Source organism: Apium graveolens, chromosome 6, assembly GCF_009905375.1.
Source record: "Apium graveolens cultivar Ventura chromosome 6, ASM990537v1, whole genome shotgun sequence".
Taxonomy (NCBI): domain Eukaryota; kingdom Viridiplantae; phylum Streptophyta; class Magnoliopsida; order Apiales; family Apiaceae; genus Apium; species Apium graveolens.
In genome coordinates, this window is record NC_133652.1 from 214,527,641 (window position 1) to 214,599,729 (window position 72,089).

The 72,089-nt window shown below is 36.7% G+C and overlaps 1 protein-coding gene and 1 non-coding gene across 5 annotated transcripts; one reads left to right on the forward strand and one right to left on the reverse strand.

The window, feature by feature from the left end:
* Positions 1-10,594: 10,594 nt before the first annotated feature.
* LOC141668956 (uncharacterized) lies at positions 10,595-42,721 on the reverse strand. 4 transcript variants are annotated; one of them, XR_012553274.1, is made up of 3 exons: positions 42,616-42,721; positions 41,803-41,853; positions 10,595-10,833 (listed from the first exon to the last, which is right to left on the reverse strand). XR_012553274.1 is itself a non-coding variant. In XM_074476023.1 (3 exons), exons 1-3 carry the CDS (start codon positions 42,623-42,625, stop codon positions 32,947-32,949), a joined length of 525 nt encoding a protein of 174 aa, XP_074332124.1. In that variant the 5' UTR covers positions 42,626-42,721; the 3' UTR covers positions 32,937-32,946. The 4 variants fall into 4 exon arrangements, 1 of the variants encoding a protein (XP_074332124.1); XR_012553273.1 differs by having other exon boundaries at positions 42,399-42,673; XR_012553275.1 differs by lacking the exons at positions 10,595-10,833; positions 42,616-42,721 and adding exons at positions 32,937-33,410; positions 42,075-42,123.
* A 13,085-nt stretch (positions 42,722-55,806) lies between these two features.
* On the forward strand, positions 55,807-55,913 carry LOC141669562 (small nucleolar RNA R71). Its single transcript, XR_012553837.1, has one exon. It is a non-coding gene; the product is annotated as a small nucleolar RNA R71 (small nucleolar RNA).
* The last annotated feature ends 16,176 nt before the right edge of the window (positions 55,914-72,089 follow it).

Below are 72,089 nucleotides of genomic sequence, written 5' to 3' on the forward strand. Positions count from 1 at the left end.
CTTTGGCACGTATAACACTTACTTATCAACAATAATAATTCTCTTTTAAGTCCTTATACATTTTCATCCTTCCAGGATGAATCAAAAATCTTAAATTATGTGCTTCATGCAAAATCTCGTGCTTTGACTCCATAACTTTAGGGATCCAAATATGTGAACAAACCCGGTATATCCCTTTATAATCATTTTGAGCTCTACCCTCTTCTCCTGTCATCTTATCCTTCTCATGCTCTATCACTTGTTCCAGACAACGCCAATTTTTTTTCCAAAATCTATAGCTGAAATGCCATTGTGTACACCATTTCATTTCCCAACTTTGGATCTTGTATCTCTATTTCCAACTTCTCGAATTCTTTGATTAATTCTATAGTCAAAGTCAACATATTCAATATTTCCTTGCGGCTTAACGCATATGCTACCACATTCGCTTTTCCAGGATGATAACTTATTGTGTAGTCGAAATCCTTGATTAATTCCAACCATCTCCTTTGTCTCATGTTCAATTCCTTCGGCGTGAAGATGTACTTTAAGCTTTTGTGGTCCGCATAAATTTCACATTTCTCTCCGTACAGATATGGTCTCCAAATCTTAAGACACTGCACCATATTTGACATGGAGCAACACCAAAAAAAGTGTTAAAATGGCCAAATATTGTTACCTAAAGCAAAATATTTGGCTATGGTTACACTTTTTGAAAATAAGGGGATGTTGGATTTGCCCCTGCTACAATAGGGGTCTACGGTTACACTTTTTGAAATTTTGGTTAGATCTCTCAATGTGTTACAATAGAGTACCTATAGTTACATTTTCTATTTCTATGGTAACAAGTTGAAGATGTAACCACAGTTCTGCTGTAACACACCTAACCCTTTAGTAACACCAAAAAAATATATTGGAATATACTCTTTTGCAAAACCATATTAGCTATTATAACACAAGACTGTAAAATGGTTAAATTCTTTTACTAACATTTTCAAATCAAAGGTCAAATTCAGCATAATACAAACAAAGTTTGCAATATCATCGGAAAGCCATAATTGTTAATTACATTTATAATTAAACCAAATATAAACAAATTTCTAACAAAGTTCCCATTATTAGATATCATAAAGTTCTAATATGTTCTGGATTCTTCTCAGCCGACTTTCTTATCGTATCCTAAATTTTTACTATCAAATTTATCTTCCATCTTGCTTTCCAGCACCAATGCTTCGAGTAAGCACATATGTTGGAAGAGATTCTCATTGGAAGGTATTAAAGTTGGCAAAGCCAATAATCCTGCACAACAAGGAAGCTGTTAGATATTAAATCACACACAGAGGGTGTGACAGCCTCAATCCCGGGGTCAGGAGTTGACGTCACCAAACACAACAAACCGGAAATATAAACTACAAGATTATTATTATTATTAGATACTAACACGACCCCAAAGCCAAGATCCGCTCCAGGTTCAAGTGTGACTTAAGTTACTCATTATTACAAACCATTTATTAAAAGTCTGACACACTAGACTTATTCAGCAACTCATCAGACCGCATATGATCTGATACAAACTACCTTAGAGGAGCCAGGTTCAGAAGGGGCTGAGACACGGTTCTTCCAAGGTCTGAGAGGTCTTCTAGGAATCTGTGATATATATATAACATGTTGCAAGGGTGAACATATAATCGCTCAGCAGTACCAACATATGAATATCAAGATAAAAACAGTAAAGTAAACAGATATAGGAACATAGCTATAAATCAACATGAAATCTGAAACCTGTAAATCATTTCGAATAATAGTAATTAAAAGAAACTGGATCTCACTGACTAGCATACTTTTAATAAAATAATGTAGTTGTGTGTTATGTAAATACCAGAGTCCAATTCTAGCATGCTATTCACATTTGTTAGTTAATTGTATCAATCACTTATTCCCTTACGAGAATCGCAAAGCCAAATCAGATACGTAATGGAAATGTGAAGACAGCTGACCAGGCTATCAACACCAGACGGCTCCAACTATCATCCCATACACCTGTTCTGCAACTCAGAGACTAGCTAGGTCTCTGACCTGCTGGACTAATCGGTTATGTAATGCGCATAACCGAGTTAGCCTCTTACGCAACCTCAATAGGCCAATATGGCCCCTATGTATCCCATATCTAATCATTTTATCCAATTTTCAAAATACTTGTAACTATCTCATTTTAAAATCATTCATTTAACAACACACGTAAAACTGGTTCACAAATCATTTTCATTCCAGATAGATACCTTTCGAAGTTACTTTTTCCCCAAAACAGTTCAAAACAATTATTTATAACTACGGGGAATACATAACTTAAAACGTTTCTGTTTCTGTACGAGAATAAAATAACAGTTTATCCATATGTACTCAACCATAAAAGAATAATCAGGGGTACTTGCCTTGCAATGCTTTAAAGAAATCCTAGGTAGCTTTTTACGCTGACTTCGGTCCTTGCGAAACTCGATTGGGATCTACAGTAACAGAATACCGTAATTAGTTTATACCGACATGCTTGATATCCTCGATCCTAGATAACCCAATCTGATAACCCGACTCGTATAATATATGAATATATACACATAATCGTGTAATCATTATTCATATAAGGGTAAAACTTTTTATATTGTAAAGTACGTTTCTCGTATTTAAAAATAAATTTTAGAAAAATTTTGACAGCGACTCCTTTATTAATAAGCCTACCCGTCGAAACATAATAGATGTCAATTCCCAACAAATCATAATACAATCTTGCAAAATTAATCAAGTAACTACATACGAAACTAATTACACTAACTACTTTATTTATTTTATAAAATTAGGACTCAGAACGTATCATCACGGTCCTCCATTGACTCACCGAAGTTCATCGTCAATGGCGGTAAAATCTACGGGTACCCAATTAATTTTGGGTTTCCAACGTTAATTCCATCGATTATGAAATTATTTATTCCCCGCACGAAAATATTTTTTATTTCACGAATATTACTCGAATAAATTTCCTGCAAAAAAAATAATAATAATCAATTCCGATTAAACTGAACCAAGCAACAACAGCAACCAACAACACAGAACCCTCCTGCATGCACCTCACGCGCACAGACAGAAAGTAAAGAAACAGGGCAGCAACCACCGAAGACAGGAAACGGTGGCCAAAACACGATCAACACAATAACACACACACGATAACACACACACACAACACTTCGCACACACGGATATAAATAAATATATATATGTATATCAATGGAACAATAATAGAACCAAGCCAAATCAGAGATTAATCAGGCGGCAGCTCACCAGAGTAACAAGGCAGGAACACGGCGGAGCAACAAGAAGAAGAAAACGAAGAGGAAAGAGAGGAGTAAGGGGGAGAGAGAGAGTAACAGAGGGGAGAGAAGAGAGATCGAGAGAATTGATGTTTACCCAAAGAAAAAATGAGTCACAGTACTGCTATGCAATTAGAAGCCGCGTGTCCAACTGATAGGACACGTGTCTTGTTTTTCCCCGACTACAAGCCAGAATACGCGTTATTTTAATCTTCTAACGTGTCGTGTTATGATTTATTTTTGATCGAAATAGAACCAAAATAGTTTTAAAATTTTATAAATATCCCAAAAGTAATAAAATATACATTTTCAAAATTTTTAAAATATTTTTGAAGCGCAACTTACACCCGCATTTAACGATTAAACGAATCAACGCGCGGGTGGAATTAATCCCAAAAATTTCAGAAATAATTTTAAAATTCTTGAAATATTCCAAACTTAATAAAATATAAGTTTCATAATTTTTGAAGAATCTTGGAATTAAATACGGATTTTGCAATTAAATGCAATCAGAAAATCATTTGAAGGTAAATAATTAATGAAATATTGATTTCTAAATTTTATAAAATCCCAAAATTAATTATTGAAATTATGAAATCATAAAAACAATTTTAGAGACAATCCAAGTATTTATGAAAATAAAACTGCAATAAAATCACTTTTAAAAATGAAAACAACTCAATACAGCTCAATATTTAATTACGCAAATAAATCCTGTACACCAATAAATCACACATAATTAATAATAAACAACACGCAGCTGTCACAACCAACACATATTTTATATAATTAATTATTTAATCAATTACGCTTTTAAATAATACAAAATATACGAGTCGTTATATCCTTCCCCCTTAGAAAGATTATGTCCCCAAAATCTGACTTAACAAAACAAATGAGGATATTTATCAAGCATGTATGACTCTAATTCCCAAGTAGACTCTTCTACTCGAGAATTTCTCCAAAGCACTTTTACTTTGGGGATTGACTTTTTTCTAAGGACTCGCTGTTTACGATCTAAAATTTGGATTGGCTATTCCACATGGGACAAATCTAGCTGAAGCTCGATCATTTTGTATTCTATAACTTGATTCGAATCAGGAATATACGGCTTCAACATAGATACGTGGAACACATTATGAATATGCTGTAACTGCGGCGAGAATGCTATCTCCTAGGCGACTTTCCATTTTCTTCAAAACTTCAAATGGTCCTATATATCTGGGGCTGAGCTTACCTTTCTGACCAAATCGCACTAATCATTTCCAGGGTAATACTTTCAACAATATAAGTGATCCTACTTCGAAGTTCATATCTTTTCGATGCAAATCCACATTCTTTCTTTGTCTATCTTGGGCTGCTTCTAACCTTTTTTGAATCAATGCCACAACATCTTTAGTCTGCCGAACTAGCTCAGGACCTAACACTTTCTTTTCTCCTACTTCATCCCAATACAATGATGATCTACACTTGCGTCCATACAAAGCTTCATAAGGGGGCATTCCAATGCTGGCATGATAGCTATTGTTGAATGAGAATTCAATTAAAGGCAAGTGTTCATCCCAACCTTAAAATCCAAAACATAAACTCTTAACATATCTTCAATAGTCTGGATTATTCTCTCACTTTGACCGTCTGTCTGAGGATGATAAGCGGTACTCATATTCAGCTTGGTTCCTAGACATTCTTGGATCTTGGTCCAAAACCTTGAATTGAATCTCGGGTCTCGGTCGGATTAATACACACAGGGACTCCATGCTTGGTCACTATTTCATCCAAATACAACTTAACTAGCTTTTCCAAAGAATACCTTTCGTTGATTGGGAGGAAATGTGCTGACTTTGTCAATATATCAATGATTACCCAAATAACGTCATGATTGGCCTTCAACTTTGGCAATCCCATTACAAAATCCATTACAATCTTTTCCCATTTCCATTGGGGAATCTCTAGGGGTTGTAACAATCCGCTCGTCCTTTGATGTTATGCTTTTACAGTTTGGCACACGTAACATTTGCCAACCTATTTTGCAATATCCCTCTTCATTTCTGGCCACCAGAAGTTTTTCTTCAAATCTTGATACATCTTAGTGCTCCCAGGGTGGATAGAAAACCGAGAATTATGTGCTTCGTGTAAAACTTCATTTTTCAGTTCCGTCACATTAGGGATCCAGATTCTAGAAGAGAATCTAAGCATACCTTGGTTATCCTTTTGGGTGCACAGTTCTTCTCCTGTCGGATTATCCAATTCTTGCTCCATAATTCCCTATTGACATCTTTTAATCTTATCCATTAGTGCTAGTTCGAAGGTAATCTCGTACAGTTGCTCCTTACCTTATCTTGGAATTTGAACTTCAATTTCCATCCTTTCTAAGTCTCGTGCTATCTCTTCTGCAATCTGAACCATATTCAACCTTTCTTTTCTGCTCAATGCATCAACCACCACATTAGCTTTACCTGTATGATAGTTAATGGAACAGTCATAGTCCTTGATTAACTCTAACCATCTTTTACGTCTCATGTTCAAATCCTTCTGAGTGAATATATAACTCAAGCTCTTATGGTCCGTGTAAATATAACACTTTTCTCCATATAGATAATGTCTCCACAATTTCAATGTAAAAACTATAGCTGCCAACTCAAGATCATGGACTGGATACTTCGGCTCATGAGGTTTCAATTGTCTGGAGGCATAAGCGTGAATTTGTTGTGTTATATTAGTACACAACCTAAACCCTTTAAAGAAGCGTCGCTATAAATCACAAAGTTGCCCGTCTCATCTAACAATGCTAGTACTAGAGCTGACACTAGTCTCTTCTTCAGTTCCTGGAAGCTTTCTTCAAACTTTTATATCCAAATAAATTTCTCATTCTTTCTGGTGAGCTTAGTTAACGGAGATGCAATCTTAGAGAAATCTTTCACAAATCTTCGGTAATATCCTGCCAGCCCAAGAAAACTTCTTACTTTCATCGGAGTCTTTGGTTCCTCTCACTTGGATACGGCTTCAAACTTTGTAGGGTCTCTTGATACCTTCCTTGCTTACCACATGTCCAAGAAACTGTACTTCTGTCAACCAAAATTCACACTTAGAAAACATTACGTATAATTGTTTTTTTCTTAATCTTTGAAGGGCAATCCTTAGGTGCATTGCGTGATCTTCTGGAGTCTTTGAATAAATGAGGATGTCATCAATAAATACAATAATAAACTTATCCAAGTACTCCTTATACACTCGATTCATTAAATCAATAAAAGCCGCTGGTGCATTGGTCAATCCAAACGGCATCACTAAAAACTCATAATGGCCATACCTTGTTCTGAATGCAGTTTTGGATATATCTTTAGGCTTGATCTTCAGTTGGTAATAGCCAGATCTTAAGTCCATCTTTGAAAAATAGCATGCTCCTTTAAGCTTGTCAAATAAATTGTCAATCCTTGGCAAATGATACTTGTTCTTTATTGTTAACTTGTTCACCTCCCTATAATCAATGCATAACCTCATACTTCCATCCTTCTTCTTAACGAATAACACTGGAGCACCCCACGGAGAAACACTTGGTCGAATAACTCCTTTATCCAATAGTTCTTGAAGTTGTTTGGCCAATTCTTTCATTTCCACTGGAGCCATTCGATATGGAGCTTTAGAAACTAGTTCGGCTCTTGGTATCAAATTAATAGAGAACTCGATTTCTCGATCAGGTGGTAATCCCGACAATTCTTCTAGAAAGATGTCGGAATATTCTCTTACTATTGGAATATCATCCAAAGTAGGGGTCTCTTTCTTAGTGTCCACCACATGAGCCAAATATGCTTGACATCCTTGCCGCAACAATTTCTTTGCTTGCATTACTAAAAGAAACTTTTTGTCCTACTTCTGTCCCTGATAGCTTATCCTTACATTATCTGTTGTATACATAACAACTCGCTTTTTCTTGCAGCCAATACTTACCTTATACAGAGACAACCAATACATGCCTAAGATAACATCGAATTCTCCTAACTCAAAAGGTATTAGGTCGGTGGGAAAAGAATATCCTGAAATCTCTATGGAATACTTAAGGTAAAATTGACTTATAGGTACTTTATCTTGATTAGCCACTTTTATGGTCAAAGGTTCATCTAAGTCTTCTAACATTAATTATGTCTTATTCATGCAGTTCATGGATATAAAAAATTTAGACGCTCCTGAATCAAATCAAATGTTAACAGGTATGGAATTAAGAGAAAGCGTACCTGCAACTACATCGGAATCCTGAGCCAAAGAATTCTTAGTCATTTTAAAAGTTCTAGCTCTGGCTATACTTGTTGCGAGTCCTTGAGATGCACTTTTCCCTACACTGCCCTAGGTAATTGATCTGCAATTTCTAGAAATATGCCCCACTTTGCCACAGCTGAAACATGTTACTCCTTGGTTCTCGGATTTGCACTCAGTGGAATAATGACCCTTCTGGCCACACTTGAAATAATTGACGTTCTATGTGCACTGACCACTGTGCTTCTTTCCACATGTCTTGTAGTCGATCACTGGCTTGTTAGACTTTGTCGGAGTAGAACTGACTGAGGTAGTACTGGGCCTAGCTTGTGGGAAATTTGGCCTTCTGAATTTCCTGTCTTTATTCCTTCCAAACCGTCGCTGAAATTTTTGGCTTACCCCTTCTTGTTCTGACTTTGCAGGCCCACCTTCAAACATTTTTTTCTTCTCACTTTTTTCCTTAGCAGCCAACCTCTGGTCACTTTCTATTACTAAGGCAACCTGAACTACCAAAGTATATGCCTTGAGTTATAAAGCTACAACTCCACTACTAATCTCTGGATTTAATCCTTCTTGAGACCTCTTCGCTCTCTGAGCTTCTAAACTCACATACTCTGGTGCTATACGAGCCAACTCCATGAATTTGGCTTCATATTCTGTTACACTTCTGTCCCCTTGCTTCAACTCTAAAAACTCCATCTCCATTTGACTCTGGAGACAATCCGGGAAATATTTTTCCAAGAACAGTTCTGTGAATCGGGTCCAGGGAATAGGACCTTCTCCTTCTAACGCTCGTGTTGACTCCCACCAATAGTTTGAATCATTTTTCAGAAAATAACTAGCATAATTTGTCTTTAAATCCTCACTCACCTTGGTGAGTGCAAAAGCCTTCTCCATTTCCTTCAACCAGATCCTGGAAGCAACATGATCTACTTCACCTTTAGATTCTGGGGTTTCACAACCTCGAAAGACTTAAAACTAACAGCTTGGGTCGTCCTCCTCATCTGGTGCTGTTGTTGGATCTGCAGCTGCTATTGGATTTGTTGTTGTAGTTGTTGTATGAGCTACTGCTATTGTTGTTGTTGCTAAAATTATTGTTGATGCTGTCGTAATTGTTGTTCTTGTTGGGCCAGCTGAGTAGACTACTGACGTAACAACGGTAAGGCTTACCATTCTTTATGCAAAGTGCTCCATTCAACGGCTTCTTTGAAGCTAAGAACTTCTAATATGTGCTATACCTGAAAGCTCTTCATCAACATATCTTTCTTTATGACTCGGCGCCTCGGGTCGGTAGCCGGGCTCCGGGACATTACTACCACGGCTACTATCGACCTGAGCCCAGGTCGTAGAAAGAGAACCCGACCGCCTATTTCATTCGACAGAAGTACAGTAAAAAGGAATGGAACCACTGGAGAGTCATCTGAAGTTCCTGTTCGGTCTTTCAATAAGTAGTCAGCTGCGGGCTAAGTAGCCTCGTAGTCAGACTTAACATTGATTGAAGCAGCTATTGGAGAGAAGGCACCAGTCAGACCTGCAAGCACCGGGTAGTATGCAGCGGCAGTTTTTAATCATACAATGTGTACTCGTAGACTTACTTTTAGCGGTAGTCAGCTGTCCTCGTTCTCCTCTTTGATGAATGTGGTATTGAGGTCTATCAATTCACTCATGAAGGGATCCCCAGCAGATCCGTTATTGGGTTGAGAATTCTTCTTAAGTGGCATTCTCTTAAAACATAGGAGCAATATATAAGAAAGTGGGATTGCTCCAAACAGTTTATACATGTGCATCAGGAGAGTGTTGCCACTAAGACTATATCCTCATCCTCAGTTAATTGGATCCGTCTTGAGTGAATGATTATATTCTAGAAATACCATCAACAGAAGCAACAATAATAGTAACAACAATAATAATAACGCACAAATAATGAAAACTAAACAACATAATAAATCAGCTACTACAACCAACGGAAATCCAACTGATACAACTGATATCCAACTAGAAAACCATCCGAGTACACAACAAAATTGGCTAATATAACAGCCTCCGACTAGTACAAACTACAATAACATATTGTACATATATAAAGAAAACAACTACAGAACTCCTGAAGAACCAACTCTGAGCTCTGTCTAACACTGCTGCAACTCTGCTCTAACCACTGCCACTGTCACTGCCACCAATCGAGCCTAACTTGAACACCAACCAGTTAACCAAGTCCTGGTACTAAATGGCCTTAAACTTAGAGCTAATAAAAGGATCAATAGACCTAGTTCTCTCCACAGAAGTCTAGATCAAAGTCCTCACTCGGGCCTGGATATCGGGTGAAGGAACAGAGATGCCCTGAAAGGGTCAAACTAGTATTCGATCAAGATACGCGGCCAACTCTGGGCTCTACTCTCTAAGAAAATATCTGTTTACTGCCTGGTGAAAATGATACAGAATCGGGGAGAAGGTACCTGAAGGAGCAGAATGAGGGACTGGTGGTCTAGATAAAGAAGAACTGGGTCCACAACCCGGAGGAAAGTCCTTAACAGCTAACACTAATTTGTGTACCCAATTGGGATGGGCACTAGGTCCTGACATATCCCTCGGTACAAACGGGGGCACTGGCAGAGGAGGCAAATGAGACTCATCAGCTGCCACGTCTAGGGTCCTCTCTGAGTCGGAACTGTCTGAGTCAAATCTGTTCTCCCGGGATGGAGAACTGGATATCACAATGGGCCACTACCAACAATATAAATATACAGGTGAGACAAAACAAGGTTTAGGCAGTTCTATCAAAACATCAATAGATGCCAGGGTAACGCCGTCGGAACCCTCGACTGACTCTAAGGTTTTCTCATCTACATGAGTTGCTGACTCATACCTTAAGACAGTTTTTATACCTGTTTGACTTAATCCCTAACCTAAATTAGGGACTTGAACTTGTAGCTCTGATACCAACTGTGACGGCCTCAACCCCGGGGTCAGGAGTTGACATCACCAAACACAACAAACCAGAAATATAAACTACAAGATTATTATTATTAGATACTAACACGACCCGAAAGCCAAGATCCGCTCCAGATTCAAGTATAACTTAAGTTACTCATTATTACAAACCATTTATTAAAATTCTGACATACTAAACTTATTCAGCAACTCATCAGACCGCACATGGTCTGATACAAACTACCTCAGAGGAGCCAAGTCAAGAAGGGGCTGAGACACGGTTCTGCCAAGGTCTGAGAGGTCTTCTAGGCATCTACAATATATATATAACAGGTTGTAAGGGTGAGCATATAATCGCTCAGCAGTACCAACATATGAATATCAAGATAAAAATAGTAAAGTAAAAAGATATAGGAACAGAGCTATAAATCAACATAAAATCCAAAATCTGTAAATCATTTCGAATAACAGTAATAAAAAGAAACTGGATCTTTAAATAAAACAACGTAGTTGTGTGTTGTGTAAATACCAGAGTCCAATTTTAGCATGTTATTCACATTTGTTAGTCAACTGTATCAATCACTTATTCCCTTACGAGAATCGCAACGCCAAATCAGATACGTAATGGATATATGAATACAGCTGACCAGGCTATCAACACTAGACGGCTCCAATTACCATCCCATACACCTGTTCCGAAACTCAGAGACTAGCTAGGTCTCTGACCTACTGGACTAATCGGTTATGTAATGTGCGCAACTGAGTTAGCCTCGTACGTAATCTCAATAGGCCACTCTAGCCCCTATGTATCCCATATCTGATCGTTTTATACAGTTTTCAAAACACTTATATGTATCTCATTTTAAAATCATTCATTTAACAACACACGTAAAACTGGTTCACAAATTACTTTCATTCGAGATAGATACCTTTCGAAGTTACTTTTTCCCAAAAATAACTTTAAAACAATTATTTTTAACTATGGGGAATACATAACTTAAAACATTTTTATTCCCGTACGAGAATAAAATAACAGTTTATCCATATGTACTGAACCATAAAAGAATAATCAGGGGTGCTTGCCTTGCAACGCTTTACAGAAATCCTAGGTAGCTTTTTACGCTGACTTCGGTCTTTGCGAAACTCGACTGGGATCTATAGTAACAGAATACCCTAATTAGTTTATACTGACATGCTTGATATCCTCGAACCTAGATAACCCAATCCGATAACCCGACTCGTATAATATATGAATGTATACTCATAATCTTGTAATCAATATTCATATAAGGGTAAAACGTTTTATATTGTAAAGTACGTTTCTCGTATTTAAAAATAAATTTTAGAAAAATTTTGACAGCAGCTCCTCTGTTTATAAACCTACCCGTCGAAACATAATCGATGTCAATTCCCAACAAATCATAATACAATCTTGCACAATTAATCAAGTAACTATGTACGAAACTAATTACAGTAACTACTTTATTTATTTTATAAAATTAGGACTCAGAACGTATCATCACGGTCCATCATTGATTCACCGAAGTTCATCGTCAATGGCGGTAAAATCTACGGGTACCCGATTAATTTTGGGTTTCCAACGTAAATTCCACCGATTACAAAATTAATAATTTCCCCGTACGAAAATATTTTTCATTTCACGAATATTACTCGAATAAATTTCCTGCAAAAAATAATAATAATAATAATCAATTCGGATTAAACTGAACCAAGCAACAACAACAACCAATAACACAGAACCCTCCTGCACGCGCCTCACACACACAAACAGAAATGAAAGAAACAGGGCAGCAACCACCGGAGATAGGCAATGGCGGCCAAAACACGGCCAACAAAATAACACACACACGATAACACACACACACATAACACTTCACATATACAGATATACACAAGTATATATATGTATATCATTTGAACAACAATAGAACCAAGCCAAACCGAAGATTAATCTGGCGGCAGCTCACTGGAGTAACAAGGCAGGAACACTGCGGAGCAACAGGAAGAAGAAAACGAAGAGGAAAGAGAGGATTAGGGGAAAGAGAGAGTAACAGAGGGGAGAGTAAGAGAGATCGAGAGAATTTATGTTTACCCAAAGAAAAAATGAGTCACAGTATTGCTATGCCAATTACAAGCCGCGTGTCCAATTGATAGGACACATGTCTTGTTTTTCCCCACTGCAAGCCCGAATACGCGTTATTTTAATCTTCTAACGGCCCGTGCTACGAATCATTTTGATCGAAATGGAACCAAAATAGTTTTAAAATTTTATAAATGTCCCAAAAGTAATAAAATATATATATTCAAAATTTTTAAAACATTTTTGAAGCGCAACTTACACCCGCTTTTAACGATTAAACGAATCAACGTGCGGGTGGAATTAATCCCAAAAATTTCAGATTTTTTTTTAAATTCTCGAAATATTCCAAACTTAATAAAATATGAGTTTTGTAATTTTTGAAGAATCCTGGAATTAAATACAGATTTTACAATTAAATACAATCAGAAAATCATTTGAAGGTAATAAATAATGAAATATTGATTTCTAAATTTTATAAAATCCCAAAAATAATTATTGAAATTATGAAATCATAAAAGCAATTTTAGAGACAGTCCAAGTATTTATGAAAATAAAACTGCAATAAAATCACTTTTAAAAGTGAAAATAACTCAATACAGCTCAATATTTAATTATGCAAATAAACCCTATATACCAATAAATCACACATAATTAATAATAAACAACACCCAACACATATTTTATATAATTAATTATTCAATCAATTACACTTTTAAATAATACAAAATATACGAGTCGTTATATGGGGGTGAATGTGTTTTGGTGTTTTTTTGCTTTTCTTGAAGTGCTTATGGTTATGAACAAAGTAAATTAAAATCTTGTAGTTATGTGTGTTAGTGCTGAATTTAGACAGATAAAACAGTGAACACAAATCTTTCAAAACTCACTTAATTTTATATTAAAATTAGGAATATTTTGCTACAAAATTTCTAGGCTTTTTGTTGATAAAGAGCTTAGCTTCTTCCTTGAGAGAATACAAGATTTTTCTGATCTAAATTGTTACTTTAAACAAATCATCCAGTGTTTACTTTATAGAACAGTAAACACTGGTTATTACACAACATGCATTAGCATGTACTAAACCCTATTTTTGGATGATCAAATCTTTCTATTTCTGGCTTAGTGTATCTTTGCTAATCTTGCACGCCTGTGACTTTACTTTACCAGTTCATCTTGGCCTTTGAACTTGTACTCTTCAAGTTGCTTTTGTAGACTTGTCAATCTAACAGATAATATTGTTTGTTGATTGATAATCTTGAATATTGAAAAAATCTGCACTTTGTACTTTGACATCTCGATAAGTATATTGGCTTATCGAGATCTCTCATCACTCTATGGTTGTTTTGACTTATCGAAGTCTCTGAGTTCTCTATAAGAGAATTTGGCTTGTCGAGATCTCTGATCTTCATGTTTTCACTTTTATCTTATCGATAACTCAGAGTTCTCTAGTGACAACTTGGCTTATCGATAAATCTGAGTTCTCTAATGACAACTTGGCTTATCGATAACTCTAAGTTCTTTAATGACAACTTGGATTATCGATAACTCAGAGTTCTCTAGTGAGGAAATGACTTGTCGATATCTCCATTCTTCATGTCTTCAAATAGGCTTGTCGATATCTCTGAGTTTTCTAGTAGCTTTTCCTGACTTGTCGATAAGTCATTCTGTAGTTCTCGAATGACTTCTCTATAATAAATTAATATGTGACTTGTAGAGAACTTGACTTAGAATATTTTTCCCAAAATAGATTATTCAACTCCAAGCTTCTTCACAATTCTTCTGAGGCCTGATCTTCTTGATCTTCTTCCAGATAGAATTCTTAGGCTTGATACTGCTTTCAGAAAAAGACTCCAGTCCGCCCTTGAACATTTTTACAGACTTAAGTGTTACAATACACAATGCAAACATAGATTATTATACAACTTACTTAGGGTTGTCAATTTGACCCAATCTTGTTATTGTACATGCATGTCTTGCACAAGGATCTCCCCCAATTTGTGAGAAGATTGCTTAACACAAATTCATGCCTGTTAACAAGACTAACCCCAAACTACAATGTAAAATAAGACTAATACATAAAAATTGACACAATTACAACATTGATATATTAGGTGATTTCTTGAGTTTAAATAGTTACATGCATCAGACAAAGACTATTTTTGCTTCTGTTTCTTCTCTAATGAGGTCCTTTAAGTAAACAAGAATTTCAAGTTCTTTATGATTGGTGTCCCTCTTAGAGCTTCCACAAGTTTGAGTCTATCTGGCTTTGGATAACCATCTAGCAAATCAATCCTAAACTTTGAGAATGTGCCAGCTTTGACATTTAGAAATCTTCCATCCTTGGAAATTCTGCTCATCCCTTTTGCCTTGAGTTCTTCCGATCTTTTAATATACATTTCAATCTCCTCATCATACATCCTCTTCATCTCCTCATATTTAGCTTTATTCCTTGCTTTTCTTTCTTCCCTTACAATCAACCATTCAGCTAAAACAGATCTCCATGCTCTTGTAGCAGTATCCTTATCCTTCAGTAAACTTATCACTCTTTTGATTTCTGTGGGAGAGAAGGAGTCCATTAAACTGCAGCCAAGAAATGTGAAAGACCCATCCTCATAGTAGATTATTACTTCCCTTAATGTTACAACCCAAACTCTGACTATTTCCTCAGCTAGTTGTTGAAAATAATCTTCATCTGAGATGCACCAATTTTAAGGTAGAAAATAACTTTGCTTGAAACAATTCCAGATGGCCCTCTCAGTAACTTGTACTTTTTCAATATGTTTAGCTTTCTTAGGTTTCCTCCCAACAGACTTGTAGTGAATTTTGAGTGATGGCTTGACAAAAGGTAGGTTTGTGATTTTCTTGAGAAATGTTTGGTTTAAGGTGACTGGTATTTTTAGAAAGGTGTTGGGACTTTGTTTGTATAGGAATTTAGTCTTTGAGGTAGGATGAGGTTCAGTATATGAGTTTGTTGGCTTTGAAGGTTGAGCTTGAGTTGTTTGGATTTTTAGGATTTGTTATGGTTCTGAGCCATCTTGCCTTTTTTGCTTCTCCTTTCTTCTCCTCTTTTCTTGTCACAATCCTTCTTCTCATCCTGCTTCTTATCCTTGCTACCAGTTGCCTTAGATGATTGACTTGGATTTGAGCCAGAAGGTTTTGAATCATCTTTCTTCAACTCATCATCATCCAAGCTATCCTTATTGATTTGAGTTTTAGGCAAGTTGGCTTTAGAATTTCTCAAATATCTCCCCAATAACTTAATCATCTCTTCATCTTCAACAGTCTTGTTTTTCTTGACCTTCGACTCAGTCTTCAGAATAATTATTAACTTTTTGTTGGCCATGACACATTTCTTAGGGATTTGAAAGTGTTTGCAATGTTTGGTGGTAGGACAGATGTATGCCACTCCCTTGCTTGGTTGCAGATTTGCTTCAGGAAAAGTAGCCACTTGAGCATTTTTAAATTCAGTTAGCAATTGAGTGTCTTCGGGAATCACCCTTTTGACTTTGTTTATCAGGATGTCCAACTCAGATGCCCTTCTAGAGATAAGATAATTAAGGGACACCTGTATACACCTGTCTAATCCTGAGTCATTTATGTTGATCACAATTCTTTTCTCCTGAAAACTGTCCTTAGTCACTAAGACCACCCTTATAGAGTTTATTGTCCTGTACAAGGCCTTTTTGTAGGTGAAGAAATTTTTATTGAGAGAAGCCCTGAAAGCCTTGAGCAATTCATTAAATTCCCTACTCAGACTAGGTCCCTCAGCTGCTCTAATAAGCCTCTCCATTCCAATATCAACTTCTTGGATTTTGCTCTTTGCAGCAGCTTGGACAGTTTGAGTATATGATAATCTAAACAGCCTAGCCTCTATCTCCCCCTTAGTCATGTTGGCAGGCATGATAATGAGAGTAGGAATTTCAGGCCTCACAGCTTCTAGAAGCGCAGGTAGAGGAATCTTAAGCTTGCCCATGATAGCTCCCTAAGCCACAATATTTTGCATTTGTAGGTGCTTGTGGGAGTCTACCAAGGTTTGTATATCTGTCTGTTGACTCTACACCAATGAGGTGAGAGCATGCACTTGTGCTGTGAGTGAGTCATTTGAAGACTGCAAGTTTGAGACTTGTTGAAGAGACTGTATTTGAAGTTTTGTAGATGTTGAGACAGGTTGATGAGAGCTTGTAGATATTGAAGAGCCAAAAGTTGCTTCCACAGACTGTTTTATACAAACCATAAGCAATGCAGAAGGCTCATATATGATCTGGTGAAGCTGGTACAGCTTGATCTTTGTGTTATTTGAATTGGTGATTTATTGTTGGACCACTTCATGAAGAGCAATGAAGGATTGTCTCAGATTTTTGACATCTTTTTCCACAGAAGTTAGATCAATCTTTTCCATTTGATCAGCAAAATGTTTAAACTTGGAGGTGAACTTGACTTGAGATGGTATGATCTTATCAATTTTCTCCTTTACCAGCTTCCTTATCTTTTCTTCATGACTAGTCATCTTTACTTCTATAGCTTTACCAAAGAGGTGAAAAGCCTTGAGCTGAGCTTTGTAAACTTGAGTGACTGCATCATAAACATCCTGGTGGAATCAAGGCCTTGGCATTGCTTCAAAGAATAGTGATATATTCATCCCTAAATCTAGCCAAGACTTGATCCATCTCCAAAACAAAGTCTTTAGATAGCCATGCATCCACATTCCCATCTTGTTCTGCTTCATTCACAATTTTCTCCTTCTATTTTTCAACTTCTCCATTGTATGTTAGCAGAATGGCTTGATAGTCCTGATTGCTCATATCAGAAGTAAGTAGATGTTGTGAGATGTTTGCTAATCCATAAATCTACTCAACAAGAAGATCATCCATAGATGTAGGTTGAGAGTCAGTTGATTGTAGCCATTGTCAGAGGAGGTGTGGTTGTTGAGGTTATGAGGTTGAGGGTTGGAGTGTAGGGTCAGAACCACCTATGATAGGAGTCACAGTTTGACTCACATATTTCTCTTTGTTTATGACAGGGTGTTGTTCCTCACCAGTTGTGGGAACATCCATTTTAATTGTAGGGGATTTGACTGTGCCACTGTCATTTACAACAGCCTCAAACCCTTATGTGTCTTGCACCATACTGTCACTTGAATGTGCTATTCTTGCCTCCTATATAACAGGATCATTGGCAATTGTACTCCCATCTTCAATTGTCAAAGCAATTTCAGTCAGGGTTTTGAGAAGAGTTGTTACTTGAACAGGAACCTCCAATTGAATTGAAGAGGATTTAGATAGCTCCCACTAGGAGTACTACCCTCAAACCTAACATTCTATGAAGACTGATTTGCACATGAAGGTGTATTTGTGATCTCAATGGGGTGTTCAGTAAAAACTGATGAATCCACCATATTTGTGTTGGTGCCATCAAGGTCTACCCCATCATGTAGCCTCTCACCAACTAATTATGGTTTCTGGGTGGTGAGCAAATTTTCTTTAACCAAGTCACTTGATTGGGGAAACACTTGAGAATTTAAAGTTTAGGACTGAGTGTTGGCAGCTCCCCCTGAATGGATGAGGAAGCTTCAAGGGATGTGCTCTCCTTATATGTGCCATCCTTATTTCTCCTACCATACACTTTGATTTGTTCAAGTGTTGGCTGTGCAGACTCTTTACAAGATGCATTGGGAAAAATGCTCTTTTCAATAGAAACATCCTGTTGAGAGGATGTCTCTAGAATCTGTTTTGTCCCCAGTTGTACCACTACATCCTTTTGGGAGGATACAGAGGTGGTTTGAGTGTTTAACTCAGTTTTTTAGCCTTTTTTGTTTTTCTGACCAAAGGTGACTCAGTTAGTGTTTGTTCCTCACCACTCTCATTCATTACTGCAAGAGTTATCTCATTTCTCTTCTTTTTACTTACTTCATCCTTTTGAGAAGATTAAGTGGTTGGTTTCCTAGCTGCTATTTGGTTTAAAGAAGTGGTCTCAGTTTGTGAATTCCCCCTGTTGGTTTTCCTGTATTTGAACTTCTACAGGTTCAGTGTAATAACCCCAATTTTTGGAATTTTTGAAACCCTTATGAATAGTGATTTTGTTGATTATGCTGAATAAGAAAACTTTTCATACCACACTACGTAGGGGTTCTTTTATTGATCTTCTGAGATATTATTAGTACTCTATGTGGTATATAAGTGTATGTAAAGATCGTCAGAATCCAAATCCGAACACTTTGATTTTTCCCAAAAATCCACCAGATACCGAAAGAATTGAGTATAAGGGAACCAGATAAAAAGGATTTAAATTCAAGGATTATAAGAAAGGATCATAAAAGGAATATAATGTATTGAGAGAGGTTAAGGGAACCCAAGTAATAAGATCCCCGGTATGATCCCTCAAACGATAAACGAAAACGAAAGTTAAGCGAACCGTATAACAGATCAGCGGTCATTAGCCAAGTAATTAGGAGCTAATCAAAGAGGTTAATGAGGATGATGTCATCAAACCAATAAGAAGGGGACAAGCATGGGAAGATGACATAAGAATGATGACCTAAGCATGACCAAAAGGGAAGGAATTGTTGGTTGATTTTAAGCCATTCATTTTTTACCATGGTAAAAGGTAATTAACAAAACAAAAGGGAAAGCAACCAAACAAGAAGCATTTCTTCTCCCCCCTCATTCTTGCTCTCGGCTTTTCCATGAAAAGCAAAGGAGAATTTTCAAAACTCAAGCTACACAACTTCAAAAATCAAGAGGTTTGTTTCTTTAGCTTCCATAATTCATAACTTAGATGAGCCATAAGTTTAAGCTCGAGATTCCATGTTTAACATAGCTAATCAATTCATCAAAGTTCTTGGTGAATAGTGTTTTCAAGAAACTAACTTTGTGTTTTCTTATGTTTTCTTCAAGATCCAAGCTTAGTAGAGATAGTTAGTGGTTATTTAAGGCTTCCTAAGTGATTCTCCACTCTCCAAGGAAGGTATAACCCTTCAAACCCTAACTTTACTTTGAGTATTAGGTTTTGTTTTGTTTGTTATAGTTCACTAGAGCATGATTCTTGTATGTTTAGAGTTTGGTTGGAATTATAATGATTTTGGGTTATAAATCTTGGTTGTTGGTTGATGAACCTTAAGTATAGTCAGTAGCTCTTGTTTGAGATTGAATAAGATGGATAAAACATGAAGTAATGGACTGATTTAATAGGATTTGGATGAAGTTTGGTTGTATGGTTGATTTGTGGTTGAATGATGGTGGAATGGTGTTGATTGGTGGTGGTTTAATATTGAATTGATTGGGTAAAAATTTGGGAATTGCTAAGTTATAGCCGTCGTAATGCCCAATTTTCCTTAGACTGTTTTTGTTCTTAACTTAAGGACCCGTGCACTCACTGTTAGATTCTGACCATTGCCATTTTTAGATAGTTCATGTTACGAGCTTCGTTTTGATATGTGGTTCTCTTGAATCCGATGTACGGTTTAGGAGAAACGACCATTTTAAGTAACGGCGCTTCGCGACCGAACCATTACCCCTCGCCTTACTTTGAAACCTTGGTTAAGGACCTTAAATGAATAATTGGGTTATGAAACAATTATGTAAAGTGGGTTAGACAGTTGGTAGGGTACTCGCGAAAGAATCACTTTAAAACTCTTAATGGTTAATTTATTAAAAATGGTGGAGCCAAGGGTACTTGAGCGACCTAAGTGAATCGTTAAGCGCGAAAGCGAACGTTAGGGTCTAATTGGTTAAAGTATAGATTCATAAACGACTTTTGTTTAATTCCAACTTATATGATGTTTATAGGTTACCAGACTCGTCCCAGGCCTTTTATCACCCCCAGTCGTTCAGGCAAGTTTTCTACCCGTTATACTGTTGTTGTGATGTAAATATATGTATATGCATTATCTTGTGATAAGTGCATGATTGTTATTAGCAAATCTTGCGATATATTGGAGCATGTGATATGGTATATATGCATGTCTGTTTCTTAATCTTGATATCTAATTGTTGATTCAATTGCTTATAAGTTGCATAATACCTATGCTAGAGATAAGCAGTAGTTGCGTATACCCTTAGTATAGAGGACCCAAAGGTGAACATTTTCTAAACCGGGAGTCGATGTTCCCGAGTATATTATATATATATATATATATATATATATATATATTTATATATATATAGAGATATAGTTTTCAAAACTATTAATCGAATAAGGTTTATTCGATAACTTTATTTTTATTAATGAATATTACTTGAAATATTCATTCGAGGACTTATGACTCTGTTTATTCTGTTTAATGAATATTACTTTGAATATTCATTCGAGGATTTACGACTCTGTTTATTCTATTTAATGAATATTACTTTGAATATTCATTCGAGGACTTATGACTCTGTTTATTCTATTTAATGAATGTTATTTTGAATATTCATTCGAGGACTTATGACTCCGATTATTTACTAAATAATATTCTTTATTTTATTAAAGAATAATGTTTCGATAATCAAACTTATTTTCGATTATTCGAATAAAGATAGTACTTTCATATAAGTATATCTTTGATTCATTATTATTCATTTTAAGTATGAGCTTTAAAACTTCTACTTCAATTATTTTTATAAAGATTATCCTTTATGGGAATATTATTTAAAAAATAATATTCAGATATTTTCTAATATATCGGGACTGATTTATTTTATTAAATCAGCATTACTCCAAACATTCTTAAAAATGTTTTCGAGTCTTCAAAATGATTTTAAAAGTTAGAGCGGATCCCAAAACTCGTTTTCAGATTTAAGATCTTCCTTTCGAAGGGGATTTAAATACTCGCTCAAAACTTAAAGGATCCGGCTCTGTGGGGTATTTTATATTCACAACGTGGTTGCTGTTTTGAGAAAAAAATTTGATTACTTGCCCAATGTTCGGGAAGTAAGTCCATCTAATTGAGTCGGCATAAGCGACAAGCCGGGGTACGGTCTATGAAGGTGTAAGAGGCTGGGTGACAGTCCATCCACGCGTGAGTGGCCGGGTAACGGTCTAGCGCGAGGTCCTAATACGGCCAGGGTGATGACCGGCGAGGAATTCATACATCTACAGTAGAAAAGGTTACTTATTGGTATCTTTGCTTGATCAGCAAGATATCAGGTTTATGCCAAGGTTTTCTCCTTTCCAAATTCATTGGATATTACAACTCTGTTTATAATTTTCATAACAGAGGTTTTCAAGGAGTGTATGAAATGTAGATATATAGGTGTATATATATATCGGGACTTAATGAAGTATCTCGTAACTTTATTATTTATAATGATATTTCAAGGATTGAATCTATTCAAATCTTATCTTGTAGTCTCATCTATGTGATGAACTTTTGAAACGGATTATACCTTGAACGGTGGTAGTTCAAGTAGTATTCGGAAAAGATATAAGTATATTGGAGTATCTTGTAACTTCATCTTCTAAACTTATATCTAATAAATGATTATCTTGTGCATGTCAAGGATTTTCAGAAAAACGTTGAGACAAGGTTATATATATGAGATCACTTTACAACGATATTTTTTATACAGTTATAAACTGGAACTCTGTGTATATTATACATGTCAGAGGATTTCAAAGATTGTGAAAAGTATATATGTATATATATACTGAATATTTTGCGACTTGGTCGCGTTAAGATATCAGCTTGGTTCATTTCTTCTTGACCAAGAATTTCATGAGTACTATGAGGATGCTCATATATTGTTAATTATTATACATATTATTTCGGTGGGCTTGTTGCTCACCCTTGCTTTCTTTTTTCATCACACAACAACAGATAGAAAAGATGAACATGACCAAGCTTCCAATTCGCAAGCGGTTAGGAAACGTTCCGCAGTTTTCTGGAAGCGTTGATGCCGCTGTAGCTGAGGTAGAAATTACCAATAGGCTAGGCTTTCAACTTCTGATGTACCAGACTTATGTATCTATATGAATTGTAATAATGGAAAAGAAATGTAAATTTATTCAGAAACCCTTTTAAGCTGTAATGGTTTATAATTGTGGAATAAAATGACTTGTGTTATTTTTGGTATTCATCTCTGAGACTATAACTTGTGGTGTGTGTGTGTGTATATTGTGGGGTCACAGTACTCAGTAGTTGGTTGACTGTTAAGATTAAGTATTGATAAGGGAAATGGAACTCGTGACAACCCGAATCCCCGACCCCGGATTTGGGGGTGTTACAGAAATGGTATCAGAGCTAAGCGTTATAAACCTCAGAGATGATGTGACGTTAAGATAATAAGTTCACTAAGATAATAAGAACTCTTGCCAAGTTCATAGTCGGGCTACCTAACGCAGTACTGACAGTTAAAACCCTTACGAGAACCCTTATAAATATTATGATAGTAACATAGTTCATTCTCGTATAGGGTAGCGGGGCACCAAACCCTGAGGTTCAGGAGCATCAGCATGAGGATGTTTTATTACATATTGGAGATCAAATTGTGAATCCAATAGAGTACCCTAACGAGGGACCGTATGAGATTCATATTGAAAATGTTGCAGTTGAGGATGTTATCCCAGAAGCGATTATTGCTGAGGAGGATCTCGGGGAGGATCCTGACGAGAATGAAGAGAGGACCGCTGAGGAATTGATGACCGTAGTCAGGGTGACTACCAGAGCTAGAATGGCCGCGAGGTGGCACTAGAGGATGAAGAGTTACCAAGGGAACAAAGGATAATGAGGGCAGAAGGAGTGGGGCCTTCCATGACACCAATTATACCAGTGTCAGACCCTCTTCCAGAGGTTCCTGTAGACATCCATGAGGTTCCACCAATTCCTGTTCCCTCCCCTGTACAGAGCCCGGCACCTACTAAGGAAATGCCACATTTATCTCCTGCACCATTGTCACCTGATACCGTGCTTGGTTATCCATTTGGATCTCCTGGGTCTGCACCACCTGCACCCCATGGACTGCTAGATGCTATCACTCAGACTTCTCTTATCGCCGATTATTATATGACTTTGGGTGGCCTGTCTGAGGCCCGTAATGTTAGGAGTGATCTGTTGGATCGACTTACTACACCGAGGATTGAGGGCGGGGTACTTCCGGCAGGATTAGCTTATAGTATGGAAAGGATTGAGGCTACCACCCGAATTACAGCTAGAGGCCATCTTGAGGGTCAGGTTGATCCAGCTCTACTTGCGACTATTTTAGACCTCATCACCTCTGTAATGGAGCAGGTTAGGGATGTCGTGCATGCCCGCATTTCTTGATCCATGGTAGTTTATAGAGGCAGAGCAATCAGACAAGGGTTTCATGTAGCACCGCTTTTGGAGGATTAACCTAAGTTATGAATGATTAGTTTTAATGACTAGATGATTATCTATGGTAATACTTTTGGGATAGAAGCGATCAGATCAAATGATGAAATTCTCTTTAATGTGTTCAGTTGTTATACCCTCGAATAAATGGTTATGTATATATTCGTTAATTTCAGTTCAAATCAGTTTGTTTGTGATAAGTTCATATTGTTAATTGCACTATTAACACTTAAGAGAGTGTCATAATTTGCAATCATGCAAGGACAGAACGAGGGAAAGACTCAAGAAAAGTAAGTAAGATAAATATCCAGAGATTCTCAAAAATTTTCCAAGCATTATGCCCCACGAGGAATAAGATTAGGGGCAAACCTTGAATGTGATAATCAGGGAGGTCGCGATTAAGATATAAGGAACCCATAACATAATGAAGTGGAAAACAAGGATTTTAACGTATAAAATAACTCCAAGTATGGGAGAAGGATGAAACATTTCATACTAAGGAAATAGAAAGTCGAGTAAGGAAAAGAGACCCGAGACGGTACTCCTATACGGCAATTCATGGACCTGTCTAAAAAGAACTTAGACTATTATCTCCAACCACCACCCTGAGAAGACAGTGTGGTGGGAAATTCTTTCAGGACCTTTAAGTCGCTAAGCTCTCAGAATTCCAAGGAACAAGCGAACCCAGTAGAGGCGAGAGCCTGGCTAAAGGAAATATGGGAATCATTTGAGATTCTAAATGATTGATGAAGCACAAAAGACTGTCTTGTCACTTACCTTCCTAAGAGAGAGGCCACCCGCTAGAGGAAGGCTAAAGAAGATAGAGAGATAGTGTAAAAGCTTTAGAGCCAGAACCAAGGCGGACGAGTATGATGAATTATGAATCTAAGTTGTAAAAGTTGTAAAGATTCGTTCTGAGGACAAGAATCCCAGAACGACGTGATGTTTGAAGTAAATAATTAGTGGGTTCATGAAATGATTGTAAGAGGAAGGAAAATTAAAAGAAACTGAAGTGGAAAGGAATATAAAGGCAATAGAGTTGAGGAATGATAAGGGAGTTGGGTATGAGGAAACCCTAAAGAATCATAGTAATAGAAATAGAAAAGTATGTGATCGTCAGGATGAGGATGATTCACTATGAGTTAAAGTTGATGGTTGAAGGCATAAGAGATGTACATATTGTACCCCTTTTAAGTTGGAAGAATTCGAGGAAACCTTGAGATAGTTCGAAGGATAAACAATGAGACGGGATAGACTGAGGAGACAAGAAAGTAAGAAATTAGGAAATTGGATGAAGGAAGTGACCTTCAAGAATGTGAAGTGTAAGACCGGTGGCTTGATACCCAGAAAGGGAGATGCCAGGTATGAAAGATATCCCAACATTGAGATGACTGTTGAGATAAATAACAAAAGTAAATAAGGAATTATTAAGAAGAAGTTCACGTTGAACACGACCAATATCTTCCAGAACATCCTTGTTATCGTTACCAAATTAGGCAAGAGAAGCGGATAACTGTTGTTATCTTTTGGAGGCCATATTGATTGACCTCATTTTGAATACAGATGTTATTGTGAAATTTGGTATAGACTATCGAGGTGGAAATGATTGAATAAGACACCCTTATCAGGGATATATGAATTGATTTATCCATGGAAGGATGCATGTACCTTTTAAAGGTGGAATTAAGGATAGAACCTCAGTAACTTAAAATGAATCCTAGGGGAATGCATAAATGTTGGCATTTCACCCTTAATAGGGATAGTATGAGTTTTGACAGTATGAATTGGAAAGGATTAAGGTAACAACAATCTTTAAGGATCAGTGGAGAAATTTTTCAAAAGCATATAGACAATAGTTCTAGTATTAGTAAATGGTATTTTGATATGCCCTGTATCTAGGGAATACAGGAGGAACAATTTAAGGATAACCTTAGAGGTTTTACAAGGAGAAAGGTAATATTCAAAGTTCTCAAGAATAGAAATTTTGATAAAGGAAATGTGACGTAATTATAATAATGCCAGGTGGGGCACATGTTGAACCATAAGAAAGTATAGATTGACCCAATAAGGGTCGAGATTGGTGAAATCAAGAAGGACCCAAAATAAGAGACGTCCTAAGTATGATCAAGAGTCAATCGTGACAATGTTAACCTCTAAAAGACCGAAGCAATAACTTATGGAAAAGTGATGATATTTTTTTTTACCAAGGCATAATGAAGATCATTTTCACACAAGCAGTGATTGGAAATGAGGTAGAAAATTTAGTTGAAGGTCATTTAAAAGACATTGATTGTAAGGAAATTTTACTATCAGGAAAGGCCAAAGAGGTGGCCAACACTTTAAGTGTAAGAGGACAATTATCGGCGCTCGTACCAGAGGAATACAATAATAATGGTTAAAGCCGTGAAGGTTGTATTATGGTTTGGAAGATTGACATTCCTTCTGATGACCGTGCAATACCCAACCGTAATAGTAGTTTGGTAAAGGTTTTCGTATAATCGCAATGAGCGGGCTATCCCTCTTAGAAGGTTCTATCTTGAGATAAGCCAGGACCAGTTACGGGATGACTAAATGAACCTTTGAGATGCATGTCTCCCAATAAAGACATATGACTAAGAATGGTATTAACCTGCTATCGTTGCCTTCATTGAAACTCTTCTGCAATTTTATCTGCTTCATGTCATATGTACGTCAAGTTCAGGAGTGTTCTTCATGAATCATGAACGGTGATCATGTTACCTCCTTAGAAGAATTCGATACGAGATGTATGGACTCCGTATGGTTAGCTATTAAGACTTCATAGAAAATGAATGACTATAGTAGGCCAACGGTGGACCCTAGTAGTGCAGGAATGATTCTGCGGGTAATGAGCCGATTAATTATAACCGTGAGAGTTGTATTGGAATGGATGTTGAGATTAAGTACCACTAATCGGGTTGTGGTGATGTATAAGTTATCATTGATAGACTAAGTCGATTATCTACCTATTGAATACTTATTCCTTCTTATTAATAGAGAGTCGTATTACTATACGAGGAAGGTTGCAGTGCAAGCATAGAATTCTAGTAACGATGATGTCTAGAATGAGATCCCAGATTTGATTTTCGATGTCGAGGGAGTTTCAAAGGTGATTGTGTATAAGCTCGATGAAGAGCATGGGTCCATAGAATGATGGAAGGAATAGTAAAAATATTTAGGCATGTGAAATAAGATGCTATAATACTTGATGTTGATATATATACGTATATATTTTGTTCTCCTATGACAAACCTCTATAGTTCAGAGGTAGATTCCAAGCCAGATATTTATGGCAATAAAGTTTTTTACGTATATACAATTCTCTTTAGTTCGCTATTTTCTCTTCTTTTCATTTCATGTATGCTGAGAAGAACAACCCTTTCAGAAGGGGAGGTATTGCCGAATGACTATCTATCTGTGTGATAGAAGCCTAGTAGGATACCATATGTTGTTTAATTGCTTGTCAAGTACTAAAGGCTGGCCACCTTCTGTACTAACTATGCGATATAACAAGTGTTCATGATTATAGTGATCTCTCAATAAATTCTTTTACTTCTATACAATGGATCAAGCTTTCAAAGATAGAAGCAACTAGAAAGGAGTAGTATCAGTGTGGTGGTATTCCGAATCTAACGCGTTCGTGATACTAAGGTTGACGCAATTATTAAAAGGTTATAGAATGCTAACGAGCAAAAGTATAACCGGTATAGTATTATGTACGGAAGATAGTAATGACTACGAACTGGAAAAGAATGGGTATTGAGAAGCAAAAGCTATAATGTTAGAAGCTATGATGAGAGTCTGTGCAATAGACTTGAAAGAATTTGAAATGGTCACTTAACACAGATTGAGTTTTCTTATGACAATAGATCATATGTCAGTATTGAGATATCGCCTTATGAGATCTTTGAGGGAAGACAATATCGATCTCCCTTATGATAGGATGATGTTACAGAGCGCAAGATGCTCAGACCAGTAGTGGTCAAAAGGACCAAGGATATAATAGATCTAATCAGAGGACGGCTGGTAGTAGCCCAAGGTGGACATAAAAAGTATGTTGATTTGACACGAAAGGACAAGGAATAGGAAATAGGGGACCTAGTAATGTTAAAGGTATCCCTTGGAAAGGATGGATGAGGTTCGGAAAGAAAGGAAAGCTAAGCCCACGAATTGTTGGACCCTTGGATATATTAAGTCGTATTGGGAAGTTAACATATGAGCTAGCCTTACCCCGAACCTTAGCAAGTTCATAACGTGTTCCATGTATCAATGTTAAGGAAGTGTAATCCGGATGCCAGACAAATAGGGACATATGAGCGCATAGACATGCAACCAGACGTAACCTATATGGAGCAACCATAAAGGGTTATAGATCGAAAAGGAACAAGTGCTTAGGAGAAGGGTTATCAAACTAGGTAGAGTTTGGTGGTAGAACCACAATGTAAGAAAATTGACTTGAGAGTTAGAAAGTGCAATGTTAAGAGAGTATCCCTATTCATTTTCTATCTGATTCCGGGACGGAATCCTTTTAAGGAGGGGAGACTGTAATAACCCCAATTTTTGGAATTTATGAAACCCTTGTGAATAGTGATTTTGCTGATTATGCTGAATAAGAAAACTTTTCATACCACACTATGTAGGGGTTCTTTTATTGATCTTCTAAGATATTATTAGTACTCTATGTGGTATATAAGTGTATGTAAAGATCATCAGAATCCAAATCCGAACACTTTGATTTTTCTCGAAAATCCACCAGATACCGAAAGAATTGAGTATAAGGGAACAGGATAAAAAGGATTTAAATTCAAGGATTATAAGAAAGGATCATAAAAGGAATATAATGTATTGAGGGAAGTTAAGGGAACCCAAGTAATAAGATCCCGGGTATGATCCCTCAAACGATAAATGAAAACGAAAGTTAAGCGAACCGTATAATAGATCAGCGGTCACTAGCCAAGTAATTAGGAGCTAATCAAAGAGGTTAGTGAGGATGATATCATCAAACCAATAAGAAGAGGACAAGCATGGGAAGATGACATAAGAATGATGACCTAAGCATGACCAAAAGGGAAGGAATTGTTGGTTGATTTTAAGCCATTCATTTTTTACCATGGTAAAAGGTAATTAACAAAATAAAAAGGGAAAGCAACCAAACAAGAAGCATTTCTTCTGCCCCCTCATTCTTCCTCTCGGATTTTCCATGAAAAGCAAAGGAGAATTTTCAAAACTCAAGCTACACACCTTCAAAAATCAAGAGGTTTGTTTCTTTAGCTTCCATAATTCATAACTTAGATGAGCCATAAGTTTAAGCTCGAGATTCCATGTTTAACATAGCTAATCAATTCATCAAAGTTCTTGGTGAATAGTGTTTTCAAGAAACTAACTTCGTGTTTTCTTATGTTTTCTTCAAGATCCAAGCTTAGTAGAGATAGTTAGTGGTTATTTAAGGCTTCCTAAGTGATTCTTCACTTTCCGAGGAAGGTATAACCCCTCCAAACCCTAACTTTACTTTGAGTATTAGGTTTGGTTTTGTTTGTTATAGTTTATGAGAGCATGATTCTTGTATGTTTAGAGTTTGGTTGGAATTATAATGATTTTGGGTTATAAATCTTGATTGTTGGTTGATGAACCTTAAGTATAGTTAGTAGCTCTTGTTTGAGATTGAATAAGATGGATAAAACATGAAGTAATGGACTGATTTAATAGGATTTGGATGAAGTTTGGTTGTATGGTTGATTTGTGGTTGAATGATGGTGGAATGGTGTTGATTGGTGGTGGTTTAATATTGAATTGATTGGATAAAAATTTGGGAATTGCTAAGTTATAGCCATCGTAATGCCCAATTTTCCTTAGACTGTTTTTGTTCTTAACTTAAGGACCCGTGCACTCACTGCTAGATTCTGACCATTGCCATTTTTAGATAGTTCATGTTACGAGCTTCGTTTTGATATGTGGTTCGCTTGAATCCGATGTACGGTTTAGGAGAAACGACCGTTTTAAGTAACGGCGCTTCGCGACCAAACCATTACCCCTCGTCTTACTTTGAAACCTTGGTTAAGGACCTTAAATGAATAATTGGGTTATGAAACAATTATGTAAAGTGGGTTAGACAGTTGATAGGGTACTCGCGAAAGAATCGCCTTAAAACTCTTAATGGTTAATTTATTAAAAATGGTGGAGCCAAGGGTACTCGAGCGACCTAAGTGAATCGTTAAACGCGAAAGCAAATGTTAAGGTCTAATTGGTTAAAGTATAGATTCATAAGCGACTTTGGTTTAATTCCAACTTATATGATGTTTATAGGTTACCAGACTCGTCCCAGGCCTTTTATCACCCCCAGTCGCTCAGGCAAGTTTTCTACCCGTTATACTGTTGTTGTGATGTAAATATATGTATATGCATTATCTTGTGATAAGTGCATGATTGTTATTAGCAAATCTTGCGATATATTGGAGAATGTGATATGGTATATATGCATGTCTATTTCGTAATCTTGATATCTAATTGTTGATTCAATTGCTTATAAGTTGCATAATACCTATGCTAGAGATAAGCAGTAGTTGCGTATACCCTTAGTATAGGGGACCCAAAGGTGAACATTTTCTAAACCGGGAGTCGATGTTCCCGAGTATATTATATATATATATATATATATATATATATATATATATATATTTATATATATAGAGAGAGATATAGTTTTCAAAACTATTAATCGAATAAGGTTTATTCGATAACTTTATTTTTATTAATGAATATTACTTGGAATATTCATTCGAGGACTTATGACTCTGTTTATTCTATTTAATGAATATTACTTTGAATATTCATTCGAGGAATTATGACTCTGTTTATTCTATTTAATGAATATTACTTTGAATATTCATTCGAGGACTTATGACTCTGTTTATTCTATTTAATGAATATTTATTTAATGAATATTATTTTGAATCTTCATTCGAGGACTTATGACTCCGATTATTTACTAAATAATATTCTTTATTTTATTAAAGAATAATGTTTCGATAATCAAACTTATTTTCGATTTTTCAAATAAAGATAGTACTTTCGTATAAGTATATCTTTGGTTAATTATTATGCATTTCAAGTATGAGTTTTAAAACTTCTACTTCAATTATTTTTATAAAGATTATCCTTTATGGGAATATTATTTAAATAATAATATTCAGATATTTTCTAATATATCGGGACTGATTTATTTTATTAAATCAACATTACTCCAAACATTCTTAAAAATGTTTTCGAGTCTTCAAAATGATTTTAAAAGTTAGAGCGGATCCCAAAACTCGTTTTCAGATTTAAGATCTTCGTTTCGAAGGGGATTTAAATACTCGCTCAAAACTTAAAGGATCCGGCTCTGTGGCGTATTTTATATTCGCAACGTGGTTGCTGTTTTGAGAAAACAATTTGATTACTTGCCCAATGTTCGGGAAGTAAGTCCATCTAATTGAGTCGGCATAAGCGACAGGCCGGGGTACGGTCTATGAAGGTGTTAGAGGCTGGGTGACAGTCCATCCACGCGTGAGTGGCCGGGTAACGGTCTAGCACGAGGTCCTAATGCGGCCAGGGTGATGACCGGCGAGGAATTCATCCATCTACAGTAGAAAAGGTTACTTATTGGTATCTTTGCCTGATCAACAAGATATCAGGTTTATGCCAAGGTTTTCTCCTTTCCAAATTCATTGGATATTACAACTCTGTTTATAATTTTCATAACAGAGGTTTTCAAGGAGTGTATGAAATGTAGATATATAGGTGTATATATATATCGGGACTTAATGAAGTATCTCGTAACTTTATTATTTATAATGATATTTCAAGGATTGAATCTATTCAAATCTTATCTTATAGTCTCATCTATGTGATGAACTTTTGAAACAGATTATACCTTGAACGTTGGTAGTTCAAGTAGTATTCGGAAAATATATAAGTATATTGGAGTATCTTGTAACTTCATCTTCTAAACTTATATCTAGTAAATGATTATCTTGTGCATGTTAAGGATTTTCAGAAAAACGTTGAGACAAGGTTAGATATATGAGATCACCTTACAACGATATTTTTTATACAGTTATAAACTGGAACTCTGTGTATATTATACATGTCAGAGGATTTCAAAGATTGTGAAAAGTATATATGTATATATATACTGAATATTTTGCGACTTGGTCGCGTTAAGATATCAGCTTGGTTCATTTCTTCTTGACCAAGAATTTCATGAGTACTATGAGGATGCTCATATATTGTTAATTATTATACATATTATTTTGGTGGGCTTGTTGATCACCCTTGCTTTCTTCTTTCATCAGACAACAACAGATAGAAAAGATGAACATGACCAAGTTTCCAATTCGCAAGCGGTTAGGAAACGTTCCGCAGTTTTCTGGAAGCGTTGATGCTGCTGTAGCTGAGGTCGAAATTACCAATAGGCTAGGCTTTCAACTTCTGATGTACCAGACTTATGTATCTATATGAATTGTAATAATGGCAAAGAAATGTAAATTTATTCAGAAACCCTTTTAAGGTGTAACGGTTTATAATTGTGGAATAAAATGACTTGTGTTATTTTTGGTATTCATCTCTGAGACTATAACTTGTGGTGTGTGTGTGTGTATATTGTGGGGTCACAGTACTCAGTAGTTGGTTGACTGTTAAGATTAAGTATTGATTAGGGAAATGGAACTCGTGACAAACCGAATCCCCGACCCCGGATTTGGGGGTGTTACATTCAGGGACCATAACTGTACCAGATTGAGCATTTGATCTCATATCAGGCATAGGGTAAGGCTAAGTCCTAAACCTCTCCATCATGAATAGAGTGATTTCAGACTCATATTTACCTTATTCTTTGTAGTAAGTGAACCAAATATAATTTTGGACACTTATTTACAGTTGCCTATTTTAGTGTTGTCTATACCATTCAACGAATGTATGTCTGATACTTTATGTTTTAAATGGACATAATAAATCTAGAAAAAAAATTCCTTACCACTAGTAGATTAGGGCATGGTCAGCCTGGTTGTAAGTTCTTCCAGGATCAATAGACCAACAATCAAGTGTCTGTTGTGGGCTATTGAGAACACCAGCTTCTGCACCATACTTGAAATATTGTCATACCCTGTCTTCATGTATGTGAAGGCCCTCACTATAGAATCAAACACAAAGGACCACTCATTCCTTAGGTTTGTTCTGTTCAAGCTTGCCAAGTTGATTCTTCCACCATAGTTGATAAAGTCCATAAAATTAGTTAGTTCATCCTTAGTTGGCACCTCCACTAGATTTGCAGTTGGAAGACCCAAAGCTGTATTCACATCTTGCATATTGAACTCTATCTGTTGGCCTCCAATTGTGCAAGTTACCACCAAAGATACAGAGTTGTCATTCATTACAGTTCTCACCATAGCTGTTGTCCAAAACTCATGCAGAATATCCAAGTACAGGACTGGGTTAGTAGTTAATGCACCTGCAAGATATGATTCATACATGAATTTTACAAACCCCTTGAAACTATCAGGGGCTTGGTTAGCATCAGTGAAAGCAATGTAGTTGGTTCTTTTCTCTGGGATTACAGATCTAACATTGTTGAGTGCCATTGTTGTTGAGTAAGAGTGAATGAGTAAGAAAAATTAGTGGAAAAGAGTTTGAAACGAGAGAGAAATTGGTCTGGAATTGAAAAACTAGGTCACTTAGAGTTCTCGAAGGCGTAAGTATATGTGTATCGAGATGCCTTGGTATTTATAGTAAAAGAAGATGACTTATCGAGAAGTCAAAAATAGTCGTTTGGAGTATACTTATCGAGAAGTCATTTTGAAAGTGAATTACATATCGAGAAGTCATTTTAATTTACTCTTTTAGAGAATTAAAAATTAACTTATCGAGATGTCAAATAAATACCCAGTTTGTCCAAAAATGGGTGGAATTGTTTCCAATTTTTTATTTAAATAAATCAAAATAAAATCAGAGTAATTTTGCCAAAAGTATATTACCAAAATAATTTATTGAATAAAATTATTTCAGTTCAGAGTTATTTATAAGTTCAAAATGATAATTGTAGAGAACTCTATGAGTTAACATTTATAGAGAACTCTACAATGACTTATCCATAAGTCATAATAAAGCTTATCGAGAAGTCACTCGAGAAGTTAGTAAATTGACTTATCGAGAACTCACTCGAGAAGTCTTAAAACGACTTCTCGATAAGTCAATTAGACTTATCGAGATCTCAGTTCTCTATATACTTTTGATCACTTTGATTCTGCCTTGTGTTAATTTTACATATTGAAAATGTAAATCAACAATTAGACAGTCTTCTTTAAATTGAAAAATTCCAAGATGAATTTTGAATTTTGAAAAATAAATATGCAGAGATTTTTGAAATATTTATAATTCATATTTCATTTAATTTCTAATTAAATCAAATTAATTTTGATTTACTTAGAAATTAATCTGCTGCAATACATTAGTTGAGTTCTTGTCTTAGGATGAAGAATTTAGCATTCCAATTTCACCTACAAGTCTAGTGAGAATTGCATCATCCAAAGGTTTAGTAAAAATGTCAGCTACTTGTTTTTCTGTTGGACCAAAAATGAGCTCAATGGTACCATTTGCAGAATGTTCTCTAATAAAATGGTAACTTACGTCAATGTGCTTTGTCCTAGAATGATTAACTGGATTAGCCACAATAGATATAGCACTAGTATTGTCACACATAATTGGAGTTTTGTGTAACACTAGGCCATAATCCATTAGCTGATTTCTAATTCAAAGCACTTGAGCACAACAACTTCCAGCAGCTATGTACTCAGCTTCAGCTATGGAAGTTGATACAGATTGTTGTTTCTTGCTATATCAGGATACAAGTCTTTGTCCAAGAAACTGACAGCTTCCACTAGTACTCTTTCTGTCAACCCTGCATCCAACAAAATCTGTATCTGTGTATCCAACAGCTTCAAAACCAGTTCCCTTAGGATACCATAGTCCCAAGTTTGGAGTCCCTTTCAAGTATCTGAAAATCCTCTTCACAACCATCAAATGTGATTCTTTTGGATTGGCCTAAAATCTTGCACACAGACATGTTGCAAACATGATTTCTATTCTACTTGCAGTTTAGTAAAGCAATGATCCAATCATTCCTCTATAGCTTGAAATATCTACACTCTTGCCCTTTTTATCTTCATCCAACTTTGTTTCTGTAGACATAGGTGTAGATGCAGGTGAACAATCAACCATGCCAAACTTTTTCATTAAGTCTTTAACATACTTAGTCCGGCTGATGAAGATTTCATTACTTCTTTGACTGACTTGAAGTCCAAGAAAGTAACTTAATTCCCCCATCATACTCATTTCATATTCACTCTGCATAAGCTTAGAGAATCTTTGACAAAACTTCTCATTAGTAGAACCAAAAATGATATCATCCACATAGATCTGCACTAGGATCATATCACCACCATGCAGCTTGTAGAAGATTGTCTTGTCTACTGTTTCTCTAGTGAAAGCATGCTTAAGTAGAAAATATGCCAGTGTGTCATACCAAGCTCTAGGTGTCTGGAAATTCTGGATCTTCAAAGCCAGGTGGCTGTTGCACATAAACTTCTTCTTCTAATTCACCGTTTAGGAAGGCACTCTTGACATCCATTTGATACACTTTGAAATTTGAATGTGCAGCAAATGCTAGAAAAATTCTTATTGCTTCAAGTCTTGCAAATGGAGCAAAAGTTTCATCATAATCAATTCCTTCTTCTTGTGAGTAGCCTTTCGCAACCAACCTTGCCTTGTTTCTAGTAACTATACCATTTTTATCCATCTTGTTTTTGAACACCCATTTTGTTCCAATTACACTTCTATTCTTAGGGGCAAGAACTAATTCCCAAACTTTGTTTCTCTCAACTGATTAAGCTCTTCTTGCATGGAAGATATCCAATCAGGATCCAAAAGAGCTTCTTTGGTTTTCTTAGGCTCTACTTGTGACACAAAACATGCATGTAGGCACTCATTAGTAATTCCACTTCTAGTCCTTACACCAGCATTAGGATCACCAATTATTGCATTTTGATTGTGACTCATATCCTATTTTCTGGTGTGAGTTTGTTGACTGGTGCCTTCATCATTTTCTTCATTATTAGTCTGACTAGTAGATCCTTCTTCTCTTTCTCCCCCTGAATTTGTGCTATCAAATTCAGGTGTATGAGATGAGCTTCTATTTTCATGGTTTTCGTGTTCAGTAGTTTCTTCATTCATCACCTGTTGTGCATTGCCTTCATCTTCTTCATCAGAATCACTGTTGATGTTGAGATTTTCAAATGCAAGGGCTTCAGCTTCATCATCATTAAGGCATTCCAGGCCTGGACACCTGTCATCATCAAAAGTCACATATGTGCTTTCCATGATTTTCTTTTGATCAATTACATAGACCTTGTAGGTAGTTCTCTCCAATGAATATCCCAGGAAAATTGCTTCAAAAACCTTTGAGTCAAATTTTCCCACATATTCAGAGTTGTCTTTTAAGATGTAACACTTGCTTCCAAACACATGAAGATGCTTTATAGTAGGCTTTCTCTTAGATATGATTCAGTAAGGTGATTTGCCATGATTCTTGTTAATGAGATATATGTTTTGAGTGTAGCATGTAGCATTTACAGCTTCTTCCCAAAAACTAGTTGGCAGATTGGCATCTTGCAGCATTGTCCTTGCAGCTTCTACTAATGTTCTATTCTTTCTCTCAACTACCCCATTTTGTTGAGGTGTTATAGCAGCAGAGAACTCTTGAACAATGCCTTTATTTTTGCAGAATTCACTCAAAATTGTATTTCTGAATTCTGTTCCATTATTACTTCTCAATCTCTACACGCAGTTTTGATCTTCAGCCTATTTCTCTATCCTATTTATGTGCACAATTATAATGTATGGAGTTTCATCTTTAGAGTGCATAAATTCTACCTATGTGTATCTTGAGTAGTCATCCACCATCACAAGTGCATATTTGTTTTTTGAAATTGATAAGACATTCACTGGCCCAAACAAGTCCATATGAATAAGTTGCAATGGTGCACTTATGATATTCACAGTTTTTGACTTGTGACTTGATCTTTTCATTTTTCCTTTCTGACGGGCTTCACGGACTTCAATTTGAGCAAACTCTAATTTTTGCATGTCTCTCACCAACTCTTTCTTAACCAGAGTATTGATTGCCTTGTAATTTAGATGTGAGAATTTCCTATGCCATAACTTGTTTTGCTCTATGGATGCCTTGGTGTAGAAGCAACAAATTCCATCCTCATTTGTTGAGTCCAAGTCTGTAACAAACAAGCTTCCTTTCCTTGCTCCTTTCAGAGCAACTTCATTGGTTTTCTTGCTGATGAAAATACATTCTTCTTTGTCAAATAGAACTTTAAAACCTTTGTATGTAAACTGGCTGATGCTGAGAAGATTTACTTCAGGACCAGCTACCAATGCTATATCATCAATGACAATATTTTCAGAAACAATCTTTCCATATCCCATTGTGAAACCTTTGCTGTTGTCTCCAAAGGTCACCAAAGGGACAGCCTTCTCCTCAAATTGTGATAACAGGGCCTTATCACCTGCCATATGCATGGACAATCCACTATCTATGATCCATATGACCTCCTTCATTTTTCCATGCATACAATGAGTTTAAGTGTGTTTAGAAACCCAAGCAGTGTTGGGTACTTTCTTCTTATTAACTGATTTAGCATAAGTAGAGTTAGAAGTCTCAGAAAGAATAGCATTCATAGATGTTTATGCATTTTCCCTTGCAGCTGTAGATCCAATACTGACTTCTTCGAGATCTACTCTCAGCTTGTGACAACTTTTCATTATTTTTAAGTTATAAGGAATGCAGTCAAACTTATCACAAAATTAATAGGGATCATTTGCCTTGGCTTAATTATACTTTCAGGCTCCTTCAGCTGGCTTGCTAACAACCTTTTTACAAAGGTTAGTTAGGTGATTCACGGAGTCACACTTTCTACATTTCTTTCTTGGAGCATCTGCAACATAAGCAAAATTGTTGCTTTTATTTATCCCAATCTTCCCATTTCTATTCTTCTTCTTCTTTCTTGTATCTTCAGTTTTTGTTTCCTTGACAGGTGTCTTGGAATCTTGGTTATCCATGAGCTTCTTTTCATCTTTTGAAGTTTGAGCTTTTTCTGCATTTTTCTTCTCATTATCTTCATTAGCAATTTCTTGCTTTATGATCAACTCCTCTTCACTGAAATCTACTTCACATGCTTTGAACATAGGTGAGCCAACCTTTTTCAGCATAGCTGGAACATCTTCATTTTCATTTGCTTTCCCATTTTCACCTACAACTTTCTTCTTATTGTTCTAGGCATAATAATCAAGATCAATAGCAATATTTGCACATGGCTTGTTCTTCTCATGGTATTGTCCAACCAACTCAGATGCATTCCTGAAAGATTTCAACTTGACTTCATTCTTTTCTAACTTTTCCCTTAACACAGCTTCAGTCTCATTTACACACTTGAACTTGTTCTTCAGATATGCATTTTCCTATTTCACAGCTTCAAGCTCAACCAGCAACAACTCAGTTTCTTGTTTCTCATTTTCAAGCTTCTCATTTATCTTTGTCAGTCTGCTAACCTCTTCATTAGCAGCAACCAAACTTGTATGAATGTGAAACATTTCTGTGCTCATCTTTTCTGCAGTTTTCGTATATTGACGCACATTAAAATCAATGGTGGTAAGATTTGGTGCCTGTGTTTTTGATGAGGATGACTCTCCTTGCTCCAAGGCCATAAATGCATAATTTTCAACTTCCCCATCTTCATCATTATCAGAATCATCCCAACTCTTTCCCTCTGCATAATAGGCTTTGCTTTGCTGTTTCTTCAGAAGAGCTTCATACTTTGCTTCCAGTTCAAGGTAAGCTTTGTCTTTCTTTGCTTTCTTGGGTTTCCTACATTCTATAGCAAAATGGCCTAGCTAATCACAGTTATAGCACCTTATCTTTGATCTGTCAACAGATCCAGTTTTGTAACCATTTTTTCCTATCAAATGTGTACTTCTCTTTTCCTTTCCAGCTGCTGTCTTTGTTGAATGATTGTCCTTTACCCTTGAAGAATCTTGGCTTCTTTACTCTAATTTAAGAGAACTTTCTTTCCAGATAGGCCAATGACTGATCTAGCTCATCAAGTTCATCCATGGTGTAGAACTCATCTTCTTCCAATTCTAGTATGACTTGTTCCTGTGAATCATTGTTTCTTTGCTCACTTGTTGAGGCAACTGGAGTTTGGGATCTTGGCTCATCATTAGAAGTCTAACTTTCATTGACAATTAGAGCACTTGAACCGTCTACAACATGCCCTTGACCAGCTCTTAATGATTTCCTTTGAATCATTTCTAATTCATATGTTTTTAAGATTCCATATAGAACTTCCAGAGTTATTCTGCTCAAATCTCTCCCTTCTCTGAATGCTGAAATTTTTTGTTCCAAATGATCAGGGAGTGTGAGGAAAAAATTCAAGTTCACTTTTTCAGCTTCGTAATATTTATCATGCAGCTGCAAGTCATTAATCAGCTTATTGAACCTTTTAAACACATCAGTAATACTTTCCTTTGGTTTAGCCATGAAACCTTCATACTGTGAAATCAGTATCCTTATTTGATTTGACCTAACTTCCTCTGTTCCTTCATGAAGTATTTCAATATTCTCCCTAATCTGTTTAGCAGTATCACAGTTGACAATGTTATTGTACATTACATTGTCAAGTGACTCTATCAAGATCAGTTGCAAGCCACTGTCTAGGGAGACTTTTTCTTTCTTAGGCTCAGTGTACTCTGAAGGATCTTTAGGAGCATAATGAGCTGGAATGACCATATCTCCATCTGTAGATTCCTCAACTCTTACCATAGGAGTGAAAGGCCCATTTTTGAGAATTTGAATATATAATGGATTGGCCATCCTGATAAACAGCAACATTTTCTTCTTCCATAGAGTGTAGTTAGTCTTATCAAAAGTAGGGATTTTGATGCTACTGATTTTCTTTATATTCCTTCTTCTAAGATCTTGAATCTGTATACTTTCAGATTTTGCTCTGATACCGCTTGTTAGATAATGAATCATACACAGGGGGGTGAATGTGTTTTGGTGTTTTTTTGCTTTTCTTGAAGTGTTTATGGTTATGAACAAACTAAATTAAAATCTTGTAGTTAAGTGTGTTAGTGCTGAATTTAGAAAGATAAAACAATGAATACAAATCTTTCAGAACTCACTTAATTTTATAATAAAATTAAAAATGTTTTGCTATAAAATTTCTAGGCTCTTTGTTGATAAAGAGCTTAGCTTCTTCCTTGAGAGAATACAAGATTTTTTTGATCTAAATTGTTACTTCTAACAAAGAATCCAGTGTTTACTTTATAATATAGTAAACACTGCTTATTATGCATTAACATGTACTAATCCTTATTTTTGGATGATCAAATCTTTCTAATTATGGCTTAGTGTATCTTTGCTAATCTTGCACGCCTGTGACTGTACTTTGCCAGTTCATCTTGGCCTTTCATCTTGTACTCCTCAAGCTGCTTTTGTAGACTTGTCAATCCAACTGATTAGATTGTTTGTTGATTGATAATCTTGGATATTGAACTGGTCAGCACTTTGTACTTTGAGTTTTACCCCGAGATCTCCAGTTTGGTATATAGAGAACTTGACATCTCGATAAGTATATTGGCTAATCGAGATCTCTCATCACTCTAGAGTTGTTTTAGCTTATCGAAATCTCTGAGTTCTCTATAAGAGAATTTGGTCTGTCGAGATCTCTGATCTTCATGTCTTCACTTTTTCTTATTGAAAACTCAGAGTTCTCTAGTGACAACTTGGCTTAGCGATAACTCTAAGTTCTCTAATGCCAATTTTGCTTATCGATAACTCTGAGTTCTCCAACTTGGCTTATTGATAACTCATACTTCTCTAGTGAAGAAATGACTTGTCAATTATCTATTCTTGATCTTCTTCCAGATAGAATTCTTAGGCTTGATATTGTTTTCAGAAAAAGACTCCAGTCCGCCCTTGAACATTTTTACAGACTTAAGTGTTACAATATACAATGCAAACATAGATTATCATACAACTTACTTAAGGTTGTCAATTTGACTTAGTCCTGTTATTGTACATACATGTCTTGCACAACAGAAGTAACAAGAAATATTCTTAACAATAAAAGTCAATGTTGTTAGCTTCTTATTAATTGAATATATACAGTCATCTAATATTTATTGCTTATTAAGAAACACTACTATTTTTTCATAACCTGCATTATATGCACGTCAAATGAATGAACTGATCGGATGTAGAATACTAGTTTTCATTATTATTAGAATGGAAATACTACTATAATTTCATATCTGCATGATATATAAGAAAGGTTTAACTAAATTCAGTATCCCAAGAATTCAAATTTGATAATAGCTAGTATCTAAAAATTTGGACACTTTCACACAAGATTATCTCCATTAAATCTAGTTATCAAAGAAAGTATAGAATGAAGCACTTTAAATAAAGCAAGATTAATATCTAGTGGAGGTGCAAATATCACATCAATAACACTACATAGCAAAAGGCTAACATAAACCAAGAATTAAACACTTAAGTATATCCGACGAAAAACTACACAAGGGAAGTTTCAAGTTGTAAACTTGTTATCACTTGTGACTCTTACGAGATTAAAGAGTATAGTGAGATAGGTTGTGGGAAATCGAATATAGTAGTAAATCCTTATTAAGAATATATTCACAGTAACAAAACTCATTGAACCTAAGGTAGAGAATTAGCAAAGGTATATAACTCAAGAATTAAAGAACAAACTACCAACCTGGTGAATCCAGATCAACTTCATGTGAGTAGCTGTCCTCACTCTCGTATCCTGAAAAATAAAATCCAGACAACTCAGTAAGATTAATCAACAACTCATACTATCAACCTACCAATCAGGTAAGTAATAGAATTTAGAAACCTCAAATAAAGATAAAATTGATGAACTAAAATAGGATTGAGTACTGTGACATCATTCCGAATAAGCGGAAAAACATATATACTCAATACTCTGAAAAATACATAAACCATAAGAAAAATAAAAAAACTTACTAATGGAGAAAACACCTGGAGAGTAAAATTAAAGCTATAAAAGCAAAATAGATTGTAATAAATTACAAGAATTGGAAATAAATACACGGTTACATTTTCAAAGAATTCAAAAAAAGAGGAGAAAAACAACAAACCAGAAGAAGAAGAAGAAGAAGAAGAAGAAGAAGAAGAAGAAGAAGAAGAAGAAGAAGAAGAAGAAGAAGAAGAAGAAGAAGAAGAAGAAGAAGAAGAAGAAGAAGAAGCAAAGGGAACATTGCTCTGTTTCTTTTCAGCAACAATGTTGCTATCATGTTGTATATGTTCATTGTATGAATCTAACTCAACCTCGGACTCAGAGTCGTTGTCAGAAGAGGACGAAGAAGAATCAAAAGGAGCATCTTTATCACCGTGTTCGTGTTTAAAAAAAAAGACTGAGCAGGCTGTATTTATTGTCCCTATAATCTTCCCTTGACTATGTCTATCCTTCAACTTCACTTTTTCAAGCCTACAAATTATGGCTCGATACCAAATCAATATGAATATTATCATTTATCTCAATTACCGTCCTTCATAGATAATATGGAGAAATGGCTGCAATGGATAAACCAGAAGTGAGCTGCTTTATTTATACTTGTTCAAGAGGGTGAAAACATAATAAAACCCCTATATCTGTATTGACCAATGTCCACGTTTATCTATCATCAGTTATACACTTATCCACAATGACATGCCATATAACCATCTTTATTTCACATTATTTAGCTACATCATTTTTATCCACTATCATGTACATTAGAGCAGTATATTATCAGGGATTGTTACGACCGGTACTTCTAAACCTTATCTATATATAATTATGTGTTTATAATTGAGATTTAAATTGTGTTGAATTATAAATGTGGGTGATCTATATGTTGAGTGCCTATAAATTAAGTGTTTAATGTATTAGTTTATATAAAAAAATTTGAAAGGAAAATCTTATTATTTAGTATTTTTAAATGATAACCAAAAGTATTTCATTCTATATGAAAAATCAATTTTTAAAAATCTTTTAACAACAAATTTTCAAATCTTATATCATTAAATTTCTAAAATCATAAGCTATTTTATAATATATATTTTGTGATTTATGGAAGTGCATTTATATTTATAGAAATTGTTTTATATAGATTAGTTAATTTTTAATTTGCAATTTACTTAGTTGCCCATGCATGCATTTTACTCCCAACTCAAGTGAATGGCAAACTTGGAAATTCCAACCCCACTAACTACTACGTCACTAATCAAGTTACTTCTTCATCCTTGCATGCAAATTGTCACAAGCTTGCTAGAAGGTCACTTTTGTCAATTCTCAATTCCACTCACATTTTAGTCAAATTAAAACTAAAAACAAAATACAAGTGGTGATCATTGTCACCACCACATCATACTCACTCTCCCTCCTCTCCTCTCTTCTCCCTCTCTCGGCTCACTCTCGGCTGAAGCCCCCACCCCCCTTTCTCCTTCATTTTTTATTCAAACATTCACCCTCCATTAAGTAATCTCACTTCCCATATATTGTTCATTTATAATCCAAAGAGTTTTTGATAAAAAAATCTATGTTTCAAGCTTGCATGGTAGTGTTTTGTTAAACTCAAAGTGAACACCCTTGATTCTTGTGAATCTAAGGCTTTCACCATGAGATATATTATCTCGGGCTTGAGAATGGCTAGGCATGAGTGTGTCACACTTGTGCAAATATTTTTTTCACCCTAATCCATTCGGCCATGACTTGTTAGGAGCCGAATGGATGGTGTTTTTGTTGCCTTGTTGATTTTTGTGTGTTTATAGGATAATAACACGGTTTTGGAAATAAAAACTTGATAAAACTCTTTGCATGCTAAGTGATCACATTAGTTATGGTTAACTATAGGATTTCATGTTGATTCTATGATGAAATTTATATGAAAACCATATTGTTTTTGGCTTGTAAGTTCGAAAGCATGCATGTATAGATTCAACTCATGATTTCCGAAAGTTCTTGATTATTTGGATTAATTTTTGTTAATAAACTTTAATTTCAGTTGAGTTAGGATATTAATTATGATTTGTGCTCCTTGTTTTATGATTTTGATTCGTATATATATGGAGGATTTAAGTTGTTATTTTCGAAATTGTGATGACTTGCAATTAGTATATTATTTTGACTCCTGTTTCGCTATATTGTACTTTCGGTAAGGATGATCTCCACAAAGCCAATATTGTGTGTGGGAGTGTTAATTCAGTAGGTTACCTTGGTTGAGGTTTAATTTGGGTTTTGGTTGATGTTTGGTTTGGTTTGTCAAGTGGGAAATCATGGTGGAAAGGGTACATTAAATTCTGCAGATTTTCAGTTTGGTAACATGAGGTTTAGGGTGAGATTTGACCTTGTCATTGTAATGCACTTTGAGGCCCAAGTCACCAAAAGCTATTACTAGGGGTATACTTCAGATTCTAGATGTTTGTTAGAGGGTTGTAGGTTGTTTGGTTAGGTGCACGAGTGAAAACACTAAATCTGTCCAGCAGGGAACAGTTTTGCTGCAACCTACAAATGAGGAGTTTTGACCATGTCATGGGTAAGACCTCACTAAGCCTTCGATGGACTTAGTTAAAGGGAGTGTCAGAGGTTTTTTTCCAGCCATAGTTCATATAAATTGAGTTATAATCATGTGTCACAAGATAGTGCAAGACAGGACACTTTTCTGTCTAGAAAACAGGGGAACCTTGGACTTTAAGCTTGGGCCTAGGGAGGCCCAAGCTAGGCCTTTGAGTCACACCAATTCTGGGAGTTACATTTTGATCAGAATAGTCTATTTTAAAAGTTTGGAAGGTAAACTTGAGGTGTAAGGGTGTCAATTGTACTAAAAAAAGCCATTGATCTCATCCTGAAATCACTATAATGAGCACATTCACTTAACATGTAGTTTTAGAATACTTATGAGTGAGGCCTAGGTTGATCACCATAGTTGTAAGATAGTGTAAGGTCAGTAGAGTGTAGGGCCTAGGTCAGGGTCAATAGCAAATTGATGGTTTAGAAAAGAAACTTCGAGTTATGAGGTCAAAATTAGGAGTTTTGACTAGTTTAGCATAACTAAGTGACTTGAGTAAGTGGAGTGAGATCATCCAAGCTTAGTGATGCAATATAGTGTATTGATGTATTATTATGTACTTAAATGTGTTATGTGAGCATATGTGACGATGTGAACTATTATGCTTATAAGGTAATTGTAAGCATGTATGTGTATATAGGCCTAAGTGCCAATGTGCGTAATTTCGGTTTATAATTAGGTTGAGTTGGTGAGAATATATTATAATGAGGTTATTATTATTTTATGTAGGCTCTTGAGACGAGGGTAAACTTGCCATTAAAGTCAATTAAAGCTCCCAGTTACTCTTACCTGCCAGTCAAGTCAAGCCTTTCTCAAGGCAAGTGTTTCAACCTATCTTTTTGTTTACACTGTAAGTGCGTGTTAACCTAGCTTTTATATATGATGCGAGTATTATAATTCACCTTGATATACATGTATACATGACCCAAGTGGTTTCAAATCTATCTTTCGTATTATATATAAATGCCATGAACCCTCAAGTATCTGTTGCAAGTAGTTTAACTTTACTTGGAGATTGCTATGCAAGTAATTCAAAAGTTATACTATGCTAGTATACCAAAGTAATGGTGATGCTGAACCCTGTATAAACTATACTTGGTAACCTTATCTCGACACCTAAAAGTCAGTTATTCCTCAAAGTTATTCATATATGCTTGATAACTCTATTCTTATCCTTAAACCATGATACCCTGTTATACTTTGAATTGATGCTTACCTTCCTTATATTTTAATACCTATGTCTTATCTGAACCACTATATTGAACCTAGTTTGACTTAGTTCCTTTATACTATTCACAAATCCTGTTAAACCTCATTACCAAATCCCTTGTGAATAGAAACTTTACAATTCCATTCGATAAGGTATCAGTCTAATTGATCACGACCTTAACATTTACTGAACCTATTCCATGTGTTTCGAAGTTGATCTAGAACCCTTGATAAAGACGTTCACTGTTTAATAAATTAACCATCACTTGGCATCAGTTTTTAAAATAAAAAGTTAAAAGTGGATTTTCAGTCCCAAAGGGGGACGAATGTTTTCTTTAAATAGTGGACCTGGACTGAGACGCAAGTCCTTTCCGCTTTTAAGTTATAGGCTTAAAGGTTGCCTAGGGATCCCATTAATGTTCTAGAACCCATCGAGGTTCGGGATTATTTCGCGGCTAATCATCGGCTATAATCTGTAGCGTCATAAAATGGTTTTCTTAAAGAAATGGTTTTTAATTGTTTTGTTATAAATAAAAGATGCCATCACCCTGAAAGTTTATCTCTTGTTACTATATTGTTGAATCTCACATTTCCATTGTTATTCTTATTTTTGTTTATGTCTACTATTGCACTTGTTGAGCATTTGGCTCACAACTTGCTTTCACCCTAATATTTCAGCTAGCAGATATGGTTAGATTCAAGCAGACAACATGTAAGACATGTGATGCCGATTCGTATGTTCGAGCTGAGGTAGATTAGTGACCATTTTGTGTGAGGACTCGATATTGAAATCAGGTTGTAATAGTTAATAGTATTGGGCTGTTCGAAATCCTAAACTGTAAGATCTTGGATTCGGTGTATTTATTTCCTTTTGTTAACTTGTTAGGGCGAAATCACGCACTAATATTCACGCAAGTATACGCGTTCGCAAGTAATATAAAATACTTTCTAGTTCGTTCCCTCAGAGACTCAGACTAAGTTATTGTCTAATTAAACCCACTCACCAATGTATGATTACTTCTCAATGTTAAGATAACACTTAAAATTGTTGATTAAATATTAACTATAATTAACTACTTACTTAACCACTTAACTAACACTTCAATTTATCAATAATAAAATACTCATGAGATCACAACTTCATTATTACTTCCTTCTATAGCCATTGTTATTACCTTTAGCATGTGACAGTGATGATATTAATCGAATAACACGAAACTGATAAAAGCCAACTTTCATTGTACTAATACCATTCTACCAAGCATCCACAATTAAGATAGAAGTTGAATAGTCATCAATTATGTTGAGTTCCTATATGTCTACAGAAATTGACAACACAACGATTTAAGCACAAGTTATTCCTTTTGATTACATAGGGCAAATAAAACTGTTAGAGTTACCCACTAATCATGCACAATGTACATGAACCTATGCTAGCATGGCAAGTTCTAAATCTCAAGATCCACCGTCGCTTCACAAGAGATTAACACCCTATCTTATATGTTCGCGACGCACATAAGACGAATACGCACAACCAATACTAGATATCATGCAATCATCACATACTAAAGTATTAAACAATTAACTAAAGAATTCCATAATAAATCCGTTGCAACCCCATGATCACGATTAGCCCATAATAAAACTTATCGCCATCATGGGTTCATATGAAATCATGATAACAAATACAAGAAAATAATAACTAAACTGATTATATTAAAACAGAGTACGTCACAAGAGTAAATAAGTCAAAGCAAGAAAACTAGCATCCAACGTTACAACGAAACAAGAATCACAAGAATATATGCTTCCTCTTCGTTGCTGTGTGCTAAATCGGTCTTCCTCCTTATCTCCTTCGCTTCTTGCAAAACACAATCTAAAACATAATCTCCTCTTAATACTCTGTGAAAAACGTCTCAAATCTACTTATATAATAGTCCCATAAAACTCAGATTACATAGAAGTTGGAAGCCAAACAGAAGTAGAAGTCTAAAATAATATATCTTTTTCCCCGACTCTGCGCGGCCGCTCAGCATTTCTGCGCGGGCGCGCAAGGCTGCTGCGCGGCCGCTCAGCATTGCTGCGCGGGCGCGCAGGACCCTTCTGGAAAAATTCCATGTTTGCTCCGTTTCTTCGCCGTAATCTGCCCGTTCTTTTCCTCTCGCAATGGTGAACACATGCCAAGGCTTATTCTTGATGATTCCTCCTCCGAAATGCAACTAATACCCTGAAATGCATAAACACTAGAAAAACGCATCAAATACACAAAATACTTGATTTCAAGACACCAATTTAAGCCATTTTAAGACGTTCTAAGTGGTATAAAATGCCACTTATCACACCCCCAAACTTAAATCGATGCTTGTCCTCAAGCGTCACAGACTCAAAAACAAATAAAAATATGCATGAATGCAATCTATATGAAAATGCAACGATCCCCCTTACTACAATTAACCAACCAAATTGTCATGTCTCAACGAATGCAGTTAGACACTAAAGATCAAGAAACTCATGCAAACGGACATACCCCCAGAAACGTGGTGTGTGCAAATGCTTAACAGATATGCTTTGGAACTAGACCAATTACTATGACTAGACTATCCTCAAGGTAATCCTACGATTATACAAAGAATAAAAATTCTAGGCACAAAGTGATATACAACACTACAAGAACTCTGGAGCTTACTACGGAATCGTGCTTTTTATTTACAACTCAAATGCTTATTTGACCGTGCAATGAGTGAGGTCCACAAAAGACTTATACAATGGTATCCATGTAACGAGCGTTAGGTTAGCGGATCCCAGACTCTAAAAGCCTTAGGTCACTAGGCACAAAGTCCCCTAAGAACTTAATAACTCGAATACCAAAGAGCCCACTCTTGATCAATTACGCAATTTTTTTTTCTTTCTGAGCAAGTGCGTTTCGCTCCATCTTGCTCAACCCTAGACTACTCGCATAACATGCGAGCCGGCTACTAGCCATTTGACGCCTAGCCACAACTAGCAACAAATTCCATTTTTACTCCATTTTTTTTCTTTTTCATGCCTTTACCACTAAGAACCTATTATCAAATTCTAAGCATAATAAATAGATTATCCTCGAAAATAATCAGATCATAACAACAATCTAGTCCTTAAGCATTCTCTAAGACTTAGTGACAATACAAGTGCTTCTAGCATGCATATCAACCTACACAACTTAATATCACTTTAATGCTATCACTACACTCGCATCAATATCACAATTCAGTCGATAAATCATTGCAAAAGGGATCATGGTATATGCATGAGCTATATGATATGACAAACAAATAAAGCTATATAAAAAAAACTATATGGCAAAAATTATGCAACTATATGAACTAACTATCATGAATATGCAGCTATATGACACACATAAAATAAATATTCCTTAACTACCACCCCCAAACTTAAAATCTTCACTGTCCCCAGTGAAGGTAGTAGAAAGGAACACAGGGTATACCTACTCGGAGTCATCATCATCATCACCCTCAGTGGGTGGAGTATCAGGCGGCGGGTATGCAGAATCCTCACCAAAAACTGGCCACTGGATATTAGCTCCAAGGCCTCGAAAAGCAGTCCCTAACGCAAGGGTGAGCTCCTGAGCAAACCTGCTCTGCGTCTCATACATGGCATCCATCCGCCGTGAAAGCCTCCTATACTGGGCATCACCCATCCTAGCACCCTCCTGAGCTCTCGAAGAACCAGCCTCACCACGCCCTGGCCTAGCCATAGTAGCACCTCGTGCTGGACGCCCTCCTGGAAGACGATAACCCAGCCCATGCTCCTCAGGCTCACCACCGGTCCACTCCTGCATCCCATTCAGAGTGCCAGAATCTATCGGAGCTGCTGGCAACTGCAACTGCTCATGAGCCGGCCAGTTCACTCCTACTGCTCGGCATAGCTTCGTAACCGTGGATGCATAAGCGATGTTCATATGCTTTGCTCCCCTCAAAAACTTCAGAATTCCTTGGTAGATAAACTCACCAAGGTCCACATAGTATTCCTCATTCAGAATTCCCCACAACAACTGTGCTCTCTCAACTGTGACCTCGTGTGCATGTGAAGAAGGAAAAATATTAGCACATACAAATGCATTCCATGCACGGGCATACCTGTTTATGGCGATCGCCGGAAAGTGACGATACTCATTATTGGCTGGACTGCGGTTCCAAACTGTGCCCGGTCGACAGAGAGTCGAACAAATCAAATCCAAGTCAAAATCCTCAGCAGTCTTTTCATTCCAGTTCTCCTCCTCGGGCTTCCTCTCTCGCTGTCCAATCACACGGCGAATCGCCGCAGGATGATAATCAACCGTCAGCCCACGAACTACAGAAAACCCATTCTTTTCAGCATTCGCGCTCGCGTAGAACTCGCGAACAACACTCATCGGTACTGCTTCGGGTGACTCACAAAAAGCTATCCACCCCTTCTCTGCAATCATGGGCAACAACTCACCATCCCTCCCTGATGGTAAAAACCCCCTCTCCTTCAGAATCGGCTTCCCCAACAGCCTAGTGTACTCCTCCTCCGCGGCTCTGTCAGTTAACCGAGGCCTTGCAGCAGTACCCCTTGATGAATCAACAGTAGGAACTGTGCTGCTGCTGTCAATAGTGCGTGCTCTCTTGGGTGCCATTGATTTGTGAATAAAAGTGTGAAAGAACTGATTTTTTTGATGTTTATGAGAGGGTTTAAGTGTAGGAAGTTGTGGGAGATATGTAGGATAGGTGTATGTATATATAGGGTGTGGAGTAGGTTAAATTAGATTAGGAGTGGGGTTGAGGGATAAAATCATGGGGTAATGGGAAAAGAATTCGTGGGTTTATGGGCTGTAATGGGTTTTTGTGTTTTTGTTTGTTTGTTTTTTTTTTTCTGAACTGTAAAAAATTTTCTGGAACTCGACCCCTGCGCGGCCGCTCAGCATTTCTGCGAGGGCGCGCAGAAAGCTGCGCGGCCGCTCAGCATAGCTGCGCGGCCGCTCAGCATAGCTGCGCGGGCGCGCAGAGGGTCTCTGGAATTTTTTTTTTCAGCCCCTGTTTTCTGATTTTTTTGTGTTTTTGGATAGGTTATTAACTTCTAAGGGTTCCTGTAACAACAATTCATGGGTTGCCTCCCACGCAGTGCTTCTTTTTCGTCATTAGCTTGACGTTCCGTACCTTTCTCACGTAGTCAACAAAATGGCACTAATCACCTCTCGGTTTGCCATGTCCCCATAGTAGTGCTTCAACCGCTGACCGTTAACCTTGAATGCTTGGTCCGAATCATTCTCAAAAATTTCCACCGCTCCGTGTGGAAACACAGTTTTGACAATAAAAGGTCCAGACCACCTTGATTTCAACTTCCCAGGAAAAAGTCGGAGCCGAGAGTTGAATAACAGAACGTGTTGCCCTGGCACAAATAACTTAGGATGTAGCTTCCTATCGTGCCACCTCTTCACCTTTTCCTTATACATTTTGTTATTCTCGTACGCTTGAAGTCGAAATTCATCAAGTTCATTAAGCTGAAGCATTCTTTTCTTACCAGCTGCATCTAAATCCAGGTTCAATTTCTTCAATGCCCAGTAGGCCTTATGCTCAAGCTCCGCCGATAGATGACATCCCTTACCGTATACCAACTGAAACGGTGACATCCCAAGTGGAGTTTTGTATGCTGTTCTGTAAGCCCAAACAGCTTCATCGAGCTTTAAAGACCAATCCTTCCTTGACGGACAAACAACATTCTCTAGAATGCGCTTTATCTCTCTGTTAGACACTTCCGCTTGACCATTTGTTTGCGGGTGATAGGCAGTAGCTACTCGATGATTCACATTATAACGCTGCATCATAGAAGTGAACTTACGGTTGCAAAAATGCGATCCTTCATCACTTATGATTACCCGAGGCGTTCCAAACCTTGTGAAAATTTGCTTATGAAGAAAATTTAGCACTGCCTTTGCATCATTTGTCGGTAAAGCTTTAATTTCGACCCATTTTGAGACATAATCGACTGCCAGCAAGATGTACTGATTATTGCAAGACGAGATAAAAGGCCCCATGAAATCGATTCCCCATACATCAAAGACCTCGACTTCAAGCATCACATTTAATGGCATCTCATCCTTCCTTGACAAATTTCCCACTCTTTGGCAACGATCACACCTTAAAACAAACTGATGAGCATCCTTGAACAAGGTAGGCCAGAAAAAACCTGCTTGCAGAATACGAGCTGCCGTCTTCTCACCTCCATAGTGTCCACCATAAACCGTGGAATGGCAGTCTCGTAATATCCCCTCCGTCTCACAGAACGGGATACATCTCCTGATGATCTGGTCAGCTCCCTGTCTAAACAAATATGGTTCATCCCACATATACCACTTCACCTCATGCAGAAACTTCTTCTTTTGTGCGGATGTCAAATTAGGAGGCATTGTATTGCTGACAAGATAGTTTACAATATCTATAAACCATGGTTCTTCCTCCTGAATTGCAAACAACTGCTCATCCGGAAAAGATTCATTGATTAACGTTCTATCTTGTGAAGTAGAATCGGGATTCTCCAACCTAGAGAGATGGTCAGCTACTTGATTCTCAGTACCTTTTCTATCTTTGATCTCTAACTCAAATTCTTGAAGTAAAAGCACCCAACGAATGAGTCTCGGCTTCGAATCCTTCTTAGAAACCAGATAGCGAATAGCTGCATGATCAGTGAATACTGTCACTTTCGTACCAAGCAGATAAGATCGAAATTTCTCAAATCCAAAGACTATAGCCAAAAGCTCCTTCTCAGTAGTGGTGTAGTTCAATTGGGCCCCATTTAAAGTTTTACTCGCATAGTAGACCACATGGAAGAGATTTTTCTTGCACTGTCCCAGAACTGCACCTACCGCATAATCACTCGCATCACACATCATCTCAAACGGTTCTGTCCAATCTGGTGCTGTAATAACTGGTGCCGTGATCAAACTCTCCTTGAGAGTTTCGAATGCTGCCAAACATTCATCATCAAATTTGAAAGGCACATCTTTCTCAAGTAAATTGCACAACGGCTTAGATATCTTTGAAAAGTCCTTGATGAATCGCCGATAAAAACCCGCATGACCGAGAAAACTACGGATTCCTTTCACCGAATTAGGTAGGGGAAGATTTTCAATGACTCCCACCTTGGCCTTGTCCACCTCCAGACCTTTGCTAGAGACCTTATGCCCAAGGATAATGCCTTCACGCACCATAAAATGACATTTCTCCCAATTAAGCACCAAATTAGTTTCCACACATCTTTTGAGTACGGCGCGCAGATTATTCAAACATTCATCATATGAGTGTCCGAAGACGGAGAAGTCATCCATGAACACTTCGACGTTATTTCCAATCATGTCAGAGAATATAGCCATCATACATCTCTGAAAGGTGGCCGGGGCGCCACATAACCCAAACGAAACTCTACGAAAAGCAAATGTGCCAAATGGACAAGTGAAGGTAGTCTTTTCCTGATCCTCTGGTGCAATACAAATCTGATTATACCCGGAATAACCATCCAGAAGACAAAAATACTCATGTTCCGCCAATCTGTCAAGCATTTGATCAATGAATGGGAGAGGGAAGTGATCCTTCCTTGTGGCTTTGTTCAATTTTCTATAATCCATGCATACTCTCCATCCTGTAACTGTTCGAGTAGGGATGAGCTCATTCTTTTCATTTGCGACCATAGTGATACCTCCTTTCTTAGGTACACATTGCACGGGGCTCACCCACGAGCTGTCAGAAATAGGATAAATGATGCCTGCATCTAGCCATTTCAGAATTTCTTTCTTCACCACCTCCTTCATGATCGGGTTCAGTCTTCGCTGCTGTTCCACAGTTAGCTTACTTCCTTCCTCTAACAGAATTTTATGCATACAATATGAAGGACTTATCCCCTTGATGTCTGCTATGGTCCATCCTATAGCCGATTTGAATTCTCTCAAAATCCTTAAGAGCTTGTCTTCCTCACTACCTGAAAGGTCAGCTGAAATAATAACAGGTAACGTAGATGAATCACCTAAAAAAGCATACCTCAAGTGTTCAGGTAATGGTTTGAGCTCCAAGGTAGGTGCTTCCTCTATTGATGGTTTGAGCTTCCCTTCAGCATTCTTAAGGTCAGAAGTACCAAGAGATTCAAATGGTATGTCGAGCTTTCGCTTCCATGGAGAAGCGTTCAGATATTGTAATTGCTCGTTGCTATCTTCATCATCGCTATCAAAATCCCCCACTAAGGCCTTTTCCAATGCATCAGACATTAGCATGTGATCGAGTTCCGAAGTAACTGCGGAATCAATCACATCCACTTTTAAACACTCCTCATCTTCTGTAGGGAATTTCATTGCCTTGAATATGTTGAAGGTCACATCCTGATCTTGGACCCGCATAGTAAGTTCCCCTTTTTGCACATCTATCAAGGTACGGCCAGTAGCCAAGAAAGGCCTCCCCAAGATTATGGGAATCTTCTTATCTTCCTCAAAATCCAGAATGACAAAATCTGCAGGAAAGAAGAGCTTATCCACCTTGACGAGCACATCCTCAACTATGCCCCTTGGGTAAGTAATGGAACGGTCCGCCAATTGTAGCGACATGTATGTGGGTTTTGGATCAGGCAGATCCAGCTTTTTAAAGATCGATAAGGGCATCAGATTAATGCTTGCTCCCAAATCACAAAGGCACTTGTCAAAAGTTAGATTGCCAATGGTGCAAGGAATGGTGAAGCTTCCTGGATCTTTCAGTTTTGGTGGTAACTTTTGCTGCAGAACAGCGCTGCATTCTTCCGTGAGAGCAACGGTTTCAAGGTCATCCAGTTTCACCTTCCTTGAAAGAATAGTCTTCATAAACTTTTCATAACTAGGCATTTGTTCCAGAGCCTCAGCGAAAGGTATATTGATGTGAAGTTTCTTGAACACCTCCAGAAACTTCCCGAACTGTCTATCCAGCTTTTGTTGCTGTAATCTCTTAGGAAAAGGTGGTGGAGGATAGAGCTGTTTCTCCCCTGTATTAGCCTCAGGCAGAGTGTGTTCAACAGTAGTCTTCCTTGGTTCCGCTACTTTCTCCTTTTGCTTAGATTTTTCATCTCTAACTTCAGCTTCGACTTCTTTTGCCTTTTCAGCATCAGCTACTTTTCCAGACCTTAAGGTAATAGCCTTGACTTGCTCTTTAGCTTCCTTCCTTCCTGGTACTTCCGTGTCACTGGGAAGAGTGCCAGGTTGATGATTGAGCACTGCATTGGCTAATTGACCGATTTGATTTTCCAAGGTCTTGATAGAAACCGCCTGACTCTTGCACAACAACTTAAGTTCCTCAAAATCAGCACTAGTAGGTGTAGCTGCACTTCCCTGTTGAGGATATGATTGCCTCGTAGCATACTGATGTGGTTGCTGGAATCCAGGTGGGTTAAACTGTTTACTCACTCCTTGCTGATATGGTGGCTGAATAGCATTCTGATTATTTCCCCAGCTGAAATTTGGATGATTTCTGTTGTTAGGATGATAAGTCGCTGGCACAGGCTGCTGTTGTCGCTGATAATTATTCACATACTGAACAGATTCGTTGACAAGAGAACACTGATCCGTAGCATGAGAACCTGCACAAAGCTCACAAACCATAGCTATTTGATTAACTCCATACGTAGCCAAAGAATCAACCTTCATTGATAGCGCTTGGAGCTGGGCTGCAATAGCGCTGGCTGCATCAACTTCCAGAATACCTGCTACCTTGCCTGATGTCATCCTCTGAGTTGGGTTTTGATGCTCATTTGCAGCCATCGTCTCAATAAGATTGTACGCCTCAGTATAGCTTTTAGCCCATAAGGCGCCTCCAGCTGCTGCATCGAGCATGGGCCGAGATTGGGCCCCCAAACCATTATAAAAACCAGTGATTACCATCCAATCCGGCATTCCATGATGTGGACATTTTCTCAACATTTCCTTGTAGCGTTCCCAAGCCTCGCACATAGATTCTGTAGGTTGCTGCGCAAACTGAGTAAGAGCAGTCCTCATAGCAGCAGTCTTTGCCATTGGATAAAACTTCACCAGAAACTTTTGCGCAAGATCTTGCCACGTAGTGATGGACCCAGCTGGTTCAGAATGTAACCAGTCTTTAGCCTTATCCCTCAGTGAGAATGGGAAAAGCCTCAACTTGATAGCCTCATCAGTCACGCCATTATACTTAAAAGTGCTGCAGATCTCGACAAAATTCCTTATGTGCATGTTGGGGTCTTCAGTTGCCGCTCCTCCAAAAGAAACAGAATTCTGCACCATCTGAATAGTGCCCGGCTTGATTTCAAAGGTGTTAGCTTGAATAGCCGGATGAAGGATGATTGACTGAATGTCATCAATTTTAGGCCGAGAAAAATCCATAAGAGCTGGAACAATACGATCTCCCATGTTTACTGGTTCTTTCTGCTCAGTTCCTGAATCTGAATCCCCAAAATCTAACTTCTCCGGAGTATCAAGAACTTCGTCTTTCTCCTCAGCTGTATCTAAGGTCCTCTTGCGAGCACGAGAACGAGTTTGCATAAACTCTTGCTAAAGTACCTGAAACACAACCGAAAAGAGTAATTAACTACTACGTCCTAATCACTGAGTCCTAATGACCAATGATGGTAAGTACATAAACTAAACAAATACGCCGAGTTCCCCGGCAGCGGCGCCAAAAACTTGTTACGGCGAAATCACGCACTAATATTCACGCAAGTATACGCGTTCGCAAGTAATATAGAATACTTTCTAGTTCGTTCCCTCAGAGACTCAGACTAAGTTATTGTCTAATTAAACTCACTCACCAATGTATGATTACTTCTCAATGTTAAGATAACACTTAAAATTGTTGATTAAATATTAACTATAATTAACTACTTACTTAACCACTTAACTAACACTTCAATTTATCAATAATAAAACACTCATGAGATCACAACTTCATTATTACTTCCTTCTATAGCCATTGTTATTACCTTTAGCATGTGACAGTGATGATATTAATCGAATAATACGAAACTGATAAAAGCCAACTTTCATTGTACTAATACCATTCTACCAAGCATCCACAATTAAGATAGAAGTTGAATAGTCATCAATTATGTTGAGTTCCTATATGTCTACGGAAATTGACAACACAATGATTTAAGCACAAGTTATTCCTTTTGATTACATAGGGCAAATAAAACTGTTAGAGTTACCCACTAATCATGCACAATGTACATGAACCTATGCTAGCATGGCAAGTTCTAAATCTCAAGATCCACCGTCGCTTCACAAGAGATTAACACCCTATCTTATATGTTCGCGACGCACATAAGACGAATACGCACAACCAATACTAGATATCATGCAATCATCACATACTAAAGTATTAAACAATTAACTGAAGAATTCCATAATAAATCCGTTGCAACCCCTTGATCACGATTAGCCCATAATAAAACTTATCGCCATCATGGGTTCATATGAAATCATGATAACAAACATAAGAAAATAATAACTAAACTGATTATATTAAAACAGAGTACGTCACAAGAGTAAATAAGTCAAAGCAAGAAAACTAGCATCCAACGTTACAACGAAACAAGAATCACAAGAATATATGCTTCCTCTTCGTTGCTGTGTGCTAAATCGGTCTTCCTCCTTATCTCCTTCGCTTCTTGCAAAACACAATCTAAAACATAATCTCCTCTTAATACTCTGTGAAAAACGTCTCAAATCTACTTATATAATAGTCCCATAAAACTCAGATTACATAGAAGTTGGAAGCCAAACAGAAGTAGAAGTCTAAAATAATATATCTTTTTCCCCGACCCTGCGCGGCCGCTCAGCATTTCTGTGCGGGCGCGCAAGGCTGCTGCGCGGCCGCTCAGCATTGCTGCACGGGCACGCAGGACCCTTCTGGAAAAATTCCATGTTTGCTCCGTTTCTTCGCCGTAATCTGCCCGTTCTTTTCCTCTCGCAATGGTGAACACATGCCAAGGCTTATTCTTGATGATTCCTCCTCCGAAATGTAACTAATACCCTGAAATGCATAAACACTAGAAAAACGCATCAAATACACAAAATACTTGATTTCAAGACACCAATTTAAGCCATTTTAAGACGTTCTAAGTGGTATAAAATGCCACTTATCATAACTATTGTAATTATTCGTATAGCGTCTTTTGTTAAAATTGGGGCGTGACGGGTTTTGGTATCAGAGCTACGGTTTAGAGTCCCTTGACAGCCCAAAAAGGTTATAGGATATATACATAGGTTATAGAATATTATGAGAGAGTGTAAGTATAGGATATTTGAGTCATTTGCTAGTAATTCTCTTATATATATCTATGCACTGTTTGGCAGCAAAGGGCGCATTCCTTATCATCCTCTGAACTATCTGACACAATTACTTTCTCCATGTATGCTGAGTTGAGGCGTGAGTTCGACATGCTTCAGGGAAAGTACGATTGACTGTTAGAGCGATTGAAGAACGTGTATCCAGACAACCGAAATTATGGAATAAAGCCTAAGGAGTAGATGATTGCGAGACTTGAGACCTTGGTTCAGTACGTTAATACTAAGCTTGATGAAATGCCACCGCACCGAGACCGTACCAGCCAGTATACTATCCAGATGATTACGGACGAGCTCCAGAGTATAATGAAGACGCTTCATGAGGAGAAGACTACCGGACCCCGTTCTGATGAAGTGGAGCCTTAGTTCTTTCCATTATCTACTTTTCATGTTGTAGTGTTGTTGGACTTTGTAGAATTCCCTGTTGTCTTCCTTTAAATTAAAGCATGTTATCCCTAGATTCGGACTCTATTTTGATCTTGATGTACCTTGACCTTAATTTCGATAATTAAGCACTGTCGTTCTATTTGCTTTCAATTGTTCTTATGCCTTATATGCATCACCCTTATTGTTTAATTTGAAACTCGATCGTATATGTGAATATAATGACTTGTGACACCCTAACCTTGAATTATTTGTATTGTTCATACCTGTTTTGATATAACTTTTATTTCAGGATCATGCCACCTAAAAAGAAGAACCCGACAACAACTTCTACCACAGATACTAATATTCTTCGATTGCTAGAAGCCTTACAACAACAAACAAATGTTATAGCTCAACAACAAAGAACTCTTCAACAATAATTTGAAAACCAAGATAACCGTGAACCACACCAACCACCTGATCCACCAGTACCACCTCAACAAGTTGTCACTTTCAAAGCTTTTCAGAATGTGAATCCACCTGCATTTCATGATACCACTGATCCAGTAATAGCTAACACATGGATTAAGGAAATGGAAAGAGCTTTTGAATTGGTTCAGCTAGGAGAAGATCAGAAGACGCCATATGCTACTTACTTTCTGAAAGGTGAAGTCATCTATTGGGATTCAGTGAAAGCTATGGAGGCAAATCAGCCGGTTTCTTGGGAAAGGTTTAAGAAGTTATTTCTGGAAAAGTATTACCCTAAGTACATGCAGAATCAGATGGAGCTTAAATTTTTTGAATTGAAGCAAGGAAGTATGTATGTATTGGAGTACGAGAAGAAGTTTATGGAGCTATCAAGGTTTGTGATAAAGTATGTGAACACTGAGGAGGAAAAAGCAAAGAGGTTATAACAAGGATTAGAGCCTTGGATCAGAGATAGAGTGGCTATGTTTGAGCTTGATACTTATGCTGGAGTAGTACAGAAAGCTACTATGATTGAGAGTAATGGGATACAGTCAAGGAAAGAAAAGGATAACCAAAAGAGAAAGGTTCTATTTTATGGAGAGAAGTCTGAAGTCGGAAGCTCACAAGAAAGGAGTGTGAAAAAGATTGGGTTCCACAAAGGTGGAAGTTTTCAGAAGAAGGGATATTTGAATAAGAGACAAGATCCTAAGGGGAAGAACCAGTCAAGCCAATGACAAGTTAGAGAAAATAGATTTCAGAAACCAGAGTGCAAGCATTGTGGAAAATGACACCCAGGAGTGTGTAATAAGCTAAACATGACATGCTATAGATGCAACCAGAAGGGACACTTGGCTAATGAGTGTAAGGTACCAAAGCCGGTAGTTACATGCTATAAGTGTGGAAAGACCGGACATATAGCTAGGGAATGCAAGTCAACTGGACCAGTCAAGGCTTTGATGAATGTGGCAAGTACTGGTGCACACATGCCAGCTGAGGTATTGGCATTACCTCCACCATCTACAGTAACTCCACAAGCAACAGCAAGGACATTTGATTTAAAGATGAAGGATGCTGTTTAGAATTCCGAGGTGATAACAGGTAAACTTTTAATAAATAATGTTGAAGCTAAGGTATTGATTGATTCTGGAGCTACTAGATCTTTTATATCAGAAACTTTTGTTGATAAACTTAAATGCGATAAAATGACCTTGAATGAGGTAATAGATGTGGTAATTGCGAACCAAGAGAAGATTCATGTGAGTCAATTATGTCCTAAGTGTGAGATTGATATTTCGGGACATAAATTTTCAGCAGACTTGATATTTTTTCAAGTTAGGAGAGTTTGATATAACATTAGGCATGGATTGGTTATGAGAGAATAACGCTCAAATAAATTGTAAATCTAAGAAAGTGTATTTAAAGACGGAGAATCGAAAGAAAGTGGTATTTAAGGGTCAGAGGCAAGAGCGACTGTTTCTTACAATCGTCCAGGCTAAGAAATTTCTTAGGAAAGGTTATGAATCGTTCATAGCCTATGTAGTAAATTTAGAAAGAGAGAGCCTCAGTATAGAAGATATTCCCGTAGTCAACAAATTTCCAGATGTGTTTCCAGAGGAACTACCAGGTTTACCGCCAGATCGACAAATTGAGTTTGAGATCAACCTTGCTCCAGGCATGGAACCAGTTTCGAAGGCACCTTATAGAATGACACCAGAAGAAATTAAAGAGTTGGCGAGCCAGCTACAAGAATTGTTGGATAAAAAAGTGATACGACCAAGTATATCGCCATGGGGAGCACCTGTTCTATTTGTAAAGAAGAAGGATGGAAGCATGAGGTTATGTATAGGCTATCGGGAGTTGAATAAGATGATGATTAAGAACCGTTACCTGATACCAAGGATAGATGATTTATTTGATCAGCTGAAAGTAGCTAAGTGCTTTTCCAAGATTGATTTAAGATCAGGATACCATCAATTGAAGATCAAAGAAGATGACATCCCGAAGACAGCATTTAGGACAAGATACGGACATTATGAATTCTTAGTAATGCCTTTTGGGTTAACTAATGCCCCTGCAGCATTTATGGATCTGATGAACCGGGTATTTAAAAAGTATTTGGATAAGTTTGTAGTGGTATTCATTGATGATATTCTTATATATTCAAGGTCAGAAGAAGAACATATGCATCATCTACGGATAGCCTTGGAGATACTCCGACAAGAGATGTTGTATGCCAAGTTTTCTAAATGTGAGTTCTGGTTAAAGGAAGTTCAATTTTTGGGACATGTTATTAGAAGTGAATGAGTCAAAGTGGATCCGACAAAGATTGAGGCAATTATGAGTTGGGAGAGGCCAAAGACACCTATAGAAGTGCGAAGTTTTCTAGGATTGGCGGGATACTATAGAAGATTTGTTAAAGATTTCTCGAAAATCGCCACGCCATTGACTAAGTTGACTAGGAAGAATCAGGAGTTTGAATGGAATGTAGAATGTGAAGATAGTTTTCAATAATTGAAATAGAGGTTGGTTACAGACCCGGTGTTAGTATTACCAGACAATCAAGGAGACTTTGTGATTTTCAGTGATGCTTCACATAAGGGTCTGGGTTGTGTGCTAATGCAACATAACAAGGTGATTTCGTATGCATCGAGACAGCTGAAACCACATGAATTGAAGTATCCTACACATGACTTGGAATTAGCAGCTATAGTATTTGCACTTAAGATTTGGAGACATTACCTTTATAGAGAAAGGTGTGAGATCTACACGGATCACAAGAGTTTAAAGTATATTTTCACTCAGAAGGAGCTCAATATGAGGCAAAGGAGATGCTTGGAGTTGATTAAGGACTATGATTGCTCGATAAATTATCATCCGGGGAAAGGCGAATGTGGTAGCTGATGCTTTGATTGGGAAGGAGAGGTTGAATATGGTAGCAATACCAAAGGAATTATCTGAAGATATTAAGGGATTTGAATTAGAACTTTGTGATTGCGGAAAAGTTGAAGAGATTTGTCATACTATGACTTTTCAGCCAACATTGTTAGAAAAGATAAAGAAATGTCAGGAAAAAGTCATGAAACAGGAGAATAAGCAACTGACCGGAGAAGAGATTTGTACTCAAAGGGATGAACAAGGTATACTAAGATTTTTCTCAAGAATTTGGATTCCTTATGTGACTGAATTGAAGAATGAGATATTGCAAGAAGCTCACAATTCTAGATTTTCAATCCATCCGGGAAGCACCAAGATGTACCAGGACTTAAAGCACAACTTTTGGTGGCCAAATATGAAGCGAGAAGTAGCAGAATGGGTTGCGAAGTGCTATACTTGTCAGAAAGTGAAGGCAGAACATCAAAGACCAAGCGGATTAATTTAGTCCTTAAAGATTCCAGAGTGGAAGTGGGAAAGCATTGCTATGGACTTTATAGTAGGATTACCACGAATGAAATCCAGACATGACACTATATGGGTTATAGTTGATCGCCTTACGAAGTAGGCACATTTTCTTCCAATTAATGAGAAGTCTTCATTGGACAGATTGGTCCATCTGTATGTGCGTGAAATCGTATTACGATATGGCGTACCTGTATCGATAGTTTCTGATAGAGATCCACGATTTAACTCGAGATTCTGGAAGCAATTTCAAGAAAGTCTTGGCACAAAGTTAAACACGAGTACGATGTATCATCCGCGGACTGATGGTTAAAGAGAAAGGACAATTCAAACAATTGAAGACATGTTGCGTAGTTGTGCGATTGATTTTGCAGGAAGCTGGGACGACCACTTGCCATTGGTAGAATTCTCCTATAACAACAGCTATCTGTTGTGGATAAGTTGTGAACTTGATGATTTCATTAACAAAATGCCTTAGTAGATTTTACTTAGTGAAAAATGTAGCACTCGACGGATAAGGAATATAATCCTTACGGATGACTCAATATAGTCCCGACGGATGATGATCAATTATCCATCGAGTGAGCAGCTTATGTAATAATGAGTCTGTAGCACATTTCTGTATACACCTTGTTTAGATTCTGTAGTAGCACTCAAGTCATGTTGATTTTAATTAGATATGCAGAATAGGTTGATTAATTGTACATAGATGATGTCTTGTAAATCTGTATAAATGAAATGAAGTCAAGTGCAAGATTGCTACCCGACGGATAAACAACAATGCCACTCGACGGATGATCAACTAGGCAACCCGACGGATGATCATGTACCCGACAGATAATCAATTCAAAAATCAGTTGACAGTGACAATATAGTCACATACGTTGAGTGTATGCAGAAGGAATGTGGAAGCCTATTCAACTGGGTTTTAGAGAACAAAGAAGCATTGCCATTTCTATGCTATTATGAAGATATTCAAAGATGCTGGAATAGAGTAATGAAGCAGCATAATATTAGACTTGATAGGTTTTGTTTTATTATCTTGTCTTATTACTTTATAATCTTGGTGATATATAAACCAAGAAGTAGCAAATAGAACAACAAGAACATTAAGCAAAAATTTTCTTAGAGAAACATTTGTAAGCTGTATTCTTAGCATTTCTCTGCAAACTTAGTTGTTCATATTTGTAAGCAACTGTGAGCAAATCTTGCTACACAGAGTTCTCTTGTTATAATATATATCTCTGGTGGATACATTCAAATCCACCAGAAAGTTTTTAAAGACTTGTGTTTTTAATTACTTGTGTTTTGATTCATTCCAAGTTATTATTCCGCACTTTGCAAATCAATTCAAACAGATATATATTTTAAGTTAGAACACTTTTAAAACCAAGAAAAAGTTTCAAGAATTCCATTCAACCCCCCTTCTGTAATTCTTGTTGCATTGTTAGGGACTAACAATTGGTATCAGAGCAAGCTCTTGATAAACAAAGAGTTTGAAGATCACAACAAAACAGCAAGATGAACACGAAGGATGTTGGAGTCAAGATTCCTTTTCTGGACAAAGATAATTACCATCACTGGAAGGTAAAGATGCATCTTCATTTACTTTCTCAAGATGAGGCCTATGTAGATTGCATAGAAAGAGGCCCTCATGTACCAATGAGAGCTGCAACTGGAAATGAGCCATCTGTCCCCAAGCCAAGGCATGAATGGTCTGATCCTGATATTGAACAAGTCGGGAATGATAAGAAGGCCATGAATATCCTGTTCAATGGAGTTGATGGTGACATGTTTGATAATATCATCAATTGCAAAACTGCCAAGGAAGTTTGGGATACTATACAGATTATATGTGATGGCACTGAACAAGTTAGAGAAAACAAGATGCAGCTGCTAATTCAGCAATATGAGCACTTTTATAGTGAAGATAGTGAGTCTCTCACTGACATTTTTAGTAGATTTCAAAAACTACTAAATGCTCTGAAGTTGCATGGAAGGGTCTATCAGACAAAAGACTCCAATCTTAAGTTCCTTAGATCTCTTCCAAAGGAATGGAAACCTATGACAGTCTCATTGAGAAACTCTCAAGATTACAAGGAGTTTACTTTGGAGAGACTGTATGGCATCCTAAAAACTTATGAGCTTGAAATAGAGCAAGATGAGAGGATGGAGAGAGGAAAGAAGAAAGGAGGATCCATTGCACTAGCTGCTGAGTTAGAGAAAATGAAGGAAATGAAGATGAAAGCTGTTGAATCAACTTCAAAGGTCTGTGAAAACAAAGGTAAGGGGCTGGTAGCAGAAAATGAAGATACTTTAGCCAAGATGACATGGAAGATATTGATGAGCATCTAGCATTTCTTTCCAGAAGATTTTCCAAGATCATGTTCAAGAAGAACTTTGGAGCAGCTAAGCCAAATAGAAACATGGTGGATAAATCAAAATTCAAATGTTTCAAATATGGCTTAGCATGGCACTTTGCCACTGAGAGTAGAAAGTCAGATTCCAGCAAAAAGAAGTTTGAACCTGTGGATTATAAACAGAAATACTTTGAGTTGCTCAAACAAAAGGAAAAGGCTTTCATTACACAAGAAAATGACTGGGCAACAGATGGTCTGGATGAGGATGAGGATGTCAGCTATGTCAATCTAGCCCTAATGGCCAACTCTGATGAAACATAGACAAGTTCTTCAAGTAATCAGGTAATCACCACTAAACTTGCATATTTATCTAAAGCTGAGTGTAATGATGCTATAAATGGCATGTCTACAGAATTATATCATTTGCGTGTTACACTTAAGTCTCTTACTAAGGAAAATGCTAAAATCAAAGAAAACAATTTTTTTTTAAGTGAGAGGAATAATGTGCTAGAGTCTTAGTTCATTGAATTTGAAAAATTGAGAATTGAGTGTAAAATTGCTAAGGATGAATTAACTGAGTCCTTGAAGAAAGAAGAGATCTTGAAGAAGCAGCTTGAACGAGAACAGAAGGTGATTAAGGCATGGAAAACATCTAGAGATGTTCATGCATAAATCACCAAAGTTCAAGGTATTGAGTCCTTTTGTGATGCAGCCTGGAAGAAGAATTAGGAAAAGCTGGAATCCAATCTGGTTGAAGGATTGCTAACAGATGTAGACTCGACGGATGATGAGGGTCATCCGTCGGATAACAAAAAGGGTTATCCGTGAAGTGATATAAATCCTCATCCGTCGACTGTGAGCAAACCTGTGAGTAAAGCTAAACTTACCAAGTTAAATGAGAAATATGGATCAGTTTCCAAGAATTTTATTCCAGAAGAATCCAGTCAAGTAATGAAGGAGAAAAAGGCTAATGTTGGTCATATGACTATCAAGCAATTGAGTGACAGACTGGAAAAGATTGAGGTTAAAACATAGGCTAAAAGGAAAAATAATAGAAATGGTAAAGTAGAAATTAACAAGCATAACAACTACACACATGATAAATATGCTCCAAGAAAAATCTGTGTCAAGTGTAATAGTGTAAATCATTTGTCTGTTAATTGCAAAACTGCCATGCCTACTTCCATATACGTGCCACCTCATTTTCCCAACATGAATGCCATGCCTTCTATGCCTATGAATGCTATGTCTACACATAATATGAATGCTCAGTTTGCTAATATGCCATTTGCACATAATCCTTATTATGTTGCATTTAGTATGCCACAAATGCCATTTAGCATGCCTTACTGGAATAACATGTTTACTAATAGCATGCCATTCCCTGTTAATCAAAATATGCATGATAATTCTGCTATAATGAATGGTTTCAAAGGTCCAACTTAAATGACTAAGGATTAATCAGATATTCCCAAGTCAAATGAGATCAAACCTAAGAAACAGGAAAAAATGAGATCAAACCTAAGAAACAAAAAAAGAAAGCTAACAAGGCAGGACCCAAGGAAACTTGGGTACCAAAATCAACTTGATTTGATTTTGATGTGTGTAACGTCTAGGAAATATTATGTAATTATTTTTATCAGTAAATAATTATTATGTGATTTTTACGTGAATTTTGGTGAATTATTTGATGATGGATAACAATATTTGGATGTTTATTTTTGATAAAATTGAGATATCTTAATTTCCAATTATCTAGAATTAAATCTAGATAATTTTGCTATTTTTCTGGTAATTTTTGGATTATCATATGATTTTATAAGGATTTGTAAAATTAATAATGATTATTTTCACATAATTATAAAATTACTTTTTAAAACCAGAAATCGTCCCACTTCAGCCGTTTTTGCGTTTTTACAACCCGAAACTCTTCCGAAAACTCCTTCTTAACCTAATCTGATAATTCTGAACACTTTTCGTGTTTTGACTTTTTCGATCGGGGTACGGTTTGACCCGTACAAGTCCCGGTGTGAAATTTTCGATACACTAATCATTTTATATATCGATAAAAATCCATATTAAAAGGCGAGACATTACTATCTTATTTTTGTATAAAGTTTTTTATAAGAGGATCTGTTTTGATAATTATCCAAATCGAGTATTAAAATCGTATCGTTATATAGTTACTTAGCGGCTAAGTACCCTATTTTCGGATCCGATATGTAAGTGTAATTATTGAATTATTCATTAAATAAGGGATGTGATGGTTCTGTCAGTTATGTCTTGCTGTATTATTAATTGTTTGTGGCTAGTTGGATGCGAAGATTAATTTTATAATTAGTTATCGAGCTATATGAACTTAATTCATTTTTGAAAGTGATTTTATAGAATATTTAGTCTCATAAATGTTAAAATTGTTTCAAAAATTATTCTTATGCTTTTATATTTTCAATGTTTATTTTTAATAGTTTATGAAATTCATAAATTAATATTTTATCAATTATTTATCTTTAAATGATTTTCTGATTGCATTTAATTGTAAAATCAGTATTAAATTCAGAAATGCTTCAAAAATCATGAAAATTTTATTTTATTAACTTTCAAATATTTCGAGCATTTTAAAAATTATTCCGGCAATTTTCTAGTTTTTATTCACCCACACATTTATTCGTTTAATCGATAAATGCGGGTACGTTACACATCATTAAAAATGTTGTAAAGAATTATGAAAATTTTATTTATTTAAATTTTAATTACTTCGACAAATTTTAAAGTTATTTTGGGAAAATTTCGTAGTTATGATACTCGTAATTACTCGTCAGATATTCCAAATTTTGAGTATCGTGTTGTTCGTTGATTCAATAAGTAATAAAAAGAAACAAAAAAGGGGGGCATGTTATTTAATTGGGTTCAACCCGTTCCTTCTTTCCAGTTCTTCTACCCTCTTAATCCCTCAATCAATCTCTCTCTCTCTCTCTCTCTATCGATTTCCTCTGTCTCTCTCACTCTTGATTTCTCACCTCCATTTCCCTCACGACTCTCTTTCCTTCTTCTTTTGTTCGTTTTGCCGCCGTTAGCCGCCAAACTCCGGCAATCGTTACCACCAAATTCCCTTCCTCCTCCCCTCTTTTTCTTCCTCCTTTTCCCTTCCCCTGTTTTTCATTTCTTCGGTTTCGATTTTCCTGTTTTGCTGGGCGTGTTTTGCAGTGTCTGTATTGTGTCTATGTGTGTGTAATTGTGCAGTATATGTGTGCATAAGTGTGTGAGGTGTGTGTGTGTTGTTGTGTGTGTGCGAACGGTTTCGTGTGTTCGTGTATGTGTTGGTGTGTGTTTGGCGTGCGTGTGTGTATCAAGGAAAGGCAGTGCAGTTGTTGTTCTTGTTGTTGTGCTTGGTTAATTCGAAGTTGCTGCCTGTTGGTTCAAATAGTTGCCGATTGTTATTTCAATAATTCTGCAAGTGATTTGTATTGATTTATTTTGTGATATTGGAATTTTTCAGTTTATTATTAATATTATAAATCGATGAAATTTATTTGGAAACCCGAATTTTATCGGGCACCAATAAATTTTGCTGCTGTTGACGATGACTTTTAACGAGTCAACAGTGGACCGTGATTAATTAATTCTGAGTCCTAAATTATAAATAAATAAAATTGGTTTGTGAAATTAATTTCAAAACAAAAAGGAAAAAAATAAAATATAAATAATAATTAGTGATCTAATTTTATCGGTGATTGGGATTACAAATTGCAGTTGGTTGTTGTGATGGTGAATGTTGTTAATTGTGATTGACGTCGATTTGGTTTCGACGGGTAGGACGATAAACAAAGGAGAAGCTGCCCAATTTTCGGGAAACTAATTCCGAAATTACGGGAACGTAACCTATAATTATCGGAGACGTCGAATAACCATATATAGTTATACTATATGACTTAAGTGTGATTGAGACAAAATAATTTACCAATAATCGATTGCCGTGTTTTTTTCAAAACAACGAATATATGTATTTTCCGAAAATAAATACTGAACTGAGTTTCAAAGATGTGAACCATATTTGCTATGTGTATTTCAATAATACATATAAATATGAGTTCGGTTATGAAATCGTATGGGTTGAATGGGATAACGATTTGATGTTAAGCTTAAGCGGTTATCTGAATTAGGGTATTTCAACCCTGTAGGTCCTAGACGGAAAACTCGAGTATCGACATCGGACTAGGAACGATCTAGTGATTAGGCGTTGAGATCAACGAAGTTCCAATTGAAGGGCCTGAAAGTTGGGATCGTCTCCAGAATGGAATAGTAGTTTGACGATAGGGCCGAACGTTCAAGTCGAACCAAAGTCAACTAGTAATAGCGATTAAAGCTTATCGAGGCAAGTATTCCCGAACTTTCTTTTAACTACTGCAAGTATTCTTGATTTTTCTTTTAAATACTGCAAGTATTCCCCAACTTTCTTTTAAAATACTACAAATATTTATTCGTTCCTATTCTAAGTTCAGAATAGTTAAATGTTTTACATTTCGCTGCAATTACTCATATTATGCATGTTCATTTCATTATTGTTCCTATAATTCGATTGCTCTCTTGAGCAAATACCCATTCTTTCGGGTTATTTGCGAACCCTGATTTGGGATGTTTTGAATTCAAAATGATTTGATATCAAAATACTCTACGGGCTGGATAATGATACTTTGGGGATTAAGTTTTACTTAATCCTAAGGACCGAAACATAACCGGTGCCTTGAGATGGGTCATAGTGCCTGGGGACCCGACTGGATATATACAGGTAGGTATAGATCTGCACTGTATCCTGTCTGATCAGCAAGATATAGATGTGAACTAGTGTCCAGTCTAATTTGTTGTTGATCGCCATTAACGACATTCTCTCTCTCTTGAAATATTTTATGATTCCAAAAACCGGACAAAACCCTGATTCTGAAGAAGGATTTGGGAATCGCTTGTCACTTTTGGATTTATAGTTAGAGGTTGATGACAGCCAACGTTTATTTGCTCAACTCCCTCAAATAAATGGAACTATTTAAAATTGTTTTAAGATTTTGTCCAGAAGTTTTTCCTTTGGTATTAATGCTTGAAACTCAAATTATATACTTGCTGGGCATTTTTGGCTCACCCTTGCTTTGTAAATTCTTATTTCTGCCAGAAACAGATAAGGATAAAAGTGAATAGCTTTGGTAAGACAGCAGAAGTTAGAGAAATCTCCGCTTCGAGAGGTTGAAGAAGTTAGAGGTATATGACAAGAGCATTAGGACAAAGGTATTCTCATTTGTATTTTAGTTGTTGTAAGTTATAGAAGATTAGATTCTTGTTTCATACCATAACCTGTAAATGATCCGGATTCAAGGGGTTAATTGAATATTCTTTTATTTTATGTAAATATTGTTTCGTGACACCAAATCTTGACCCCAGATTTGGGTTATTACAAGTTGGTATCAGAGCTGTAGGTTATTGGTCACTGAAATAAGAATAGGTGACAGTAAGATAGGAATGATAGGTCGTACAGGATAGTGTGGCACCCTCCAAACCCAGGTCAGAAGTTTGGGGTCCACAACACATTACACAATATATAAACCTGTATAAGAAATATTATTTGCAATGACCCTGCTTCACATAACCACGGATCGCAACAGGTTAAAGTATGAAAACAAGCCATAACCTTAACTTTTATTATAACGTACCAAATCCCGACTAATTTAACTTACAACTGATAAAGAAATTATTCTTACAATCTTATTATTTCACTACTAGCTCGATCCAACTCAAACTGGAATCCTAGCTTGCACTTTGGACTGAGGAACTTCACTATCATCCATATCCTTTTTAACTGTAAAATATATTAAAAAAAAGATTCGCAAGAGTGAGCTAACTAGCTCAGCAAGTCACAATAACAATAACAGAGCCTAAACAAAGATCAAACGGGATGATTCAAAGGAATCAAGTTTCTTGTTAAATAATCAATAGAATTGGATATTCATTTTAAGTTTTTAGAACCAAGGTTAGGCTGTTGATCAGTCACGCACTAACCCCGAGCAAAGCACACAACACTGCTCTAACTACTGGATCCAAGGCACACATTGGCCTAACTTGACCATTGATATGGTCTGACCACGAATCTGGTCCACATAAAGAAAACTATCCAATTCTAAAGCAGTTCAATATGATAAACAATATAATTCAATAAAACCGGATCATAATCAATATTAATAAAACATTTAAATAAGAGCATGGTGAAAATTCATGGGTACCAAAAGGGTATGTCAAAGTATACAAAAGAAATGGCCTCTAGCCTGTAGGATAATCGGGTATTAGATGAACAATGTTTTTACAAGGTTTTAATACTTTGATGTCACAAGGTATGGTTGAGTATAAAAGTTTCTGTATGTTTAAACAATTTTGTTCCAGTATTTGGTGTATTGTGGTTACATATTTGGGGAGTAGTATCATAATTGTGTGGTTTAGCATCTGGAAATCAACAAGGGATGGTTCACAAAGGATAAGGCTTACGGCTCAAAGATAAAATGATGTGGCTCAGGTTCAAGGCTGAATGATTCAAAGTACTTACAGTATAAAACAGAGTTATTTTGAATACTTAACATTATGCCACGAGAGAATTTAAAAATATTTGCATTATATTTCGAAAAAGGTTTAGATGTACTTGCCTTATAGGGCTTTACAACTATTACTGATCAACTCTGAGCCGACTCTGCCGCTCAGGCTTTATTGTCTATCCACTAGATCATATTGGATTCGACTTTGACACTCAGATTCTTCTGTTGAAACTTTACTGAGCTCGTTGACTGGCCACTAGGTTATCTTTAGTCCAACGTCCACTTTCGGTCCCCCGACTAGAACCTACAGGGTCGAAATACTATATGTTAGACACCCAGTTATGCTTGACATATCCTCGCTAACAACCTACCCTTACGATAGCATACTTCGACTCGTAATTATTCATATTATAATACCACATACAACAATTAGGGTTCTCATTCTCGAAATCGGTTCAGTGTTCGTTTTCAGAAAATACTTATACTCATCATTTTATAAAATTAGGGTTACTGAGTTTTGGAAAAAAACATACAACACAATATACAATCAGGTTCTGTATAAAACATATGTATATGTATTTACTTATACTCGCTCGACGTCCTGATAATCCTCGGATACGCTCCCGTATTTCCGTAGTTTGATTTTCCGGAAATCGGACAACGTCCCCTTTGTTTATCGGACTACCAGGCGAAACATC

Excerpts from the sequence above, each read along its gene's own strand:
- LOC141668956 (XM_074476023.1), bottom strand. Across the intron at positions 33,411-41,802 it reads AGTTGATCTGGATTCACCAG|GTGCATTAACTACTAACCCA; the intron begins GTTGGTAGTTTG and ends CATATCTTGCAG.